The following is a 72089-nucleotide window of genomic DNA, read 5'->3' as shown; positions in this document are numbered from 1 at the left end:
TGCCAAGCTTATATGCTCTACAAAAGAAAGAGACATAGGAAAACAGTTAGGAATGATGGAAGATGACAATAAACACGAGTTTAAGAAACTTTAAAGAGAACTAAGGTTATCTGAGAACCCCGAGACATGAGCCGGAGGGCAGAGCTCACGACTCAGGGTGAAGACCTCCAGGTGTGTGATCCAGCTGCTGAGCTCCAGGAGGCTCCAGAAACACAGCTTCACCTGATCTTGTTCTCAGCACCTTTACCAAGGGTCAAGGTGAAGGCTGAGTCACACACTCAAAGTCCCCTAAAGATAAGATGGAATGGAATGAATTTGGAATTTGCAATCTGAAAACCAGCTGTGTCTTCCAGCTAGTGAGTATGCTTGGCAGGTTTATTAACCTCTCTGAGACTCATTCTTCTGGTCAAACGAGAAGAGCCAGAGCTGAGAGAAAGAAACTTCCAGTGATAGTCACGGAGCCATCTCGGTTTTGCTGGCAGCCTTGCGCTAATGGCATCCCCTCGCTTCATTTCCATTTCTTAATCTATAAAATAGGAATCACAGCCCCTGCTATTTCCAGCATTGCTGTGCAGAGTAAAGAAACGTGTGAAAACACATCAGTAAAATTTCTTTTGAGATGGGATCTTGCGATATTACCCAGGCTTGTCTTAAACTCCTGGGCTCAAGCAACCCTTCCAGCTCAACCTCCTGAGTAGCTAGGATTACAGGCATGAGCCACTGTACCTGGTAAAAATTTGAACAAGTATTAGGGATTCTTAATAACACTGTCAATGGCTTTTTGGGAACCAATGCAATCTCTTAGTGTCTGAGTAGAGACAAGCAGTTAGACAACCATGAAAGAAACATAGACCCTCTCAAGGGTTGAATTATGTTTTTAAAAAAGACATGTTGAAGTCCTGACTCCCAGAGCCAATAAATGTAACTTTATTTGGAAAATAGGATCTTTGTAATCTAAACAAATTAATGTAATCAAGTTAGAGATCGTCTCTCATAAGGACATTAGTCATTGGATTTGCACCCTCCACTGCCACCACCACCACCAATCTAGTACGACTTTATTTCAGGTTAGGGTGGGGCCTAAGCCAATATGAGTAGTGCCCTTACAGGAAGGGGAAGATACCCCGTACACAGAGATGCACAGGAAGAATACCATATGAGGACAGATTGGGGTGATGCAGCCACAAGCCAAGGCATGCCAAAGATTGCCAGCCACCATTGGAAGCCAGAAAGAGGCAATTCAACTCTATCTCAGAGGGCGCATGGCCTGGATGACATCTTGATTCCAGACTTTTGGCCTCCAGAACTGTGAGAGAATAAATTTCTGTTGTTGAGCCACCTAGTTGTGGCACTGTTATGACAGCTCCAGGGAAGAATTTAATAACACAGATTCCTCTTCTCTTCCCTGTTCAATACATTGTTGCTATAATATTTACCCTGGGAGACCCCTCCAAACTCCAGAACGATGCTCTCCCTGTCATAAGGTTTATACTTCTGTGTTTTATTTCTAAAGAGCTTTGCCACTGTTTTAGCAGTTTCTCCTGAAATTTCTTTAGGGGACTACTCATTACTCATCTTTGGGGTTGATGCTTCTGTAAGCCAGCAGTCTGCCCGGTGCTTCTGGGGAGTAAACATCCTTGGACTGGCTTCAAATGAAACAGCGTTCTGCAAAAAGGGTGGAAGTGGGGCAGGAAGCTGTGACAGATTATAGCACCAGGGCACCCTGTGATGGGTTTGCGGTAGAAGAGTCACTTCCCTTCTCCCTTAGCGTCACAGAAAGTGGGTCCACAGAACTTTCTCCCACTCAGGTCACCAACAGAAATGAAATCTGCCTTGCCTGGTAACCTGCATCAAGAGAACAACCCACGCCTGGGTCCACGGAATGAGCCAAAGGACCTGTGGTCCATTTCTGGTTTTGCCACTTAACCAGCTCCAGCAGACTTACTTCATCTATAAAATGGGTGGACAACCTTCCCGGGTGGTCATGGGCCACAGATCAGACAAGAGCACAGAAGTCCATCGAAAATTGTAAAGTGCTAGGCAAAGGAAAAATGGTGAAGTCATTATCACCATCATCCTCCACCAGTTGTCAGCGCCTGGGGGTGGGGGAGAAACCTCAAAGTGGACCAGGAAAACTGGATCAAAGTGTCCAGCTGGAAAAGGAAGAGTCAGCTGTAGGGCCTGATCCTCTGGTATTGGCTGCCTGGGGAGAGAGCAGTTGTGATGCACTCTCCTGGTGGGTAATAAAATGAGTTTACGTAGGGAGGAAGCAGGATGTTTAAAGCCCAGGAGCCTGATCTGTTTCTGAGATCAAACAGAGCAGCATTGTGCCCGGGGTGTGGAGCTGATGTCAGCGTCTAGAATGCTGGTTGGAATCGCCCTGGTTACGCAGCTGGACCGGAATAAGGCAAGTCTGTATCTGAACTCATTAATTTTTACAACCAACTGAACTGTTCTGCCTCTTTTTTTTTTTTTTTTTGGTAGGGGGGTGGTTTGGGGAGGTGGTACAGGGGGAGAACAAGGGAAGAAGGGCAGAAGGGAGGGGCTGCTATGTATGGAAGCTGGGCTTCCCACCAGCAAACACTATCTCATTATTCCCCAGCAAACCCCAGCTTCAACTCTCCTGCCCCTGGGACCGCTGGGCAGAGCCTCTGCAGCAGGTTCTGCCAGCAGAGGGAGAGAAACGGGCCGATGAGACACCAGGATAATTGGAGTGGCACAAGCCGCTCTTAGGCGTTCAGGTTATGTCAATGTTTCCATTATATGCCTCGCTTTTCAGGGGTTTATAACGGAGCTATAAAAACTCACGCCAGCCAAGAATTTGGCAGCCCAGGTCTCAGCAATGGAGGGACTGGTTTTTTAAATTCAATTCAGCTGCTCATAACTTGGGGTTGGGGAGCGCATCGTACACTGGGATAACTCAAAGGGGCTGGGTTGAAGCATTGAGCGCTGTTTTGCTGTGTGGTCACCCCTCTGACTACTACTGTCATGTCTCTGCTATAAGAAAAGGGCGGCACCTGTGGCTCAGTTGGTAGGGCGCCGGCCCCATATACCGAGGGTGGCGGGTTCAAACCCGGCCCCAGCTGAACTGCAAACCAAAAAATAGCTGGGCGTTGTGGCGGGCGCCTGTAGTCCCAGCTACTCGGGAGGCTGAGGCAAGAGAATCGCTTAAGCCCAGGAGCTGGAGGTTGCTGTGAGCTGTGTGATGCCATGGCACTCTACCGAGGGTGATAAAGTGAGACTCTGTCTCTACAAAAAAAAAAAAAAGAAAAGAAAAGAAACAGCATTGCATAAACGCATCCCACATACATCCTGAACCAAGAATCTATGGACACTTTCCAAGCTCCAGCTAATTCAGTGTTTCCCCACTCCTGAGAAAAGAAAGCATACAGGTCAAGCTCCTTCCAGTAAATGTGCAAACCAGCTCACCCTAACCTCTACCAAGAAGATTGTCAGGCCTCTGCAGATAAGCTGTTTGATGCAGGAGCTATTCCAGACAGATCCCAATATGTGGGACGGTCTTTTTGCATTGGTGTAAGAGGATTTGGCTGTGTTGATAAATGTTAGACCAATCTCATCAGGTCTGTTTGTTGGTCTCCCAGTCACAGAATGAAGAGAACTCTTTCTCCATATTTTATCCCACAATCTTCAATTCAATGGAAATACCCAGATTCTTCTGGATCCCTAATAGTCCCAGGCAGAGGTCTCCCTACAGAAAGCATGAAGCCGTCTTTGCTTTGCCAACCAGAAGTCCTTGTTCTCTCATTTGGTCTCCTAACTCCTCTCCTCCTGTTCTGCTTATTAATGAAGTGCCCTGTTATAATTCAGTTATTTGAGCAAGTCTTCTCTCTCTTACTATATGACAAGCCCTTTATGACAGGTCCTGAGCTTCTTAATCTCTACTTTCTCCAAAGTGCCAAATTTAGGCGGACTCTGCTCAGTCCATGTGGGTGGAATTAATGACTTAAATAATGAATGACAATCAGAAACCCAGTGACTGACGGTAATGGTACCAGGAAAGCTCGGAACACACAGGAATTTATCAATTCCTTCCTTCATAAGAGAAGGGAGGATGGCACATCAAATCAATTTCAACCATCTCCTTGTCTTCTGGCCTTGCTACTGATCATAACACTAACTAAATACTAAGATGAGGGAGGTCAAGATCCTCAAGCAAAAAAAAAAATAAGATGTAAGCAATAAGATATACGTACATGTGCACACAACTGTGTTAATAAATATCCATAAGAACAATGAGATAAGGGTATTTTATTGATAGGCTCTGCTTTTGCTCTCCCTTGTAACCCAGTTTTCAGCTTCTAATGCTAGGAAAATGCTTTATAAACTATGAATGTGTAATGTTGCAAATAGAGAAAGACGGCCTTGATGTCACTCTAGCTCACAGACCATTCAATACACATTTGCCAGATGAATGAATGAGCAAATGAATGAACCGCCAGGGTAATTTACTTAGATGACTAATAATACTTCTTCCTATTCTAAGGAAAATATTGCTACTGATGGTAACTAACTTCAGTTCCATCATAAATACTCAACTTGGGTCTAAGAGTTAGTAATGAATGGGATTTCAGTCTTCCCTAGCGGCTCAGAGGACTGTGGCTCAATGTCATAGTCAATGGGATAATGATGTTAGTGCAATTGAGGGACTGGTCTCTCCAGTAAATTTGCACCAATCAGGACAGCCTGAGGTGGCAGAGCTGGGAGGACCCAAGTATGATGAATGTATAGGTGGACAGAGAAGATATATCAAAGTCAGAGACTGGGACTGGTTTATGAAGGAGTCTGGGTCCATTTTCTGAACCAGTTCTAGTATTGATGCATAATGTTTGTTTAACAAGAACTTCAAGGCCTTCAAAAATTAAAGAGTATAACTGAAGCCCATGCCCGTAAGTTAGGACACCAAGCTAATTTAAACTGCACATCCTCAGATCAATCAGTGGCCAATGGAACTGAGATTACCTGACTGTTTAGACCTCATTATCATTCATCTTCTGCCACTAAGGTAGAAAAAAACCTATCCCTGAAATGGAAGAGTCTTTCTGGGCTACCAGAGCAACTCAGGAGTCTGTTAGCTGGGATGAGGAGATGGTTGTCAAGGAGGCATCCTGTCTGCCCCAAGCAAAGTAAGATACAGACTCTCAAAATGAGGCCCTGTATCAGCAGCATCTGGGAACTCATTAGAAATGAAAATTCTCAGCCCCGCCCCAGACCCACTGAATCAGATACTCTGGGCTAGAGGCATGTGTTTTCACCAGCCATCCGGTGATTCTGACACTCGTGCAGGTTTGAGAAATGCAGTGATAAAAAACACAAAAAACTTCTCTGTCAGGCTGGAGGACTCAGTGATGTTAGTGAAACATCTGCTTTACCAAGGTCCACCATGGGAAGGGGAGGGAGTGCAGGGCTGGGAGGAAGTGAAACTGCCCTCTCTATAAATCAATAAAGGGGTACAAGGCAAGAACTAGGGTAAGAGCCTAAAATTCTGTGAAGGCAGAATTAGCTAAAAATCTTGATAATTATCATAATGAATGATAAATAATTAGGCAGGGTTAGCTAAGAACAATGATAATAAACAGCCACTGTCCCCCCCTTTGCTTGATAATAATTAGTCACTGTTCCCTTGTTTTGCCTTTCTATAATTTGTGATTCTGAAATCAGATAGCTGGTGGCTGTAAAGGTTCTTAACTTTCTCCGTAGATAACATCACCCAGTGAAACTTAGGCTCTTTAAAAACTCTTTCTCCCAAATTTTCAGGGACATGGATTTGAGACATCTCCACACGAGGCACCTGTGAGAGTAAACGCTTTCTCTGCTGTAACACCTGCTATTTCTGTGTAATGGCTTCCTTGTGGGCAGCAAGCAATGCACATGGTTGGGCAGTAACAGGAGGAGGAGGGGCTACATTTTACTGAATACCTAGCAGCAGTTCTCAACCCGTGGGTTGCAACCCCTTTGTAACAATGAAAACACATCCTGCATATCAGATATTTACATTACGATTCATACCAGTAACAAAATTACAGTTATGAAGTAGCAACGAAAATAATTTTATGGTTGGGGGTCACCACACCCTGAGGAACTGTATTAAAGGGTTGTGGCATTAGGAAGGTTGAGAACCTAGAAACAAAAGGGTGAGCAATGTCCCTGTTGCCTTCACCTGTCTTTTCTTTCTTTTTTCTTTTCTTTTTTTTTTTTTTTTTTGTAGAGACAGAGTCTCACTTTACTGCCCTCGGTAGAGTGCCGTGGCGTCACACAGCTCACAGCAACCTCCAGCTCTTGGGCTTACGCGATTCTCCTGCCTCAGCCTCCCGAGTAGCTGGGACTACAGGTGCCCGCCACAACGCCGGGCTATTTTTTGGTTGCAGTTTGGCCGGGGCTAGGCTTGAACCCACCACCCTCGGTATATGGGGCCGGCGCCCTACTCACTGAGCCACAGGCGCCGCCCTCACCTGTCTTTTCTAAGTTAACAACAGCCTCCCATCCTTTTTTGATAGAGTATCAAAAAAGTTAAGTGAGTTGTCAAAGTTATTCGTGAGGTGAATGATACAGCTCAAATTCAAATTTTGGTCTGATTCAATCCAGTGTACTTCCAACTGTTATACCTATAAGGGAGAAATCCTGGTAGGCTTGGATTTACTCAATTCATAAAATGTGATTTGGCAGTAAGACTGTTCTTTTCCCAGATATTCCAAGCATTTTGCCATTTTGGTCTGATCTTCCATCCTTACCTTCACTCTGCCCACCACCCACTGGATTGTTTGAATTCGGTGTCAGAGCCACATCTGACCCCTCCCCATGTCTTGGGCAAGCCATTTAGCCCAAAGGTCTCAACTCAATTCTTGCTTGCTAAAATGCCCTTTTTTGCCTTTTCTGTATGCTGAATTTTATTCTCCTTTAAATAATGAAACAACTAAAGTTGGCCCTGTCTCGGTGTTCATAGTATAACAGTATAATGCAGGAAACTGATTTGGCATTCAAAAGTCGTGTGATAAATAGATGCACTCTGAGTGCATTTGACTTCTTTCTCTACCAGGAAACACCTTCAAGTTTTCCTTTCCAACTAAAGGCATTTTGCTTGCATTTTTATTTTCTCAGTCTGTCCTATGTTGGGATGAAACATAGGCCTGTCTCCAATAAATGTGTGAACTCCCAAAGTCAAGGCTAGGTCTCACTCATCTCTTAAACCTCCGCAGCTCCCAGAATAGGGTCTGACACTTTAGTGAGTACTTAAAATTTCACACATAAGCTTGAACTATATAATATGAAATATATATCTGCACTTCAAAAAAATGGATTTTTCAATTATCCAATGAATCCTGCCATTGTTAATAAACAAAAGCCTACTTCATACTAATGCTGTAGATGTTGAAGTAGAGGCAAGCCTTCCTTTCAGATTGTTCACTGCATTTTACATTGCCCAGTGCTTAGCTAATTCGATTCTGAGAATACAACGTCACTGCTGGGTGTTGAAATGGAGCCATTTTGGGAAGCTGAGTGGAAAACCTCCCAGTAGGAGTTATTTACGCACCTGTTGGATGGCTCATAATAAATGATACCGGCCAATTCACAGTGTGATCCCAATGCACACCCTGTACCCTGCCCATTTCCTCCCTGCCTGAATTTCTTGGATGACTTTCAAGAATCTTTAGAAATTAAATATATTTTGCAGCCTCCAAATGTATCAAGGGATCACTTTAGGAGTGACACTGAGCTACAGATAATTAAATTTCTTTAAAAAGGGCTTTAAAAGAACAACTTTTTACAATAAATTTTGAGTATAAAGGGAAGGGCTAGAAAAGGTTAGAAGCAGGGATAAGAGAGAAAGCATGAAAATGATTAATAGAATCTGGCACTTTCTAGGCAGGTTCCAAAAAGTTTATAAACATACATGTCAAAGAAGGCACTAATAATACACTCAATGTCTCTGCCACTCTTCTTTATCTCCTTACTTAATTTTCAGTATTTTCCAGACTTCCATTTCAAATAACTAACCAATAAGGATTTATCAAATACCTTGTCCATATCATGGTCCCAGCCTACAAGAGTAAAGAAAGGGAAAGAAAACCAAAAGGGTGGCTGCCACTCTTATATTTGGTTAGCTTTAAAAATTTAAAAATTCTTTCACATACTCAATCTCATTCAATGCAAGGTATTATACCTCGTATTACTCTCGTTTCACAGATAAGTAAACTGGACCAAGCTCACATGGTTTCTAAGTGACCAAGTCAGGGCTCAAGCTTAGGATTCTTGGCTCTAAGTCCTATGCTCTTCTGCCTCTACCCTTCTGCTGCAAAGACTCAAGAGGTTTTTAAAATAAATGTATAGCTTACGACATATACTCTCACAATGCGAAAAGTTTATAGACTGTCTTGTATAGCCTTCTGGGTAAAAAGGCGCTGCAGTCAAGTGCTTGACTTCTTCCACACCAAGATCCCCTCTGAAATGACCCAGAGGGGTATAAAAAAGAAAAAGCTTTGTTGGGAGGAAGAACAAGTATGAAAACAATATTGGAAACTGGGCAGATGTGCCTTCCATGTGGTAGCAAGTTTGGTACCATCCTGTTGAATATGGTTTAGATAGGACCAGGGGGAGGGAGACACTGAGAAGAATGGTTACAGGAGGGCAGTGCAGGAAACACTGTCAGATCCCCACCAACACTGGCTTGAATCATAAAGTTTGGAGGACCTAACCCAGCGTTGTGTGTGGTCAGAGAAGGGGACCATGACTTGCATGGACTCCAGGTCAGGAGCATCTGAAAGCAGTAGTAGGAGTTAGCCCAGGGAAAGCACGATGATTTCATTAAGCAAAACTCCACCAGAAAGCAGACTTCACATTGCGGAGAACTCAGGCAGGAAGGTGGAAGCAAACACAGCTTCGCCCTGGTATAGAGGTCAGGCAGGGAGAAGATGAAATGCAGAAAGTCAGCACAGAACACAGCAGCTTCTCTGTTGGTGGAGAACGGCACACACGCCTCTGTTCCCTATTGTATACCCTTGATTCCAATTTCTTTTCTGCTCCCCTCCATATGCCACACCTCTTACGCAGTAATGTAAATTCATTTCCATCAGGAGAATCTACTCATGTTATTTATGTACAAACACCAGAAGCAGAAATATACATTTTCTTATTTCCTGTAAGTAAAAGAAAACCAACGTGGGAATTATAGAAAACAGAAAATCTAGGGCTTAATATACAGGAAAAAAGCATCTTTTGAAAGAGTAAACATTAATTAAAGGATTTAGAAAACAATTAGGAAACTCAGATTTGGGTTCCCATGAAAGTTCAAGAGAAAGGGAAATCAAATGATGAAAGCAGAGAGACAAAGGCGGCAATGAAAAGGGCACTGGCTCAGAGGAGGTGAAAACGGGAGTGAAGGGAACTAAAACAGAGATAGCAAGGTAAAATGTTCATTCCAAGAGAGAAAGAGTAGACAGATCACTGCAAAAAGTCGAAACTGGAAAAACTGCCATGGAATGAGGAGAAAAAAGGCAAAGTGGTTAAAATAACGAGAGAAAAATTGATAAGTTAGAAGAAACGATAGTACAGGAAACACAGGTAAGAGATTTTTTCAGGGGTGAGGAAAGAGCAGAATAAGTAAAACTGAAAAAAGAATTTTAAATATAAAAGAAGAAAACTTTCCTGAGTTGATGGCTCCATAAGGATCAGGCTCAGCTGCCCGTGACTGAAGTAAAACTGAACTTTAAGAGAAGCTGGAAAATATAGTTTTATTGCAAGAAGTTATGTGCCCATGTGAATATCAAAAAGCATGTTTCTAAAAAGAAAGATATGGATTGGGGGGACCATTACCAACCTCTGCTCTAGGTGGATAAAAATGTACATTTGCAGATCAAAAGATCTCCCTTAGTAGCAGGAAAATAAGCACAAAATTATCTACTAGTCATGTACAAGTCCAAGAACAATAAAAGAATTTTACAATTCCCTAAGCAGAAAAAAGTGAGGTTACCTACAAAGGTAGAGCTATCAGGCCAGCTTATATAATATTAAACATCAGATGACAATAGAGAAATGTCTATAGTTTTTTGTTTTTTTGAGACAGAGTCTCTCTTTGTCACCTTCAGTAGAGTGCTATGGTGTCATAGCTCACAGCAACCTCAAACTCTTGGGTTCAAGTGATTCTCTTGTCTCAGCCTCCCAGGTAGCTGGGACTACAAGGAGCCCACCACAATGCCTGGCTATTTTTTTTTTTTTTTTTTTTTTCTGGGATACCGCAAAGGCAGTTCTTTTTTTTTATTCATTTTTTGGCCAGGGCTAGGTTTGAACCTGCCACCTCCGGCATATGGGACCGGCGCCCTATTCCTTGAGCCACAGGTGCCACCCAATGCCTGGCTATTTTTTAGACACAGGGTCTCATACTTGCTCAGGTTGGTCTTGAACCTGTGAGCTCAGGCAATTCACCTGCCTCAGCTTTCCAGAGTGCTAGGATTATAGATGTGAGCCACTGCGCCTGGCCCCCATGTCTACAGTATTGAGTGCAAAAAGTGCCTGCTAGTCAAGAACTCTGAACTCCTTCAAGTTGTCATTCATGTCTGAAAGAAATTCTTAGATTTCTTTAAATTTTTTTATGAACTTTTAGCTACTCAGAAATTTCTTAGGTACATTACTCATAGACTTCTTGAAAAAAGTACTTAAGCCAGAGTCCAGCCAACGGAGAAATGAATCAAAACAAAAAAAAATGGGGAAATTCTGATGAAATGGAGCTTACAGTGATTACTAAACTGAATTAAACATCATCTAAATAATGTTTAAAATATGATTATAAAAGAGTTTTTAAATATAAAACAATAATTTTTGAAAGACAAAAATAACATTTGTCAAATTCAACAAATATATACTTAAAATCTACGCACTTTATTGTTTGTAAATTTTACCTCAGAGAAAAAAATGCAAACAATTATTAAACACTAATGATATTTTATGCTGATATATTTAGGGAGAAGAATATTGATGTCTTCAATTTACTTTAAAATGCATTTTTAAAAAATATGAGTTGATAGATCAATAGACAGATACCTGTTAAAGCAAGAATAGTAAAATGGCAACGGTGGGAACAAGATGGGAGGCATGTGGGTGCTCGCTGTAAAATTCTTTCAACTTTTCTGTATGCTTGAAGATTTTCACCAAATAAAATGTTGGGGAAAAAGTAATATTTGGGTCTAAAATGTAAAATTAAATAAATAAAACAGCAAACAGTGAAATAAAGCAGGGGGAATAAAAGTACATTTGTTGCTTAACCTTATAGAGGAGACAGTTAATAGGTAGCATTTTTAAAAATCAACAATTAGACAAATATAGAGAGGGTGCAAAAAATGTATACGCATTTTAAGAAAGGAAAAAACTAATGTTAAAATTATAATGCTCAAGTCATTTGTTTTCCACAATTACAAGAGGTGCTCAGACATGACTATTTTCATCTTTTATTATAGATATATATTGAGTATTACAATTTTTTTTATTTCTTTGTTTTTTGGAGACAAAGTCTCACTCTCTGTCACCCTTGGTAGAGTGCCATGGCATCATAGCTCACAGCAACCTCAAACTCTTGGGTTCAAGTGATTCTCTTGTCTCAGCCTCCCAAGTGACTGGGACTACAAGCGCCCACCATAATGCTCAACTTTTTTTTTAGAGATGAGGTCTCTCTCTGGCTCAGGCTGGTATCAAATCTGTGAGCTCAGGCAATCTACCCACCTCAGCCTCCCAGAGTGCTAGGATTACAGGCATGAGCCACCACACCCAGCCAAGTATTACAATTTTAATATAGTTTTTTTCCTTTCTTAAAATGTATATACAGTTTTTGGTACCTTCTATAGTTTCAATATTTTTTAAATTTTCAAAGCAATCCAAATAGAATCCAGATAGAGTGTATCTTTCATATCATTGATAAAAAAATAAAATAGCAAATAACGTAGCAAAAACAATTCTAAGTAAATAGCAAGAAAATGTGTTTTTAAACCAGAAAGTATAAGCAGCTTAACTGACGCAAAATTACCCAACATTGTAAGTATAATATTAAATGTAAGTGGCTTAAATTCCCATATTTAAGAAACTAAACTTACCAATATGCTATCCTAAGATGCATACCTATAACAAAAAAAGAGAAGTATTAGACTAAGAAAGGATAAGCTAGCAAATATGACACATGCACAAATACATAATTTGTAAAGAAATCAGGACAACACTATTTTGTATCAAAGTAGAATTTGAAGTGAAAAACTTAAGTGAAATTCAGATAGGTATTGACAAAGTAAACAGCCTATAAAGAAAACAACTGTCATGAGCATTTATATGTCACATAATACAGAACAAAAAGAAAGAAAGAATTTATAAAAATTCAAGGAGAAATTGATAGAAATGAATTAATAATGGGAGACTTTGTCACTGTCTTTGACAACTCAGAAAATCAATATATACACAATAATAATAGTAAGTTAGGAAGCACCCAGGAGTGTTTTAATCAATGTAAAGCTGACCAGGACAATAACTTTGCTCATTCTAGAAGCTACATTTTCTTAATGAAAGCAGATGTATGTGAACTTCTTTGGCACCCACACACCATGGATTTACACTTGGCTTATATTGTCTATAAACCCTATGTCCACATGTGCTACTAAAAAAACATTCACCCCTCTATGTGAGATTTAACCAGACCCATGAGCTATAAAAACCTAGAGAAGTTTTATTGTTGATTTGGAGGAAGAAAAAATAGTACAGGCTGTAAGAACTGGAAAAGATTTCTTGTGACCATTAAACTCTGAGCTATTTCAAAGCAGTGGGTCCTGCCTAAAGATCAGCTAGATGATAGAGTGAGGAGGTTCAGGATTTCCAAGCTACTTTTCACTCTGTACGGTTAGATGAGGCTTCTGCCTACAGAAATAAAGCATATGGGAAGAGCAGCAAGGTTAAGGGGAAGTTGATGGATGTGCTTAAGGACATTTTGAATTTGTGGTAATGACAAGGTCATCATTGGAGAGGCTTTCCAGGCTGTCGGAAATGTACAACAAGACCTGGGTTGGACATGTGGATCAGAGAGTGACCATCACAAAGTGAGTTAAAGCCACACACTTCAAGGTATTTAGGGAGAGGACATAGGATTAACAAAGCCTGCTAAAGCCAGGTGACGGGGACCCAGCAAGCCAAACAGAGAAGTCTGTCTGATGTGATAGGCAATGTAAAGCCAGCACAGGTTGAGATCAGGGAGGTCGTTCTAATAATCAGGAAATTCTTCTCAGATTAAACCCAGTTTTGCTTCATCACATGTCTCGTCAGCTGATGCTTCTGCCCTATGGGGCACACAGAATGCATCTGTTCTCTCCTACATAAGGCAATAGAGAAAAAAGCAGAAACAATACTTGGCCTTCCTGCAATCCGCAGGACAAGCAGGGAAAGCCTTTTGAGAAGGCACCGTACTCTCTGAGAAAACCACATTAATCATCAACCCAGGAAGCTGGAGCACTCCACAAAACCATTGCTATAAATTCAATATTTACACAAAATCTGGAGGTTGAATTTCTTGTTACTACAGGGAAGGAAAACACAAAAAGCTGCCAGAAAGAGAAGCCCAGTTCCTACCTAGACTCCCCCAAATGCATAGTTAAGTGCAACATTCTCATTTTATAGATATGGAAACTGAATTCCAAAAAAGACAAAATGTCTCCATCAATAACTGTTGCCACGTGGCTATGCACATTTTGAGTTGAGGAAACTGCAGCCTCATGAGTGCAATGTCCTGCCCTTGTCACACAAATAAGCAGCCAAGCTAATGGTCAAAGCCAGTGTTGCCGTGCACGTCTATCGCATAAACCAACCAAAGCAGTCTAAGCAGAGAGAAAAGGAGGAGAAAAGTAGCTGCATTGTGTCTGAAAAAGCAAACCCACATTTGTCTCATCCAATCTATTCCTTGGAAAGAATAAAACCCCTGTGACAGAGGAATCTGCACACATGCAGCAGGGTTTTTTTTTATATATATATATTTTTCAAATTTCATCAGCTGTTATAGTTTTTTATTTATTTTTTATTTTATTTTTTGTTGTTGCCATTGTCATTGCTGTTTAGCTGGCCCAGGTCAGGTTTAAACCCGCCACCTTCAGTGCATGTGGCCAGCACCTTAACCACTGTGCTACCTGCAGCAGGTTTTGATCCAAGTCATTGAGACCCTCTCTATAATGTTTCATGAAACAGTATCTTTGAGCGTCCTTCCTGGGAGCTGCCCCGGAACCTTGTAACAAGTACGGCTTGGCTGGATACCAGCCCAGACTTCCAGGTCAGAATCTCAGGATGGGGCCCTGGAAGCTGAATTTCTAATGAGCGTCCCCAGTGGTCTTATACACACTAAAATATAACACAAGAGCCCCTGGCATTTACGTTCTTGAACAAACAACAGGCCAAGTCTAGAATTTTTTCCCAAATGTGCGGGGGATCAGGCTAGACAGGGACAACTCCCATCCTGCGTTCAGGCCCCAGACCCCATGCACCCTTTCGGCCCAGCTCCTAGCTGGGGACAACACAGCCCGGAACTAATCCTCCTGAAGGATGTCTCTCTTTCTCTGCCATTGTAATTTCCAAAACCTGTCATAAAAGCAGCTCTTCTCTCCTAATGAGGTAATTGGTGCCGTAATACCATTAGAAGGGTGTCCCTAATGTGCCACTCAATTAAGAAAGGTGTATTAAATGATTTACATTTCTTTATTTAGCTGAAACACTAGTTCTGGACTGACTTGCTAAGTAATAGGATGTTGTTAATGAGCCAGAGAATGGGGCTCATTTAATTCAATACTGTAACCTTCTAATTAATTGAGTCATTGTTCTTCCTCACCCTGCAGTCTAATTTTTCTTCTCCCAATGCTGGGGGGGAAAGAAAGAAAGAAGAAAAGAAAAAGCAACAAAACGACTCAAATGTCAGATGGCAAAAGGGAGAGCCTCCAAAAGGTTCAATTCCCAGCCAGATTGCGAGAGACCAGCCTTCCAGGGGAGACCTGTGGTAAGAGCTGACAGCACAGGGTCATTCTGGGCTGAAGCTGGAAGCCCAAAGAGCCCCAACATGGAAACCCTGGTCACAACATCCCCACACATTCATTCTTCTCTCTGGAGGAGCCCAGTGGAGGTCTGAGTGGGGATACCAGGGGACAGCAGCCCCAGCACCGCCCGGGAGCTGGCTGGAAAGGCAGCATCCCAGGCCCACCTCAGACCTACTGAATCAGAATCTGGACTTTCCATGGATCCTTCCCGAAGGAGCTAGGACCTCCCAAGCCTCCTTTGGAGAAATCCACCTACTGGAAGGCAGCCCATGCCCATCCCTGGCAGTGTTGCTCTTTGCTAAAATGTGGGATTGTCTTCACGGAAGAAGAAACTTTTTTTAATGGCAAGAAAGCAAGGCAGAGGGAAACAGAAAAGACCAAGAAAGGTCCCTGGAATGCAGAAGTTCTAAAGCCCATACTTCCTTCTGTTCCCATAACCACAGGCCTCTCCTGCATCACAGCCCAGGGCTGCAGTCCCCCCTCTGCCAAGCCACAGCTGAACGAAAGGCCAGAGCAAAACACTCGCTGTGACACAGAGGAGTTGCAGCAGCACTTGAGAGCTTCAGTAGGGAGACCAACCTGCTGACCTTGCGGAATCACAGCGTGTGGGCCGGGGGCTCAGCCATCGTTTCCCAGCTTTTTCATCATATAGAACAAGAAACAGAGGCCCATGGGGAGGATGAGGATCAGTCCAAGCAATCCAAGGCCATTAGTGACAGAGCTGGCTGGGATTGGTGTCTCAGGTTCTCTTTTCTTCATACCAAAAGATCTCAAGGACATTGTGCAAGACCCCCCACAGGATCAGTGTGTGGAAGCTGTTTTACAAATTTGCACAGCCTGAAACTGTATGCTTCTCAGCATATGTAACATCACATGGCTGTAACCACCACCCCGGACAGGTAACACCAGGAAACAGGCTTGACTACTGGCCCACAATTACTAATCACTCAGCATGTGAGAACTCATCTCAGCCTTTCTCAGAAACTTGAACTGAACTCAACACTGCAGTTTGGACAATAAAGCCACTCCTTTTTTTTTTTTGACGGGGGCTGGGTTTGAACCTGCCACCTTCCGTGTATGGGGCCGGCGCCCTACTCCTTGAGCCACAAGTGCCACCCCTCACTCCTTTCTTTTTATTCTCTTTCTGAGCAGGCTGCTGGGCGCCACGTTTGGCACCTGTGCATTGTATAGGAGAAGCCAGGTACCTGCTCAATGCAGCATCTCCCCTCTGACTGATGATCTGGCTAAATGCCAAAATTTACCATTCATTTGTCACATAGACACAGCCCAACTTGAGAAAAGTCAGAATAACATAAATGCTTTTCAAAACCAAGTCTCAACCAGCAACCCCGTAACCTAGCAGGCCTAGGAAACTCAGAGTCGAAATGACCAAGTAACCCCAGAGGAAGAATCCACGTAAGAAAACCCACTGTAGGGTGGCACCTGTGGCTCAGCGGGTAGGGCGCCGGCCCCATATACCGAGGGTGGCGGGTTCAAACCCAGCCCCGGCCAAACTGCAACAAAAAAATAGCCGGGTGTTGTGGCGGGCGCCTGTAGTCCCAGCTGCTTGGGAGGCTGAGGGAGGAGAATCGCTTAAGCCCAGGAGTTGGAGGTTGCTGTGAGCTGTCATTAATAATGACTGGCCTCCAACTGACGCCACGGCACTCTACCAAAGGCGATAAGGTGAGACTCTGTCTCTACAAAAAAAAAAGAAAACCCACTGTAAGGCAGGTGCTCCATAAAAACTGGATGAAGCCCAATCCTCAAAACCCCCTTTCTCTACTACCTCTGGAAGTCAAATCACCTTCCAATCCGGAAGTCCTGCAAGGTGAACATCGCCTCCTGCCCCTTGAATGCCTAAAGCGTCAAACACCAGCCTCAGGCTCACTCAGCCCATGAAAGTGGGGCAGGACTCTGTCAGGACTCCTAGAATCACTGCCCCCTTCTCCTCCTGTGGCCTTTCCTTTGGTCCTGAGCACCCTGCTGTTTTTCTAACCTGGACAAAAGGGGCGGAGTGGGGGGCGAGGAGAAGCCAGCGAACCTTCCCTGCAGCCGTGCGAGTGACTGCTATGTTTCCATGGTTTGCTTTCCACTGTTCTCAGTGACCCCTGCAGATTTCCCTTATGAGTTAGTGTCCCGGAATGTCTCTTTATTAGGTGTCTGGAGAAGTAAAGCTGTCCTGATGCCAGCGCCCCCACACTGAGGACTTTATTAGTTTTTTAATTTTCTGTCTGGGTGCTCCTGCTGCATCAAACTTTCCACAGCTGTTAGGAGCTATTTAGTAAGTAGCCTCATTGGGCCCTTTTCCCACCCCTAGCCCCTTCTTAATAACTTGGGAAATTTCTGGACATGCTACGTGGAGCCTTTAAAGTACAGATATTTTGTCTCTCGGGTAAGAAATTGTTGGGGGTCCAGATGGGGAGAGGATGTTCCACCATAAGAAAATCCCCTGGTCTTGTCCGTGCCTTGGCTTAGAGCAGGGCTGTTCAGGCAACAGGAGGACCCAAGTGGGAGGGAGGGGCCCCAGAAGTGAGAACCCACTCTTTCAGCCATCCAGCCCAGCAAATAGGGGACTGGGGAGGGAGGGGGAAGCTCTGAGTGTTTTCACACTGACTTGGAATCCGGCCCAGAGCTTCATGCCCTGTTCAAAGCATTCCCTCCTGAGTGGACATTATAAGACCTGCAGTGAGAAATAAAACAAAACAGAATGACTTGCAAACGTTCCCCGGGTCGGCACACAGCTGTGGTTTTGTACAACAGGCCGGTACTATTGCTCCTGTCTCCCCTGAGAGGGAAATACCAATGATGCCCACCCACCCCCACAGGGCTCTCTGCCAGCATCCCTGAGATGCCCTGCATGGCTCGGGTGAGGACCAGCATTGCACACATGCACACACACGCACACGCACAGATCAAGAAAGCTAGCCTTGTCCATAGCACCCATGGATCTGGAAGGTCACCACACCACTCGTCCAGCTGGGGGAGGACAGCGGAAGGGGCTTGAGGGCCCAGAAAATGCCTAGCACCCCTCCGGCTCCAGCCTGCCGGACAATTTGCTTTCCAGTGGCTTCCTTTAAGCCTCCCTTTGAGGAGACTTATTTGCAGGATGAATGTGAAAGCCCAGAGAGAAGAAAACCCTTTGGAGATACCCGCCTGGGGAACAATTTTGCCTCTGAGAGCAAGTTGGTATTTGGGGTTAATCCCTCTGTGGAAACACTGGGTTGAAAGCCTGGAGGAGGTCAGGGGTCTGATTATGGCTTCTGTTTACATATAAACTTCCTGGTCTTAGGAGACAATCAGAAGGGTGGGGGAAGGGAGCAGGGAAGAAAGGAAAGAAAAAAAAGAATTTTTTTAATTAAATGGCCTTCCTTCTTAAAAATAAAGTCAACAAAATAAGATGGAGCTTGTGTGGAATCAAGGTTTGGTTTTAATGTCAATATACAAATATTTCTTTAAAAATTATCAATCAGGATTTACCTTATAGGGTTGAAATATCTTTTGAAACAAAATTTGAAATGAAGTACTAACATATATTTATGTGCATAGGTATATATTTTTAAAAGGAACAGGAAGAAAGAAACCTCCATCAGTTGTCGCCTGAGAACCAGGACGCCCAAACAATCGAACTTCCCAAACGAGTCAATGTCTTTGGCTTGATTTTCTTGTACTTTCCAGAGTGGCTTCTGATTTAATTTTTCTTTGGTTTGATTTGGTGTGGTCAGAGAAAAATGAGCTTGAACACTGCAATGGGTGAATGAGCTGGAAACGATGGCATTAAGGCCAATTTGAAACTGCTGTAAACATGTAAGAAAAGCCTAGAGGACAGTATTAAAGCCACACAAACCCACGCTTTCAAAAGAATTAAGAGGAAAAAAGGACTTTTTCCACATGCTCAAAAGAAGGCAAAGCAAAACTAGATAGTTGGGGGAGCTGGAGGGAAAATGCGAAATGGTTATCAAAAATGAACAATCAAAAAAATGAACAATCAATTGTTAAGATCTATTGCAATTTTGCAATAGATCTTGAGCAATTTTTTAAAAGATTAAATTTAAAAGGCAAAATAGTTCCTTCTTTTTGTTTGCTTTGAGGGAGAGAGAGACAGGGATTTAGGAGCCTGTCCCAGACAGACTTAAGAACATCAAACAAAGCGTCCATGGAGAAAATGTGGAAACACTATTGCTTGGGACATTTAAAACCAAATAAGACTCAGGTTCGGAGGACTGACATGCAAAACCATCTATAGTAAGAAAGATGCCAAATACTTGATCACTATGTTTCTAACTGGTGAGGGTTTTTTTTTGGGGGGGGGGTTGCAAATATTAAAGATAATTCTCACGTTTATTCATGTCCAATAAAAGGAAAGCATTTCTTCCATAAATCTTCCTTCCACCTTGAGTCTCCAACTACAGAATTTGGGGAAGCCAAATGTCGACATTTTGAAAATGAATTTGTCAACAGAAGTATTCTTTTAAAAAAAAAAAAGTGAACAAAAGTTGAGATCAAATTCTACAGGCCATTAATTATCCCTTAAAAAAAACAAGAATATTTCTAATTCTTTTATTTTTCTCAATACCCTTTTTTATGCCTTCCCCCCCCAACCCCCCAATTCTTCACCAATTTGGCTCCTGCCTTGGCTGTTTGGTCGTTTCCCTCCCTCATTTCTTTCATCCCCTAAATGAGGATGGTTTCTTGATATTTTCCAACACAAACTCCTTCAGTCTCTGACAGCAGGAAGGTGGCTGTTTCAGTAGCAGGGATAAAAAAGAGAGAAGAGAACCAGGGGAAATAACGACTCAGACAAACAATTCGGCAACAGGCCAGCAGACGCGGTGTCCGGAAGTTCAGGAACCAAAGAGGTTCAGAGACGCGGTGACTGAGGCCTTGCGAGGAGACACCCACCGTTAAAGGTCTGCATTTTGTAGGGGCACTGATTTTCTTTCAACCCCTTGCAGAACTATTTTTGAGAAGGTAAGGACATTTTGCCAGGCTGAATACGGGTAGCTGAATAAAGGGGAAAGAATTCAGAGCTCAGTGACAAATACCAGAGGTTGGCAGAGAGCAAGTGGTGAGTCAAAGGGTGACATCAGCCTATGTTAGGGACAGAAGCAAAGACTAAACAACGAGCTGCCCTTTGGATTTCAAAATGCCAAGCAGCTGAGCCCTGGGGTCTGCTGTAGGCAATAGTCAGGATCACATGTAATTGATACCCCCAACTAGAACGCTTTTGAACAAAAAAGGTGGGGAGGCTATTATAATTATCCTGGAGCAACCCCTCTGCATGAGCTAGAATGCCCTAGGCAATCCTGGACATTGCTGGCCATTGTTATCAATCCCTCCGCCTCTGGGACCTGAAGCTCAGCTGGGCTCAGAACCTACTCCAGATAAGCCTGGACCCCATGAGCTTCCTTTCCCCAATTTAAGAGCCTCTATAAGATAAGGAGTGAGAAAGTACCATGGTGAGATGAGTGTGGGGAAGGGACTGAACACGCCCTGCCCTCTCTTGTAGATTCACAATATATATTAGTGGATTCAAGATGCTGAAGAGGCCTGCAGTAAACTAAGCTACTTTGCATTGTGCAAGTCAGGCTTTCCCTGACAGAGTTTGACCACTATGAGTTCTTTTTCTCTGCTGAACATCTAGAACATTCAGGCAAACTGCTCTAAACCTTCGGAGGCAAGTCCAGAGGAAAGGGCTGGGATTGCAGGCTTTCATCCCTGGCAGGTCCAAGCGCTCCTCAAGATGACACTAGCAGATGTTCCGAGGGATGAGGTCATGCAGGAACCTACCAAGACTTAGCCAAAAGCCTGCAGAAACATGCCTGACGCCATCCCAGGCCGTGAGCAGGAAGCCTCTGAGTTCATGTCAACTTAGGCCTCTCTTGCCCCACTGATCCATTTCCTCACATGTGGATGGTGAGGGCCCCGTCTTAGGTAGGAAGACTGGGTGAGCCCGACCGAGCTCAGCGGGAGAGCCTGCTTCCCTGTAAGCAGTTCTCCACCATGGCCTAGGGCCAGGCTCTTCCATCCTGCACTTTCTCTGGCCCTTGCATACGGGAGGGAATGCCCGAGAGCATTCCTGGGTGTGGCAAGCAGTCAAGACAGGCTCCCCCAGAGGCAGGCACAGCTAGTTGAGTAGACAGTTCTCATGGGATCATCACAGAAATCTCTGAGGGCATGTCCTTGTGACTGGTTTCTTGCTACCTCGATTTAGCAGCCTGAGGGATTTTTCTAAAACTCTAAGTCCTACAGGTCTTTGGAAGCACCTCACAGAGGAGTAAGTAATCCATCTGGGCAGAAAAACCAAGAAACTCTGCTCTTTGCTCTCTAAACACACCAGAGAGAACCCTTGCTTTCCTAGTACCATTCCTTTGCCCATAACATTTTTGTCTTAGTAGGTGCTTTAAGATTCATCTGAGATGTCACCTTTTTAGCAGAGAAGACCTAACCACACCCCTGCCCCACCTCTACGTGAGCTGAATTCAGGCCTTCCTCCCTGGGGGACCCATGTCACCTCCCTAGACAAGATCCTGCTCATGCAAGCCCAGGCCTGCTCCCTGTGGAATCACGGTAATAAGCTGAACCCTGAGAATGACATTCAAGATCCAGACAATCTTCCTCGGGCTTTAGCATTTTAGGTTTGAAAATAAAAGGAACCAGAAAAATATCTTCATGTTGGAGTCTGAAAAGAATTATCGACTGATTCAAATGTGGAAATGGGCCAGGGCTTTACAATCACAACTGAGAAAACTGACATTGCTGGAGTTCACCATCCTGTCAACTCATTTCCCAAAAGTACTGGGGAAATTAAGAGAAGTACGCCACTTCAAAGGAACCAAAAGCCCATCCAGCTCTAATAGCCATGATCTACATGGGTCCCTTCAGAAAGGAGGAGTAAACTTAGGGATGGAAGGCTGGGTGCGGTGGCTCACACCTGTAATACTAACACTCTGGGAGGTCAAGGTAGGTGGATGGCTTGAGCTCAGGCATTCGAGACCAGCCTGAGCAAGAGTGAGACCCTATCTCTACTAAAATTAGAAAAGATAACCAGGTGTTGTGGTGAGTGCCTGTAATCCCAGCTACTCAGAAGGCTAGGGCAAGAGGATCACTTGAGCCCAAGAGTTTGAGGTTGCTGTGAGCTGTGACACCACAGTCCTCTACCTAGGGCAACAGAATGAGACAAACAAACAAACATAGGGATGGGAAAGGCCAGAGATTAAGGATTTCTGAGAAAAGGAAATATGGAGAATGGGGAAGAGGCAAGGATGAAGCCAGAAAAGGGAAATCAAGACGAATGCAAGCATCCCAGAAGGAGGAGCAGGGAGTTGACAATGAAAACTCAGAGCTGCCAGGGACCCCAGTATCCCTATCAGAGGAGAAGGACCAGGCCTAGGACATTCTTGAGGCCCAGAGAGTTGAGCACAAAAATAGGAGGCAGCTCATCCTCAGGATATAAGCTGAATAAGCAAGCCTGCATTCTTGTAGTTCCCTGGTTAGTTTCCAGCCAAAAAATATGGCCCAAGATTTATAAAAATATCCCTAAAATGTTCCACATGCTTCTCAAGGGAGAGGGTAATTGTTATGAACAAATCCATACAAACTCTTGTGCCAAGAGCAACAAATGGAAAATAGGCAAGGAATAGTAAACCCAAAGAGGGCTAGTTTGAAACCAGAATGACAGATGTGGCCCATCTTGCCCTCGCAGCAGACCCAGGGGAAGGTGGTACTTTATAGCACGGCAGAGCTCGCTGCTGTGGACAGGGGCACGGCAGAGCTGTCCTGATGATCTTCATCACTGGGAAGCACCAGGAACGCTGCTGAGTGGACATCAGGTAGGGATGGATCAAACTGCAAAACCCTGGAGATCGCAGCCTCCTAGCACGTGGGGGGAGGCCATCTGAGCCAGCCCCCGTCTGTCTCTGAAGCCCCTTCATACTGGCTCCTGCCTGCGGCCATCCAGTTTCTGACCCACCATTTCCAGGTGTCTTGACTTCTTGAAAGCTCTTTCCTATATTGAGCCAAACTCATCCCTGAAGAGTAACAGAAAAACAGGAGTTGGCTGCCCTTCCCCGTGATGGGTACATGAAGACAAGCCCAGCATTCCAAACTAAACATCCTGTGACATGAGTTCCAGCATGTCATTCTGCTGGCCGATGTCCCAGGGACATGCTCAGGTTGGAATGCAGTACAGGACTTTGGGGCCCAGGCCTCACTCCCGCCCACCACGGCAGCCAGCTGTAGGCTGTTCTGGGTCAGAGTAGCCATATCTCAACATGCTAAAAACAAGAGTGCCAGAACCTTGTCACGATTTTCAGACATGTGGATAGCAGCTACCTCTGATTCTCCCCGAAGAATCATCTAATTAGTTTGTGTTGTTCCTGACAAAAACCCACAGTGAGGGTATTGGAGCTGCCACTGCTGCCTCTGGGCCAGGACCTCCCTTCAGGCCCTCCTTCTCCTCTTTGGTTCTTACTGCGCTGACCTGTGACCTTATCGGGGCCCCTCCCTCACCTCCAGGGAAAGATTTCCCTGCTCCCAGGGAAATCTTCACTCTAAGGGTGTCTCTCCCAACATGGAAGAGCTCACGAAGACCACAGCAGCACACTGAGAGGCACTGAGTAAAGAAAGGTTTATTTCCCACTGAATGTGATCCCAACCCTCCCGGGCAGGTGTGGCTGAATCCCACACCTCCTAGGCCTGTTTCCCGAGCTCCTCCTTCCTCCTGGAGATCCCTGCTGCCACCACAGGTCTGGAATCCTTTTAAGAAAATCCAATTCCAGCCCTTCAAGGCCAGCCGTGGGCACAGTCTTCACACAGGGGAGCTGCTGGAAGAACCTGGGCTGTGCGACTCAGCTGCATGAAAAAGATGGCTCCTCCCGTCTGTGAAGCCGCCTGCAGGTGCCCGATCACTTTTACACTTGTCATCCCATGCAGTTCTCAGCGTCATCCAGTGACATAGATAGGACAGGAGTTATTTTAATTTTCCAGATGAGAAAACTGAAGCCTACGGGAGAAAAAGCGAATGCCTTGAATTATATAACAAATCAAAGAAAAAGTTGATTCTAGAACCCGAATGCCTAATCTCTTTCTGATGGACAGGTGCTGACACACCAGCCTTAAAATGTTCCCCTCTTAAACGCTTTTCAACAGCCCAGTCGAGAGTCCTGAAAGTTGAGACTCTCTGGTGACCTAACAGGTGCCAAGCAAGCAGCCTCCTTCCTGCAGCTCTAGCCTTGAACCTGTGTTGGCGCTGTGACATCCTTCCAGATAAAGAAACATCTGTGTGAGGTGGGAGGGCAAAGGAACATGCGGCCACACCCTGGGGCACAGCAGGTCCTGCTGACTCAGGAGGAGCATTCCCACCAGTGACCACAGTCTGCGCTGGGCTGTTGCCCTGGGAGACGAGAGAATCAGCAAGCCAAAGCCACCTGCCCTGCCCACCCTCTCAGGGGCAGCAGCTTGGCCCGGGAGCTGGCAAGCACTCACCAGGTGGGTGTGACTCGGCTGGGCGCCCAGCCCTACAGCCGCGCAGGTCTCAATTTCTGGTAACACCCTGGTGCTTCACCCTCTTGCATATAGGAGACGAGTCATCAATCTGGCTGCAGCCCAACCTCAGCAGCTGATTGGAATGGGGAACAGCAGAAAGCTTTACCAGACCAACCTTTGTTCAGTGAGGTTATTCAAACAGGAGTTTTAAAGCTATTGTTTCAGAGGATTGAACGTCAGTCTCATAAAATGGGTCTCTTTTCTAAACAAGCACATTTTCTCATCCACAACAGGAATGCATTTAGTGACCTGGGAAGACATTCCTGTCCTCACTACTCAGCAAGCAGTTACCAGGTGTTTCATATGTGTGGTCACACACACACCTAACAAGGGCCTCGCCACGGGCAAGCCTCTGTGCAAAGAGAGAGGACTCAGCCTCCTCAGTTCAAATCCCTATATAATGGCTATGTGACCCTGGGCACATTACTCAACTTCTTTGTGCCTCAGTTTTCTTACCTGCAAAATGGGGACACTGGCACCTGGCTCATTGAGTTGTGAGAATTAAATAAGACGATCACACCTAAAGCACTTAAAATAGTGCTCTGAATGTAGCAAGCCCTTAATAAATGTTAGCCATTATCATAGCATATTCTTACTTAATCCTTTCCATATCCTGATGAGGTAGGAGCCATCCATATCCCCGTTTCATGGATGAGAAAATTGGTGCAGAGGCAGTAAGTTTCTCAAGATCAAGGTGCTAGTGAGAGACAATCAAGAGACCCTACACGGGTTTTATAAGTCCAAGCTCTATGTTCTCAGCAATGCAAATGCCTCCCAAAAACTGACTCTGTCATAGGACAGGAGGAAGTTAGCATTTGTTACATACTTTTTTTTTGGAGACAGAGTCTTACTGTGTCACCCTCGGTAAAGTGCTGTGACATCATAGCTCACAACCACCTCAAACTCTTGGGCTCAAGCTATTCTCTTGCCTCAGGCTCCCAATTGGCTGGGACTATAGGCACCTGTCACAGTGCTCAGCTAGTTTTAGAGACAAGGTCTCGCTCTTGCTCAGGCTGGTCGCAATGCACTGACCTCGGCCTCCCAGAATGCTGGGATTACAGGCATGACCCACTGCACTGGGCCTGTTACATGACTATTAAATATTAAATGCAAGACACTTTGTTGGGGCTTTATGAAATTAAATTAAGTAAACAAATAACTCTGGCTCACATCGCAATGTGAGTGGGGCTTTACCAAGAGCCACTGAAAGTCAGAGGAAGGCAAGTGCCACATTTCCTATCTCTCCAGGCCCCACCAGCTTTGCTTTCCCTCTTGGCACCCCCTGGATATCCCAGTAGATCAAACAGCCGTCTGGCCCCTGCAGAAGTGGGCTCACACAGGAAGCCATGTCACATTTTCTTTCTGCGATTCTGATTTCACCAAATATCAAAATGATAAGAATAAGCCACATACACATTAGTTTATTCAGGTTTCCCCCGTCCCAACCAGCCAGATTTTTAACAACTTGGGATTAGCTATGCCTGGTTGCCTCCTCAAGTAACTAGTATAGACTAAAAAAAGAATTCAGTGGGGCAACTCAGTGGAGCCAAATAGCCTGAACTCTATGCAATTAACACAAACACTATCACTCAGGCTACTAAATACTCAGATAAGACAGGAGAGTTCAGGAAGGGTGTCCCCCCATTATAACCTAAAAATATTGATTTGAACAGTTGTATTTAATACGAAGGCTGAAGAAATGAGTTCAAATGCTTCTTTATAAAAGTTGGGGAAGCAGTAAAAAATAAAAAGTTTAGTTCTCTTGTATATAACACAAAGCTTCATTGTTCAATCTTATTTAATTTTGTTCCATATCTTATATGTTTATGCACAGGTGCATACCTATTGAATGGGCTGAGAAAACATTAGAATATTAGTAGTGATTACCTATGGAGCATGGGTCAATGATAATTTTATTTTCTTCTTTATACATTTCTGTATTTTATGAATTAGATATAATGAGCCTTTCCCCTAAAAAAGCAACATACACATAGACCCATTCACCCCCACATATACACCACATGAGTTCAAGTATTAATTTAGAAGCTTCCTGGTTTCTGAAACCCATCCACCCACTCCCCTGAAGCCCATGACCATAGTTCAAGAAATTCTGCTTAAACACTTCCCCCCTTCATTCCCTGAGTTTCTTTTTTTTTTTTTTTTTGTAGAGACAGAGTCTCACTTTATGGCCCTCGGTAGAGTGCCATGGCCTCACACAGCTCACAGCAACCTCCAACTCCTGGGCTTAAGCGATTCTCTTGCCTCAGCCTCCCGAGTAGCTGGGACTACAGGCGCCCGCCACAACGCCCGGCTATGAGTTTCTTATTTTGAGCAATTTCAAGCATAGAGAAAAGTTGAAAGAGTAAAACAATGAAAATCCATACACGTTCCATCTAGACCCGGAAATTCCTAACATTTTTGTGATAATAGGTTTACCTGTAAGTATTTTTACCAAAACATTTGAAAATTGAAGACATTATAACATCGCCTATAAATACTTTATCACATGCTCCTGAAAATGGAGAAGTTCTTCCAAACAACAAGCAAATTACACCCAAGAATTTCAATGTAATTCTATAATACCTATTATTAAGAACTTTTTCATATAATAAATGATCATGAAGAAAGTGAAGTCCTGGGCCTTTGGGCAAAGGAGGCTTCAATGGGACAGCAGCTTGGGCCTTAGGTGTCCCCACAGGGTACTCACACTCTAACCTGGGGGCGGGGGCAGACACCTGACTCCACAGGAAGTCACAAATGCTCTGTTCCATTCTTTGCTGCAGAGAAAACCTACTTCGTGGTGTCTAGCTCCTCACCTCCCAACAAGATACCCATCAAAAATCTCAACCAATTTATGGAGTTCAACTGTTCCTCATTTCCCCATCAACTGCCCCAAACCCCAAGACAACTGACAGCGTTGGCTGAACTCAGCCAGACCCAACAGATTAGGCTGGAATTAATTCTCCCTATTAGAATGAGACATGTGCTTTCAGCCTGGTGCCTTCCTATGGTGATTTCTAGATGCCAAGAAATTATAGCGTTCAAAGGTTAAGAGAAATACACCCCATGTCTGCCCCACCACAATCTCCACATCAACTCCCAGTACAAACTCTCATAAGATCTCCTTGGCACCTGGAACATATTCCTTTGACATTGGCACGTAACTATTTGTTTCCCCCACGAGCCTGTGTTCCTTGAGACCAACAGCCCTATCCTTTTCAACTTTGTATTTAGTGCGTTGCATGGTGGCCCCTAAAAATATAGGTCCCCATTTTAATTCCCAGTACCTATGAATATAAACGTATTTGGGAAAAGGATTTGTGCAGATACAAGTAAGTTGAGGATCTCCGGGTAAGATCAGTCTGCATTATTCAAGTGGGCCCTGAATCCAGTGACAAGTATCCTCATAAGAGACCCATGGAAGAGAGACGTGCAGCAAGGAGGAAAAGGCAGGCGAAGACAGACAGAGGCTGGAGTTATGCAGACATAAAGGAAGGAATGCCGGCAGACACCAGAAGCTGGGAGACGCCAGGAAGCATTCTCCTCCACAGCCCTCCAAGGAGCAAGGCCCTGCCAACAGGCTGAGTTCAGATTTCTGCTCTCCGTAACTATGAGGGGATAAATTTATGCCACAAAGTTTATTGACAGCCCTAGAAAATTTATTAACAGCCCTAGAAAACTAATATACCCTCCTCACAGTGTCCCTGATACCTGCATAGTGTGAGCAAAGTATGTTTGTTGAATTGATGAACTGAAAAAGTTAGGGTGTGGCTTTATACCTTTTTCATATCCCACAGCCAGGGAAGCATCTCCAAAGGCCACTGGGCTGTGGCTAACAAATATGTAAGCATCATTATTCTGGTGTCAACTGAACAATCTGGTCCTTTTAAAGAAGTGTTTTAACTTCACTCTATATGCATTGTTCTGCCCTCCTTGATTTTACTGTAAGTGACTGAGTTGACTTTTGATGTATTGCCAGCACACACTAAATCATGAGCCTCTTTCTTTAAGGTTGGAAAGGGGAGGACCTCTACTTCCCTGTTCAGTTATTTCAGGCAAGGGTGGGAGCAGGTTTTCTGTGCCAGCAGCATCCTGATTATGATTCAGGATGTGTGGCCAAAGGCAAACAGTTCCTCTTCAAATTCAATCGAATAGGAAGGAGCAAAGGCCCAAACAAGAAAAGCCTGGGTCCCTTTGTGTGCACAGCCAAGGGGTCCTGGGAAGCTCGTGAGGGATGATGCCCTATCTCAGGCGTAAGCAAGACTGAGCTTAAAGTGGAACTCAAGAAACGTCTGCACCTAGTTCAAAACAGGCTCTCGAACCTGGCCTCCCAAAGCCACGTTCTGGACAATACCAAATCCACTGAGGGGAAGTTATTTGTAGGCCACAAGGGTAGACGTTCATCAGAATTAAAACACCTAGTTTTCACCTCTTCTCCCCAAAACAAATTCTATATGCCAATTACAAGAATTGAATGTGGCTTCAAAAGGCCCAGAGGATGACTTCCGTGGGCATTCTGTTTCACTGATACTCAAAGCAGTCATTTTTCACTCAGTAAGTCATGACCCATTAGTGGATCAAGAAATCAATTTAGTGAGAGGTACCAGCAATTTTGCTTGAATGAAATAGAGGGGGATGGAAAATATCTGAGTGCATCTTGCACAGTAAGGGTAAGTATTGTACCGTGATATTTTGCTTCAGTCTTACACAGACACGCCTCAACTTACAATGGGGCCATGTCTGGATAGATCTTACATACATTGAAAATATCATTAACCCTTGGACTGTGGTGGGCTCAGAAATGAAACAAAATGTGCCAAAATGTGCCAGTTGAGGTAGGTGTGCAGCAATCCCAAACCATTACAATATGCCAATACACCCATACATGGCACGCTACGGTTTGCTCATTCTGGTGAAAAGGCAACATTTGTAACAGTAAGAAATATCAGTCCTTTTTCATAATTTTTGTAAAGCTTTCTGCTTGTATTTGCAAAATAAACAACATCTACAAACCTTGATGGCACCAAAGGAGCCTCTTGTATTGAAGCCTAAAAGTGGTGTCCAAAACATGTCTCGTTTGTTTGAACAAATATAGGCATCATTCACAGTCAAAAGTTAAGTGGGTTTTTGATTCAGGATATTCCCAACTTGCAATGGGTTTGTGCAGACTTTTTTTTTTTCAGTTTTTTTTTTTTTGGCCAGGGCTGGGTTTGAACCTGCCACCTCTGGTATATGAGGCCGGTGCCCTACTCCTTTGAGCCACAGGCACCACCCGGTTTGTGCAGACTTAACCTGAGGAGTGTACTGCATGCATATAGTTGTCACACTATCACAAAGCCTAAAAGTCCCACCAAACCACTGGGAATCTGGGCCTGTCAGGGTATGTGTGTAGGACACTGGCCTCTGATAGAAAAAGTACTTCTCACTGTGAGTCAAGATCCCAAAAAGTGGCTCGGTGCCTGTAGCTCAGTAAGTAGGGTGCCAGCCACTGGCAGATCCGAGCCCAGCCTGGACCTGCTAAAACAACAATGACAACTGCAACTAAAAAATAGCCGAGCATTGTGGCAGGTGCCTATAGTCCCAGCTACTCAGGAGGCTGAGGCAAGAGAATCGCCTAAGCCCAAGAGTTTGAGGTTGCTGTCAGCTGTGACACCACGGCACTCTACCGAGGGTGACATAGTAAGACTCTGTCTCAAAAATAAAAAAGAAAATCCAAAAAAGTAAGGTCACTCACTGTCTTAAAGAATTATCCCACCAAACCAGAAAGCAGGCTATCTCTCACCCAAGTTCTTTGAAGTTACAATGGGGAGCTCAATTAACAGGAACAATTCAGGACACTCCCGAGCGCATCTTCCCTTGATAAGCACTGCCATGTCTGACTCTTGGGATCTTATTTCCACACCGTGGTAGACCTTCCCACTTTCATTTTCCCAGGGCTCACTGTTCCTACTCTGTTGCCCTAGAAATTTCATAGCCTTTCACAATTTCTCTGAAACCAAGTACCAGGCACGGAATTGAAAAGGGAAAACAACCTTTTTTTTTTTTTTTTAGATGGAGTCTCACTCTCCTGCCCTGGGTAGAGTGCCATGGCATCATAGCTCACAGCAACCTCAAACTCCTGGGCTCAAGCCATCCTCCTGCCTCAGCCTCCCGAGTAGCTGAGACTATAGGCACCCACCACAACACCCCCGGCTAGTTTTTCTAGTTTTCATAGAAATAGGATCTTGCTCTTGCTCTTGCTCAGGCTGGTCTCAAACTCCTGAGCTCTGGTAATCTACCTGCCTCAGACTCCCAGAGTGGGAAAAGAACCATCTTAATTCCCTTCACTACCATCCTCTTTGTATTTTCAATGCCAATGCATCTAACCCAGTGGTTCTCAACCAGTGGGTTGCGACCTGTATTAAAGGGCCACGGCATTAGGAAGGTTGAGAACCACTGGTCTAACCACTCCTTTGCCTCTTTGCCAGGAAGATCATGGTCACTCTGGCCTCTCTGCCGCTAGTTTGCTCACTCCCAGAGCGTCATGACCCAATACTTGGGCACATGTTCCATCACTGTGCCCTGCTCCTATGGAGCCTACCTCACAGATCTGTCACAGGCTTTCTGATCACACATAATTAAGCACTGCTACCAGTCTAGCTGAGTGGTATGCATTAGAACCTTCGGTTGGTTTGGCATCAGCAGACGATCTGAGTATTGGTTCTGTTGCTCTACTGGCTATGGACCTTAAGCAAATTACTTCTCTAAGCTCCGTCTGTAAAAAATCAAGACAATGCTAATACTCACCTCAAGGTCGTTGTTAGAGTCTACTTTTTTGAAAGATTGAAGTTTCTGTGATGAATCCTTCTTGGGCATCAAATGAATGGACTGCCCCCCCCCCAAAGTATTCTTTCAGAAGCCAGTGTTATCTGGGGGAAATGTACAAAATAGAGACTTATTGAAAAATATGGATAGTCTAATGAGCCAAGTCATTCCTGACACCTTAGAATTACAAAGATAAAAAGAATAAAAAGAGAGACAGAGAAGAGGGGGAAGGAAAAAAGAAAAGAAAACTCTAACCTGGGCTGACCTCCTTTCACTGTGCCACACAGATCTTCTCATTTTTGCATCAACGTTAGAGGTGTGCATCTTTCTGCCAGCAGCATCCTCCAGTTTGGACGACCTGCAAATATGTGTCAGCACAAGGATCCTCTAACTAGAAAGCAAGTGTGCTACAGAAAAACACTGCCCCCCATTTCTTTGTGTGGTTTTTTATCAAATGAAGCTTAGTAGCCCAGCATAAGCATAACCAAGCTGGTATTTTGGGGTTGGTTTTTTTTTTTTTTTTTTGAGACAGAGCCTCAAGCTGTCACCCTGGGTAGAGTACTGTGGCATCACAACTCACAGCAACCTCCAACTCCTGGGCTCAAGCGATTCTCCTGTCTCCGCCTCCCAAGTAGCTGGGACTACAGGTGCCCGCCACAACACCCGGCTATTTTTTGGTTGCAGCCATCACTGTTGTTTGGCGGGCCTGGGCTGGATTCGAACCCACCAGCTCAGGTATATGTGGCTGGCAACTTAGCCGCTTGAGCCACAGGCACCCAGCCCAAGCTTGTACTTAAAGGAACCACTCCTGACATCCGGGACTAATATTTTGTCTAAGTTGGCCATGGATGATATGGCATCAAAAAGGTACAGTTGTTTAAAATGATTTTTAAGGTGAGATGTGGTGGCTAACACCAGTAATCCCAGCACTTTGGGAGGTTGAGAAGAGTAGATTGAGCTCAGGAGTTTGAGATCAGTGTGATCAAGAGTGAGACCCTGTGCTACTAAATATAGAAAAATTAGCCAGGCATTGAGGTTGCTGTGAGCTATGACACTATGGCACTCTACCCAGGGCAACAAGTGAGACTCTGTCTCAAAAAAAAAAAAAAAAGTGGTTTTTAAAACTTTTTTTTTAATTAATATTAAATCATAGCTGTGTACATTAATATGATCATGGGGCACCATACACTGGTTTTATAAATAGTTTGACACATTTTCATCACACTGGTTAACATAGCCTTCCTGGCATTTTCTTAGTTATTGTATTAAGACATTTATATTCTACATTTACTAAAGTTTCACATGTACCCTTGTAAGATGCACCGCAGGTGTAATCCCACCAATCACCCTCCCTTCCAACTCTCTCCCCTCCCTCTCCCCCTTCCCCCTATTCTTAGGTTATTAAAACCTTTAATGCATCTTTAGTACGCCAATAGAAAAATACTACCACTTCCAGTTTTTAAACAATCAAAACATAAACACATAATTCATAGAAAAAGAAACAAAAGTTGCCAATAAATATATAAAAATACTTAAGTTCACTAATGATCAAGCAATATGTAAAAGCAAAATGAAAACTCCATACATTCTAATCAAATTTGTAAATATTGGAAAAGATAATGAACGTTAGGAATGAATGACAAATCAGGCATTCTTTTCTGCTGATAGGAGTAGAAAGGATAAACCTTTCTGTTTTAGTCTTCAGAGGCAGAGTTTGGCTATGTCACTCAGGCTAGTCTCAAACTCCCGACTTTCAGGGCTCTTTCAGCCTCAGCCTCCTGGGTAGCTAGAACTACAGAGGCGTGCCACCATGCGCAGTTAGGGTAAACCTTTCTGACAGCGATTTGGTAATACTAATAAATTTAGAAGTACCATACCCTTTGGATAATAATTTAAATTCCACAAATACATCAAAAATAATGATCAGATATGTAGCCATGGTAACATATAGAAATCCATATAAAAAATTCTCATTACAGTAATTTTGGTAATAGTGGAAAAAATTGACAGCAACCTGAATGTCCAATAAGAAAACTAGTAAATAAATGATGGATCCTCAATATGACAGAATATTACATAGACATTTAAATTACCTTTTCAAAATTCATAATGGCGTGCAAATATGGGGGCGACAAAACTTTACATACGGAGTGTTCCAAATTAGGTAAAGACATACATAAAAGAAGATTAAAGTGAAATATATTAAAATACTAACAGACGTTATCTCGGGATGGTGAAATTGTAAGTAAATTTATGCTTAGGTATCTTTGAACTTTCTGAACTGCGCCACGTATAATTTTTATAATTAGGCGTTCTACTCACTACCAAGTGATACCAGATATACCATAGCTCTAGTGGGTGGTGGGGCGACTCATGGCTGAGCCTTTGGCCGTCAACTCTCTGTGCTGGACGGTGTGAAGGATGCACGTAGCACAGGTGATCGCAGACCTTAAGGAGGATAACATACCCAGAGATGAACAACCTGAAAAGAATCAATCAAGGAAATATGTAATTATAATCTGCACAAAGCCTGCCATACAGTAGACAGCTAAATACTGAACGACTTGACTTTAGTAGCAAATGAACAGAATAAGCAGCAAATGCTACTGGAATCTGATGGACAAGCATCCCATGGCCTAGAGGAGAGGAAAGAGCATGATTTAGGGAACAGCCCACAGAGGGGCTTGTGCTTGAATTTGTACTTGCAGCTGACAGGAGAGGCAAACCATGTCTGGAAGATAGGGAGGCGAGGGTCTGTGCTAGGTACAGGTATTTCTTACGGGTGTCCCAAAGACACTTACCATGGCCCCATTGTCACCAGTTTCTATGTGCTCACTTTGAGGCATGTCAGAGCCTCCCTCAATGTTTCTCTCTTTTTCTGGAGCAACAACAAAAATCAAATGGAGTTAGACCACACAGCAAGTAGCATTTGCAGTACCAGGAAGGTGAGGGCCCTGCCCTCTGTGTGTCCAAACCTTGGTTATGGTTCCATCTGAGTGCTGATGGTGGTGGATCTGAATTACTTATAATTCCACCATCCTGAGATAACCAGTGTTACAGAATCTCCCTGACTGTACCATGTGGCCAGCACGTCCATATGCAGTCTCTCACTTCCTCTCTGGCCACCCTGTGTAGTATTCTCAGTTTACAGCTAAGCAAATGGAAGCTGACTGAAGTAACAGGATATGTTTCCATCCAGAACGAACTAGCCATAAAACCAAAGCTTCGATTCAGTCTTGTGCATTTCCCCTAATCCAAGAGTAAGTGGGGATACATCCCTGGAGAAGGGTACTCCTCAAAAGCATTGACTATCTCTTCCTCTTTGCATCAAAACACAAATGAACGCTCCCAATCCTGTCTACTTCTATTCTGTCTTTATACCACCATGTGCATCAGCATTTGGGGGCTACCAGATCATAACACAAATAAAATATAAAATGTGGTAGCTGAAGGTCTGCAGAAAGAATGATCATAATCCACTCCACATATGTATGAATATCCCTGGTAGATTCCTCTTTGCTTCCCTCGAATGCCCATAGAAATCTGTAAACCAGAAAAGACTAAGAGTTACTGAAAGACAACTGCAACCCATCCAGGGTGGGTTTGTCTGGACACTAAAATCCTCTCTGAGCTTCCTGATCACTAGGGCAAAGTCAGCAAGATATTACTTTAATGAATACAGCAGAAAGGAATAAGATAGCTATTAGTGGAGATTTTCTTATAGTCTGAAAGGTTTGTGGGTTTTTTTTTTTTTTTGACACAGAGTCTCACTATGTCACTATGTCACCCTGGGTAGAGTACTGATGCATCACAGCTCATGGCAACCTCCAGCTCTTGGGCGTAAACAATTCTCTTGCCTCAGCCTCCTGAGTAGCTGGGACTATAGGCACCCACAACAACACCTGGCTATTTTTTTCTTGCAGATGTCACTGTTGTCTAGCTGGCCTGAGCCAAGTTCGAACCCACAAGCCTAGGTGTAGGTGGCCAGTGCCCTGCCCACTGAGCATAGGCACTGCCCCTGAAAGGGTTTTATAAGCAAAATATTGTAGATAATGATTAGGCAAGAACTTTCTATTAGCAAATAACTCGCCACCAAAATTTAAACACACACACAGATTTATGTATAAACATATATGTTTTAAGACAATTAAAAGCCAAAATGAAATCTTCCCCTTAAGCAGGCAGCTTCGTATAATTACTAGGTCAAAAGTGGTCAAAAGGCATTTGTTTACTAAATGGGCTTAATATTTTTAGTGAAATTTAGAAATCTATACCAATACATATTCACAACAATTCATCAGGTTGTCTGTCTTGGTCCTTTTTCCATTGTTATAACTGAATACCTAAGACTGGGTAAGTTATAATGAAAAGAAATTTATTTCTTATAGTTCTGAAGGCTGGGAGGTCCAAGAACATGGTGAGGCCCTCCAGTGCGGGCCTTCTTGTATGTCATAACATGGCAGTCCCCAAGTTACAAGAGATGGATTCTGTAGGTTTGCTCTTAAATTGAATTTGTGTGTAAGTTGGAACAGTTAATTTACCTATTACCTGTCATAGCCTCCGTTTGTAAGTGCAAGTTGAACATCAGTCAGATGTTTGTAGCTCAAGGACTTTCTATAATAGCCTTCATTTACAAGTACAAAGTGTATGTAAGTCAGATGTTTGTAACTCAAGGACTGCCTGTAGAGGGTATGACATGGCATCTGTCAGTTCATGTCTCTCTTCCCTTTCTTATAAAGCCACCAGTCCCATTGTGACAACCTCATCTATTCTAATTACCTCTCAAAGGTCCCACTTTGAATCAACATATGGATTTTGGGATTAAATTTCCAAAACATAAAATTTATCAAACCGTAGCATTATTCAAGAAATCTAAACTGCTCATTTAAAAATAGAAAACTTGAAGCCAGGAGAAGAGACTTTCCCTAGAAATATTTGAACTGTAGCTTTAGTATCTACACCAACATGCTGAAAGTGCTCACCAAGTGTTACTGAAAAAGGTTCTATGTGATCCATTCTTTTTTAACAGAGATGAGGTTTCACGACGTTGCCCAGGCTGGAGGGCAGTGGTTTTTCTCTAGCATGATCATAGCACCCCACAGCCTCACACTGCTGGGCTCAAACCGTCCTCCTGCTTCAGCCACCTGAATAGCTGGGACTGTAGGCTTGCGCTGCCATGCCCAGCCATGATCCTTTTTAAGAAAAGAAAATTGTGAATTTCATATTAATGCTAAAATATTTCATTCACTAGAAAGCAAAAGAGTTTAGTTTCTTAGGTACATATAGGTTCCTTCCTGACTGACTTATTTTACTCTGTCAATCTATTCACTATATCTTTTTTTTTTTTTTTTTTTTGAGATAGGGTCTTTCTCTGCTGCCCACCACGCTGGAGTGCACTGGCGTGATCTTAATTATTATATCCCTGAACTCCTGGGCTCAAGCAATTCTCCTGCCTCAGCCTACTGGGTGGTTGGGATTCCAGATATTTACCACCAGGCCCAGCTAATTTTTTTTAAATTTTTTGGAGAGACAGGGTTTCGCTACTTTGCCCAAACTGGTCTCAGACTCCTGGCCTCAAGCAATCCTCTTGCCTCCGCTGGAATTACAGGCATGCAACACCAATCCTCCCTACTGGCTATACCTTTCCTTAAGGATAATGTAAGGTGAGTGCCTGCCTCCTTCCCAGGCATTTATTTTTTAATTCTGAATCAACAAGATCTAATATATAAAGACGTTTGTTAGAATTGGGTTTGAGATTTTAGGAGGAATTAGGGGGGTTGTTTTTTTTTTAATTCTCTTTTTCTCACTTTATTCAACCCTGGATAAAAAGAAGTTTTTAAAAAATTCCTCATAAGGCTACTCCGTCAAAGTCAGCTGAACCACAAAATCTCCCCTAAGGCCTAAATCTCTCCACTGAGTTGGTTGCGTGAATTTCTAGAGCTAAGATATTTCTTCCTCTGGGCCCTTTGAAACAACCATAATCAACACTTAAGCAGAGGCTTATGATACGATGATATCATACACAACAGGGGTCAGCGAACAGCATCCTGCAGGAGATTAATAGTTGCAACAGAGACCGTATGTCCCACAAAGCCAAAAACACTTACTGGCTGGCCCCTTGCATAACAATGGGCATTCCCTAATACGTGCAGATAACACTATCACAATGGTTCTTGTCACCACCTACCAAGAAGCAGCTCCTTATGTTGATAGTCACATAGACTTTAGTAGGAACAAGTATTTGAGATTCCTCTTGGATGATTACCTGCAAAGAACACCATCTTCTGGTGGAGCAGGGCCAGGGGTGGGGACTACCAGGATGAAAATTAGAAAATGGACACATATCCTCCCCACCAAAAAATTAGCCAAATAAAGGGATAAAAAAAACAACTCAGAGCACTCCTACTGCACGGGACACCCAGTTGCTGTAACTATTGCTCCTCATCCTTCTCTCCTTCCCCACATTTCCCCTTAACTTTCTTACGCACATCCAGAGGTGGGCTGGAGTTGCTCTATATGTACAGGACAGCAGCTGCATGCAGCTGCATCAGCCCCAGCTTTGCGTTCAGTGACATCACAGTGGTAATTTGATATCAGCCCTGATAGGAATATTTATACCACAAAAATCAGCAAAAGCGACACATCAGAACTGTTCTCCCCCTCCCCACCCAGAGAGCTATTGTTAAACATTTCTAGCACGCCACAACAAATACATACACACATACCTAATTTCACATAAACAGCACTATGCCATACGTGGTGGAGGAAGCTGAGTGTGCCAACCTGCCTTACCGCATTTTCCCCTCCAGCTGCTAATGTTGGCTGCAGACAGCCCATGGCTGGGTCCCTTTCCAAAAATCCTTAAACTGAAGGCCTCCTTCCTTTCTTAGGGCAACCTCCATGCAACTACGAGGCAACCACTGGTCAAGGCAGGAATGGAAAGTGAAAAGGCCAGACCCACCTAATGCAGAACTCCAGCTCCAAGCTTCTCTTGGGTTTATCTGAGGCTTTCGTCCCAACTGCATGAGAGAGAAAGAAAGTTGAGGAAGAGAGAGGCACCTTTGCCCACCACCTCTTTCTTCTTCATGTCCTGTCTTGAGTTATCTATTTCAGTTCTAAGATTATCTCTTAGAGTATTTTTCTCAAATGGGATACGTGGAGGATACGTTTTTTTTTTTAAACCCTGACTAGCTAAACGTATTTTGACTGGTGCTTTGTGGACATCAATCCCCTCTCTTCAAGTCCCCATGGTTGTAGGAGAGAAGCTACCTATTTCTTTGTAATTAATGTTTTTCTCTTTCTATTGAAGAGTCTAAAAGGTTCTTTTTATACCTGCTGCTCAAGAATTTAATCTGGATGGGTTTACATATGTGGCTTCCGGAGATCCCATGAGTTCTTTTGAAATCTCAGACGCGAGTCTTTCTCACTCAAATCTATACCTGCCTATTATCATCTATCATTTCTTTAATTATTCTCTCTCCTTCATCTGCTCTTTTTTCTCCTTCTCCTGCAACTCCTATTAGGTCTCCTGAATCCAGCCTCCTGGTCCCTTTTGTACCCTCCTGATTTCCATCTCTTTGTATTTTTGTTCTATGTTGGGGATACTCTTGTATTTGATCTTCTAGGGCCACTTTATCTTGCGTGTATTTCAGTTCAAGCTCCAGGAAGTCTTTGGGGCTTTTTGCTTTTGTTTGTTTGTTTTGGTACACGTTGGAATGTCCTCTTTGTTACTTCTGCTCAGATTGCCTATTCCAGCATGTTATTCAAGGGGCTTTTTGGTAGATTCTTCTCTCTCTCTCTCTTTCTTTCTCTGCCTACTGAGGTCTCATTGGTGCAAAGTTGTCTTCTTGTATCTGTTCTTAAAGGTCAGGGGCAGCTTCTGAGGGGATCCTGAAGGGACCACAGTCCTGCAAGTGATGGAAAGGATGGCCCCTGTGGGCCATCAGTGTAGCTGCAGACAGGGGTTCAATCCCAATCAAGGCACAGGAGGAAGGAAGCCTCTCAGCCCTGCTACTTCCCCGAGTTCAGCTTCTCCAGCAACTTCACCCTGGAGCTGTCCACCCACTGGCTCATACGGGAGAAAGCCCTGCCCAGCTGTCCTCACCAGGTCTTCACCAGAGCCAAGCCTGCCCTCTCTCCTCCAGGTCCCCCTTCTATCAGCCCCAGAGTCAGCTCATCAGGAGAAGATCCAGGTCAGAGATGGGAGCAGACGGCAGCCCGGGCAGCATCTGACAGTATCTGTAGCTCACCCCTATTCTCCTGATATGAAGGACACACTCAATCTGGATCTGCTGCCCCTGGCAAATGCCTCTTTTGCTCCTGAGACAATTTAACTCTTCGTTCTTCACTGATTTCTTTGAGTAAGCCCCTCGAAGTCACATACATTAATTAGATATCCTTGAAGAACTGGATTTACTTTACTTTAAATTGTGCTCATTAGGAAAAGAACTGGGGTGAGAAAAGCAGAGTCCAAGGTACATACATATGTGTGTATATGTCTATGTATCACTTATATCCATAAATATATTAAATTATACCCAAAAACATGTTTGCACAAACACCAAATTGTTAGCTGTAGATGATGCATTTTGTAAATAATATTGTCTTCCTTTTTCTTACCTAAATTATCTAATATTTCTTACTTATGAAAGACAAAAGAGTTTATTCAATTGTTAATTCCGTAAAATGCATTATGAAACGTTATTTGGGTGGAGATTAAAGATGGCGGCCAAGTAACAGCTTCCCTGCAACTGGGCACGGTGAGTCTGGGGAGATAAGACTCCAGACATCTCTGGCTGGTGGGATCTACCTATAATCATCCCTTTGAGGATACAGGGAGTCAGCAAGGGACTTCTGGACCCCAAGCGGAGGACAAAAACAGTGGGAAACTGGCAAGTGGTTGTGTGTGTTCGATCGACCTAATCACACCAGCAACCATAAGTACAAGCAGCAGTGAGACTGCAAACCAGAAAGGCCTTACCTGTGAACTGTTTCAGTGTTTTTGGACTTGGCATTCAGTTGAACTGCCTTGGGGAGAGCTTGAGCAGGAGTGTGGAGAACTTTGGGTATTCTCTGGGGCCCCAGACAGAGCCACTGAGCTGGGCTGCAGGGAGCCATTGTGTGAGAGAACTGCCCCAGCAAGCTCCGCCCTCAGAGATCCAGAACAAGGATCGGGCGGGACCTAGCAACCTAGTGACTGAACAGCCTAAAGGCGGGGACTGAGCTGCCTTAAAGCCTTAACCCTTAGGGGCAGAGTGAGACAGTTTTGGCACACTGGAGGCTCGAGCTGTTGCCCTAGGTAGAGTGCTGTGGTGTCACAGCTCATAGCAACCTCAACTTCCTGGGCTTGGTGCTGCCTGGACCTCCATAAGATCTATGCAGCGACCCCATGCCAACCGGGCCTCCACATGCCCTGACCAGGAACTGCTGGAGCCGTGCAACCCTGCGTCCTCCCTCCTGTGTCCTCCCAGCCTACACACTGGCCCGCTCATTTGGCCAGGGATACTGGTAGCCGTGTGCCCTCTGGAGCCCTCCCTGCCTCTGCGCAGAGCCAAACTCACTGGGCACCAGGCACTCCCAGTACCATGCGCACCACCTCCCACCCTGTTCCTGGATCCGGGTGTGTCACACTCCACAGCTGCTTCCACAACCAGAACTCCCTGGCTGGAGTAGCCCCAGAAGAACTATACAAGGTCACTCCCTACAAAGATCAAGCAACAATAGAGTGATCCCACCAGGATCTAATCTTGGAGAGACACCTCCCCAACTCTGAGGACGGCCAGAGGCAACAGTGAAAAACAATCATGTGGCAAAATCAACAGAAAAACTCTGGTAATATGAATATACAGAGTAGATCAACTCCCCCAAGGATCAATGGGGCAGACACAGCACAAGATCCCATGCACAAACAAATAGCTGAGATGTCAGAAATCAAATTCAGAATCTGGATAGCAAATAAGATTGAACTAGAACTCCAAGCAGTAACCCAAAAGATATCTCAAGAATTCAACAAATTCACAGACCAAATGACCAAAGATTTTGACACATTGAGACAAGAAGTTGCAGCCCTCAAAGATCTGAGAAACACAGTAGAATCCCTCAGTAACAGAATGGAGCAAGCAGAAGAAAGGATTTCTGACATTGAAAACAAAGCTTTCGAACGCTCCCAAACTCTCAAAGAGGATGAGAAATGGAGGGCAAAAACAGATCACTCTCTCAGAGAGCTCTGGGATAATTCAAAGAAAAATAATATACGTCTTATAGGGATCCCCGAAAGCGACAAAGTGGCTTCACAAGGCACAGAGTCTCTTCTCCATGAGATTATGAAGGAGAACTTTCCAGACATGCCAAGAGATTCTGAAATTCAGATAGCAGACAGTTTCAGAACTCCAGCATGACTCAACCCGAATAAGACATCCCCCAGACACATCATAATCAATTTCACTAAAGTTAATATGAAGGAGAAAATTCTGAAAGCTGCCAGATGAAAGAAAACCATTACCTACAAGGGGAAGAATATTAGAATAACTGCAGATCTCTCTGCTGAAAACTTTCAAGCTAGAAGAGGATGGTCATCAACTTTTAATCTCCTAAAACAAAATAACTTTCAACCCAGGATCCTATACCCAGCTAACCTGAGTTTCATTTATGACAGAGAAATTAAATACTTCAATGACATTCACATGTTGAAGAAATTTGCCATAACTAAACCAGCTCTCCAGGATATTCTCAGACCAATCCTCCATAAAGACCAGCGTAATCCTCCACCACAAAATAAACCGACCCAGAAAATTTTGATCAAATTCCAACTTCCACATCGCAAAAGGATTAAAAATGTCCACCGGACTCTCGAAAGGCTTATCAATATTCTCAATTAATGTGAATGGTTTAAACTGCCCTCTAAAGAGGCACAGGTTGGCTGACTGGATACCAAAACTCAAGCCAGATATCTGCTGCATACTAGAATCACATCTTACACTAAAAGACAAATATAGACTCAAGGTGAAGGGATGGTTATCTATATTCCAGGCAAATGGAAAGCAGAAAAAAAGCAGGCATTGCAATCCTGTTTGCAGACGAAACAGGCTTTAAACCAACCAAACGAATTAAGGATAAGGATGGACACTTCATATTTGTTAAAGGTAATACTCTATATGATGAGATCTCTATTATTAATATTTATGCACCCAACCAGAATGAACCTCAATTTATAAGAGAAACTCTAACAGACATGAGCAACTTGATTTCCTCCACTTCCATAGTAGTTGGAGATTTTAACACCCCTTTAGCAGTGCTGGATAGATCCTCCAAAAAGAAGCTAAGCAAACAAATTTTAGATTTAAACTCAACCATTCAACATCTGGACTTAACAGACATCTACAGAACATTTCATCCCAAAAAAACTGAATACACATTCTTCTCATCAGCCCACGGAACATACTCCAAAATCGACCACATCCTAGGCCACAAATCTAACCTCAGCAAATTTTAAAAAATAGAAATTATTCCTTGCATCTTCTCAGACCATCATGGAATAAAAGTTGAACTCAATATCAACAGGAACCTGCATACCCATACAAAAACATGGAAGCTAAACAACCTTATGCTGAAGGATAGATGGGTTATAGACGAGATTAAGAAGGAAATCACCAAATTTTTGGAACAATCAAGACACGAATTACCAGAACCTCTGGGATACTGCAAAGGCAGTCCTAAGAGGGAAATTTATAGCACTGCCAGCCTTCCTCAAGAAAATGGAAAGAGAGTAAGTTAATAACTTAATGGGACATCTCAAGCAACTGGAGAAGGAAGAACACTCCAACCCCAAACCCAGCAGAAGAAAAGAAATAACCAAAATCAGAGCAGAATTAAATGAAATTGAAAACAAAAGAATTATACAACAGATCAAAAGTTGGTTTTTTAAAAAGATCAATAAAATAGATAAATCTTTGCCAACCTAACCAGGAAAAAAAGAGTAAAATCTTTAATTTCATCAATCAGAAATGGTAAAGATGAAATAACAACAGACCCCTCAGAAATTAAAAAAATTCTTAACAAATACTACAAGAAACTCTACTCTCAGAAATATGAAAATCTGAAAGAAATCGACCAATACCTGGAAGTACGCCACCTACCAAGACTTAGCCCGAATGAAGTGGAAATGTTGAACAGGCCTATATCAAGTTCTGAAATAGCATCAACTGTACAAAACCTCCCTAAAAAGAAAAGCCCAGGACCAGATGGCTTTACGTCAGAATTCTACCAAACATTTAAAGAAGAACTAGTACCTATACTACTAAACCTCTTCCAAAATATAGAAAAAGAAGGAATATTACCCAGCACATTCTATGAAGCAAACATCACCTTGATCCCCAAACCAGGGAAAGACCCAAGAAAAGAAAATTATAGACCAATATCGCTAATGAATATTGATGCTAAAATACTCAATAAGATACTAACAAACAGAATCCAACAACACATCAAAAAAATTATACACCATGACCAAGTCGGATTTATCCCAGGGTCTCAAGGCTGATTCAATATACGTAAATCTATAAATGTAATTCAGCATATAAACAAACTAAAAAATAAGGACCATATGATTCTCTCAAGTGATGCAGAAAAAGCTTTTGATAATATCCAGCATCCCTTCATGATCAGAACACTTAAGAAAATTGGTATAGAAGGGGCATTTCTTAAACTAATAGAGGCCATCTACAGCAAACCCACAGCCAATATCATATTGAATGGAGTTAAATTGAAATCATTTCCACTTAGATCAGGAACCAGGCAAGGTTGCCCATTGTCTCCATTGCTCTTTAACATTGTAGTGGAAGTTTTAGCCATTGCAATTACGGAAGAAAAGGCGATCAAGGGTATCCACATAGGGTCAGAAGAGATCAAACTTTCACTCTTTACAGATGATATGATCGTATATCTGGAAAATACCAGGGATTCTACTACAAAACTTTTAGAAGTGATCAAGGAATACAGCAATGTCTCAGGCTACAAAATCAACACCCATTAATCTGTAGCCTTTATATACACCAACAATAACCAAGCTGAAAAAACAGTCAAGGACTCTATTCCTTTCACAATAGTGCCAAAGAAGATGAAATATTTGGGAGTATACCTAACAAAGGACATGAAAGATCTCTACAAAGAGAACTATGAAACTTTAAGAAAAGAAATAGCTAGAGATGTTAACAGATGGAAAAACATACCATGCTCATGGCTGGGAAGAATCAACATTGTTAAAATGTTCATTCTACCCAAAGCAATATATAATTTTAATGCAATTACTATTAAAGCTCCTTTGTCATATTTTAAAGATCTTGAAAAAATAATACTTCATTTTATATGGAATCAGAAAAAACCTTGAATAGCCAAAACATTACTCAGCAATAAAAACACAGCGGGAGGAATCATGCTACCAGACCTGAGACTGTACTATAAATCGATAGTGATCAAAACAGCATGGTACTGGCACAAAAGCAGAGAAGTAGATGTCTGGAACAGAATAGAGAACCAAGAGATGAATGCAGCTACTTACCGGTATTTGATCTTTGACAAGCCAATTAAAAACATCCAGTGGGGAAAAAAGTCCCTATTTAACAAATGGTGTTGGGTAAACTTACTGGCAACCTGTAGAAGATTGAAAATGGACCCACACCTTTCACCATTAACTAAGATAGACTCTCACTGGATCAAAGATTTAAACTTAAGACATGAAACTATAAAAATACTTGAAGAAAGTGCAGGGAAAACTCTTGAAGGAATCGACCTGGGTGAATATTTTATGAGGACAACTCTCCAGGCAATTGAAGCAGTATCAATAATACGCTACTGGGACCTGATCAAACTAAAAAGCTTCTGCACAGCCAAGAACATTGTAAGTAAAACAAGCAGACAGCCCTCAGAATGGGAGAAAATATTTGCAGGTTATACCTCCGATAAAGGTCTAATAACCAGAATCCACAGAGAACTCAAATGTATTAGCAAGAAAAGAACACGTGACCCCATCTCAGGGTGGGCAAGGGACTTGAAGAGAAACTTCTCTAAAGAAGACAGACGCACAATCTACAAACACATGAAAAAAGCTCATCATCCTTAATCATCAGAGAAATGCAAATCAAAACTACTTTGAGATATCACCTAACCCCAGTAAGAGTAGCCCACATAACAAAATCCCAAAACCAGAGATGTTGGCGTGGATGTGGAGAAAAGGGCACACTTCTACACTGCTGGTGGGAATGCACACTAATACGTTCCTTCTGGAAGGATGTTTGGAGAATACTTAGAGACCTCAAAATAGACCTGCCATTCGATCCTATAATTCCTTTACTAGGTTTAGACCCAGAAGACCAAAAATCACAATATAACAAAGATATTTGTACCAGAATGTTTATTGCAGCCCAATTCATAATTGCTAAGTCATGGAAGAAGCCCAAGTGTCCATCGACCCACGAATGGACTAGCAAATTGTGGTACATGTATACCATGCAATATTATGCAGCCTTAAAGAAAGATGGAGACTTTACCTCTTTCATGTTTACATGGATGGAGCTGGAACATATTCTTCTTAGCAAAGTATCTCAGGAATGGAAGAAAAAGTATCCAGTGTACTCAGCTCTACTATGAAGCTAAATTATAGCTTTTACATGAAGACTATAACCCAACTATAGCACAAGACTATGGGAAGGGGCCAAGGAAGGGGAAGGGAGGGGGGAGGTTTAGGTAGAGGGAGGTTAATGGGTGGGGCCTCATCTACGGTGCATCTTAGAATGGGTACAGGCGAAACTTACTAAAGGCAGAATATAAATACCTACATACAGTAACTGAGAAAATGCCATGAAGGCTACGTTGAACAGTTTGATGAGAATATTTCAGATTGTATATGAAACCCGCACATTGATTGCACTAATGTACACAGCTATGATTTAACAATAAAAATAAATAATAAAATAAAATAAAAATTTGAAAAACAAAATGAAACGTTATTTGACTCTCGAAAGTGTTTTTGTTCAGAGGGTGGGAGCAGGGAGGCAGGAAACAAGCTTTGGCCTGTCCATGCAATGTCTGCAAGCAAACAGCTCACCTTGAGAACTCCGTGCTCTCCATGGGCTCACCAGTCTGTAAGTAAACTAAGGAACAAAGCTTCTTGCCCAGAGTCACCTAGGACAGCCCCCACCTAGGATGGACCTCAGCCTTAAATGGGGTCCAGAAGCCAAGATCAGCCACCCCTGACTCCCCAGGTGTCCCCAGCCATCTGGTCCTGGCCCAGATGGAGTGGACAGTCTCTCAGAGCAGGACCATTTCCATGTCAGTGCTGACTCTCCACCACAGGCACATTGTCTGGCACTAAGTAGTCTCTGGATAAACATTCGTTGAATGAATGAATGGTTGCATGACCTCCCAGCTCACTTGGTAAAACAGAACATGTTAATAGATGGTACTGCCTGCTCTGGGGCTGTCTTTAGACTTGCAACTCCATTCAGTGAGGCACCAAAATTGAGTTGTATAGGAAGATTTCAGCTCAACAAATGAGTTCACACTTTGATTTGTTTAAGATTTCCACTCTTGTTGCTTTCTTTCAAAGAGCTGAGTTTTCCTGTCAATGGACATCAACTAAAAGGACCTGCTATCCCTCATCAGGAGTGATATGGAAGGGTTAACCATGAAGAGAGGCCAAATGCACCCTAAGTATCCTTCAACTCAAATTCCATGGCATGCCGGGCATGGTGGCTCACTCCTGTAATCCTAGCGCTCTGGGAGGCCAAGGAAGGTGGGTTGCTCAGGAGTTCAAGACCAGCCTGAGCAAGAGTGAGACCCCCATCTCTACTAAAACAGAAAAACTAGCCAGGCATTGTGGCAGGCACTATAGTTCCAGCTACTCGAGAGGGTGAGGCAAGAGAACCACTTGAGCCCAACAGTTTGATATTGCTGTGAGCTATGATGCCACAGCACTGTACTGAAGGTGACAAAGTGAGACTCTTTCAAAACAATTCCACAACAAATGCAATTCCTGGTTGGGAAATTTTATGCAAATGTGCATCTTTTATTTTCAAAAATATTTTTCAACTCTGAAGTCATTCCTGTTCCTACTAAAACTCTCTTTTGAGGCAGCCAACAAGGGAAAGGTTGGATGTGTCCTTGCAGCAACTCAGAGAGTAACAGACACCCCTCAAGAAAGCCTCTTTTGAGCAATGGGACTGGCCTGGGATTAGTAAAGGAGAGCCTTATGCAACTGTGTCCCTGTATCTGTTCCACAGGTATCTGAAAGAAACAATTCCCAGGAAGACTTGCTATCTGAAGTATTAACAACAGCTCTTACAGGGGTACCAGCCACTCAGAAATGTAACACCAAAGACATGCCACAGAGCATGCTCTGCAGGCCTTCTACATTTGGTTGTTGGATTGTGGAAGGTCGCAGAGAGGGTTATAGGCATCTGGGGCAGCAGGGCAGTGCTTGGGAAGCTAAGAGCAATATCTCTGTAATGACTGGTACAAAAGCCTTTCAGCAGTTTAAGAACCAGAGGAGCCATACCAGTGCACACCAGCTAGATATCATCAGCCCTGCTCTAAAACCACTTCTGAGCAGGGCTGACCCTCTGGCAAAGGCTGCAACCCCATTCTTGCAAGCCACATTTTATGGAGTTCTTTTATTAGTCTCTCATGTAACCCGTAGCCACATCATAAAATTAAACACCCCATTCTGTACATCAAGCCCACTGACTTCTTGAGCCCTGATTAGCACTGGGCTTTTCCCTCTGGGGGTTATATTACAGTAACCTTATAACTGACAGAAAAGGAGTCTTTGCTGGGAGCAGTCAAATCCTCAAAATAACTCAGCGTGCGCTGAAGTCGTGATATAGATGGTGTGTCCCCCTTCCTCTGAAGCCCCTTGGCCAGCATCCTCTTAATATCTCTCTGTGTCTTTTCTTCCCAGCCGTCCTCCTCTCCCCCTGTATTCCCTTCTCTTCCCAAGCTCCTTCTATCTCTCAATATGACTTAGAGCCATGGGGCTGAAATGCTCACCTGGACTCACTGGGCAGGGCAGCCCCAATTCACCTCGGAGAATATATTTAGCCCATGGGTGACAGCCCACATGGAGAGGTTATCTTTAGCCTGGCAGAGGTTGGGGGCCAGTCCGGGCCATGATGTGAACAGCAGAAGGAGCAGGGAAAGGAAAGGAAACTAATACTCCAGTCTGTAACAGCCGCACGCAAGTGTACTCAGGTGGCGGAGAACTAAAAGTCGTGGTGTGCTTCCTGAAACATGAGGCTCTTCCGGGAACACCATGGAATAATGGTCTGTTTCATTCTATCCCATGAACTAAGAACAATTTTAATAGCAGAAAATATGGCTACATTATGGGCAGGCAGTATAAAAACCACAAGCACATGTGTGCTTTTTAAGAAAGCCACAAACTCAGCATGATTGGTGGTTTCCAAGCTTTCCCATTCATATCTGTTTACTACTTCTTCATTAGTTTTGTTGCCTGCAGGTGCTAAAGGTTTAAGATTGAAGAAAAATGTATGGAAAAAAATCTACATGGAAAAATTACATTACATGAATTAGGGGAAAGACCTCTGCTATTTGATTTTCAGGTGGAACACCCAGTCCACCACAGGAATACAATGGCTAAGCTTGCAAAGCTCTAAGACCCATTTCTGTATAAGAAAGACTGTGGCCTTTTCCTAAGGGAGCCCAGCATAACTTTCCTCGTCAGCTGCACCCTTCCCTCCACTCACTAGAGTCTTCCCTGCTCGTTTATACTCACGGCCTCATGTTTGCCCTTCCTTACAGAGAAACTGATTAGAATCTTTGTCAAAACAACTGAACCCTTGCTAGGTATTATTAAAGGGGATGGAGGTCCCAGTTTGAACCTGAGATGGGGGGAACTTGTTCTGTGGGAAGGGAGACCGGACAGGCCCATGGGGACCCAGTAAGACAGTCCTCTCTGTTACAGAAGAAGAGCAGTTGATTCTGAGTATCCCTCGGCCAAACATGTTGTGGACTCACATCTGAGGCTTATGAAGAGCAGCAGAACTGAAAGGGACAACTGAAAAGGCCATTTCGTTGAGGACTCATGAGACATGAGAGTGCAAATACTTGAACTTAGGGACTGGAAAGTCACACAAAGGGAAGAAGAGTGAAAACTTGCTTCCACCCCATATTCCCCAGAGCTTTCGCTCCAGAGTCCCTGGGGGTGACAAGCAGAAACAGGGACTCCTGAGACAACTCAGAGGATGTCCCGAGGGATGGGAACCCTTTGCCATAGGCAGGCCTTAGGGTATAGTGTCCCTAAGAAGATCACTGAACTCAGGCAGTGAGACCTGGGACAATGCAGCTCACGGTACTGTGTACTTCAATAAGTGAGTCACCTCTTATCCTTTTCTTCCTTAGATTGAGTCACACCAGTTCAATCAACTGGTCTACTGAGAGCACTCTTTGTCATTAGATAAGGGCATTTTGGTCCTTATTATTCACAGTGCAGACTACTCACCACTACGTGATCATGGCCAGTCCTCATTATTCAAATAAAAGTCACCTTGGCTGTGTGACTCTTTGTCCTACCAGTAGTGGACAGCAGAGTAAACAACAAATAAGACATTAATAAATACTTTACTGAGATTCAACCTAACAAATAATTGGCCAATCTCTCTATCAGTTAATTCCTTACGATCCACCCTGACAATAAGCTGATACTTGCTAAAATGGCCTAACATTTCCTACCCAATTTGTGAGCAATCGTGCTTTTTTCTTTTTTTTCTTTCTTTCTTTTTTTTTTTTTTTTGCAGTTTTTGGCCAGGGCTGGGTTTGAACCCACCACCTCCGGCATATGGGGCCAGCACCCTAATCCTTTGAGCCACAGGCGCCGCCCAATCATGCTTTTTTTCAGTCATTTTTCCTCTACCCTTGGTCCCAGACTAGCCTTTTTCCAGGTATGTGTGAAATATTCAGATTTTATTACTCTGAATTTTATTTATCATTATTATTACTGAATGTCTTTCAGAATGTAACAGAGTAGTTCTCTGGTCCCTACCACGAATGAGCCTTTAAACTCTTTTCCAGGGGACCAAAAACCATAGCCATGTGTCCAGCACCTGCAAATGCATTAAGTTCAGAACACAAAGTCATCATTAAAAAATACAAAAATATTGTCCCTGCATATATGTAGCATTTCTAGGAAAAGAAACGCTTAGCTGTGGCTGACCCTGATCAGAGGGAGATGATCAGAGGCAGAATTTTCACTGTGTATTATTTTGAATCGTTTTAATTTTTGAATCATGAGTGCATGTTTGCTTTTTCAATTAAAGTTTGTGAAAGTTCTAGACAAACAAAAAAAACACAACAAAGAACAATGCACAGCCCTGCCCCCTGAGCAGTGGCCCTGACCGGTGCCTATAGTCATAGCGTACTATGTGGTGTCAAACGTTCACCAGGCCAGGGGTCCTGTGGAATGCCTCACTGAATTCAGGATGGATTATGCAATGACCTGCCTGGCTCCCAGCCCTCCCAGCTCTCTCCCCCATAACTGGGGCAACACAATTTCCGTTTATGGGCCTAGGCCCAGGCCCCAGGACTAATCCTGCTCCTAGTCTAGGGAGATTTTAAGGGCCAGCAGCTTGGGTTACTCTGCCTCAGCCTGCCTGGTTACTTGAGAGTGTTCTGTTTTTCTGTTCTCTTGGCAGAGTGATCTAGATCTTCTCTGGTAGGGACACACATCTCTATTTTCAGCTTGCTTGATTATGAAATTCATCAAGGGGTCAGTCAATGAGACATGAGCCGCCTATGAGATCAAAAGCTTTCCCACTCTTCCTCATTTATTCACCAAAGGCAGCTTACTAAGAACCTCCTGTGTGTAGGATGTTAAACCAGGTCTGGGCAGAAGCAGGTAGGAACTAGCAAAGGAGCAAACCAGTGCCTCCAGGAGCTGGGGGTCTACTGATAGAGACCAACCCCAGCGCTTTAATGCAAGTAGGCCGGCACAGGGAGGAGAAAAGGAAGGGTTGCTTTCAATCTTTGGCAACAAGATTAAGAGCAGTCAAGGAAAGCTCTCAGGAGGGGATGACATTGCTGTCAAGACTTACAAGCTGGGGTGGCGCCTGTGGCTCAAGGAGTAGGGCGCTGGTCCCATATGCCGGAGGTGGCGGGTTCAAACCCAGCCCCGGCCAAAAAAAAAAAAAAAAAGACTTACGAGCTGGTGGGACTTCAGTAACTGCACATAGAGTCCCCAAGATCAAGGAAGTAGACTGAGAAGGAGATTCCATTTTCACGAGAGATAAAGGCTCTGCACTTCTGCCCTTCCCCTCCTTAGAGAAATGGAAGGTAAAAGGACCCGAAGTATTTTTTCTGTTTGAAACAGCCTTCATCTCCACTATGTCTAACTGGTAAATACCTACTCTTTGAGCCCCAGCCCTAAGGACACCTCCTCCAGGAACCCCACCCTGACTTTTCTGGTCAGGGTTAGCTGTCCTGTCTGCTGCACCCCCACCACCCTCTGTTCTAGGGAGTTAGGGAAATACAGAAGTTAGGCAAACAAGCTCTGCCACCATTCTGCCTTTCACTAACCTTCTCTGCACCTCAGTTTTACCACCTGTAAAACGGCGGCACCTCCTTCTTCGAGTCAGCATGAGGATTAAACAAGTAAACGCCCTAAACCTAGCGCCTGCCTCAGTGTCCGCTCTGGTGGAAAAGCAGGAGGCTGTGCTGCGCCTTCAGAGGAGACAGATTCCTGTAAAGCTCCGGTTCCAGCCCTTCCCACCCGGACTGCCCACTTTTATTCGAATGACATTTTGCTCGTCTCTCCCTGCCTGGGGCTTTGGCGCCGCTCCCGCGCCCCGTGCCGGCTCCCCGGAAGGCCGGTCGCAGCCCTGCCCGGGCCTCCCCCGCGTCCAGCAGCCGGCCAGCCGCGGGCGGGGCAGGAAGGGGCAGACGCGGCTCCGGGCACCAGAGATCCTTAACTGCAGCTTCCAAAGCCCTGGCTGATCCTAATCAGTGTGGGAAAGGAGCGCCGGGCCCAGCCCGCCGGCCGGAGACGCCACCTCTGTTCATAAACTTTATCGCCGCCGCGCACAGCCCTGATAAAGCCCCATAAATAAACCAGCGGAGTGTGCGGCCGCCCGCGCGCGCGCCCCGCCTCGGCCCCGGGCTCCCGGGGGAATGAATCACGCGCCCGGCCGAAAAGAGCTGCCTGTTCCCGTCCTCTCCAGACCAACGCCATAAATAATAATGCGTCCTGCCCTTACCCAGAGCTCTTCACCTTTTATTTTATGCGTTCAATAAAAGACCCAGGAGTTTCCTTTTGGCTGCCCGGCCCCCTCTCCTCGCCGGGGAGTTCGGAGTGTTAGGTTCAGGTTCTGCGCTCCCCTCGGGTCAAGCTCCCCGGGTCTGGGTTGGGTCTGGGTTGGGCCTGGGCGTGTGGCTCCATTATCACAAGTCCCCTTTGGCTCTTACACAACAGACTGGGCTGGAGCTGGGCAGGGATGGTGAGGGAGAGAGGCAGGCGTCTCCGGTGGCCGGCTGCGATGAGAGCTGTTTCCACAAAAGTGGCCTTGGACACGGGGACGGATAACCTGCTGCAGCCCAGCTTACGGAAACACCCCACACCCCGCACAAGGCGTGGCCCGCATTCCTGCTGATTTAGAGGGCTAGGTTGAGTATAGACCCTGATCACAAAGGGAAGGACTCCTCAGGGCTTAGGGGCTTAGGCGATTGTGTGTTCAAAAGCCTCTCAGGCCTCATGACCTATATCCTTTAGCTCTTGAAATTTTGACTTCGGTGAAAGTCCCAAATTCTCCTGTGGTACAAATTGGTGACTGAAGTTTGAGGACGACTCCATGAGTATGAAAGAATCTAGAAAGTCAGGGTTGTCCAGAACAGCCCAAAGCACCCCAGCTCAGTCACAAGGCCCAGTCTCTGGCCCTGCTCTGCTGTGACCTGGCCCTGTGGCCTCAGAGAGCTGCTGACTTCCTCTGGGCCTCAGTTTTCCCATCTGTCTAATGATCTCTAAATGGACCCTTTAGCTCTCCTTCCTATAAGTCATTTCATTCCTGATGTGTCTTGTCACAGGGCCCTCTGAAAAAAACAGTTATGTCCACTTGGAAGAAACCAGGGCATGGACATTTTCTATAACTTTCACCTCATTAGTGAGATTAACCTGGAAATTACCCCCTGTGGAAATTCCAGAGATTTTCCAGCCCTCCAGCAGGAATGAAGTCAGCCTGTGGGGCAAAAAAGATTTAGAAATAAAATCCAGTAAGCTCTGGACTCAAGTATAATATAGGCTCCACTGCAGCTGTAGTTCTGCTTCCTAAGGGAAGGACTGACTGGCTCAAAGCACCTAATTCAGAAAAGTCAAACATTTCCTTCAGTGGGAAGCAAGGCTGGGAGGGAGGGAGCTTCTGACAGCAGTTCTACAAATAGCAAGACTTATGCCTTCTGTTAAGATTCTCTTTGGTTTAACACTCCTGGGGAAAGTGGGTAGGATGCTAACCCCTCCAGCCACGGTCAAGAAGCAGAGAGCACTCATGAAATAGAAGGGAACAAAGGCCTGGTTCTTCCAGAACCCCTTTCTGACAGGCAACATGTCCCAGGGAACGTGTAGCCCCAGACGGGCTTCATTTCCTGCTCTCTGGACAGAAGGCCACTCAGTCTTGTTTCCTTCATTTGCATAATGTCAAGAAAAATGAGTCACGCTGAATCGTCATGTATTAAGAAATGTTGGCAAGAGGTTTGCAACTGAGTTTAGAGTTGATTTCTTTAAAAGGACCAAACACTGACTCAATCGTTGATTTATTACTATGTGAATGTGCTCGACCCTCGGGGCCTCATCTTTTCCCTCCCTGAATCCTGATGATTTTTAAGGTTTCCTTTCACTCTTTCACACTGAGACTCAGCATGTATGGGACTGCTGTGGGAAGAAGTAAGATTTTCAACTTTCCAGAACAGAGATATATGGCCTAAGGAAAACCTTTTTTTTTTTTTTTTTGCAGTTTTTTGCCAGGCCGGCTTTGAACCTGCCACCTCCTGTATATGGGGCCGCCACCCTACTCCTTGAGCCACAGGCGCCATCCAGGAAAACCTCTTAATGTGATTTTTCCAGAATCAATTTTGCTTCCAGCTTCATCTATTATTATACAGGTCAGCAGCCAGGGAGAAAAAAAGAGAAAATATGTCCAAAAAAAAGATAGGGCTGAAAATAAAATAATTGGGCTAACCTAGTACAGAGGTTGTGAACCTTATACAGTCCCAGAACTTTGTGGACTCTGATGAAAATCACATCCCTCCCCATCCCCAATGGATGTACAAATATATACCTGTCTTTGCAGATGCCTTCAGGGGTTCACAAACCCCATAAACTGCACCGAAGGACCCTGTTAAGAATCCCTGCTCAAGGTGACAATAACACATTGAGCCTCTGTTTATACCACTCATGCCCAACCAGCTTCATGAAGGAGGAGGCTAAATAGACCTGCGTTATTAAAACATGTTGATTCTCTGCCTGGTGGACATGTAATATTGATGTGGGTCTATTACCATCATCTGCCATAGTCATTCCTTATTCTGCATCACGAGAGGTAAATTTCTTTACAAGACAGAAGCAGCCCGGTCTGTGGAATTCCCAGAGCAAACTCTTCTGGTAAGCCAGCGCTGTAAGTTTTCATACTTGCCTATTAGAAACATAATGAGCCCCCACAGAGACCAAAGGGAAGGCGGGAGGCAGCTCTGCAGGCTCTCAAAGGGTAATAACTGCCTGGGCAGGAATGCACCAAATGATACCCTGGTGGCTTTAAAAGTCAATGTTCCTTTCCAAAGAGTCCTCCTTTCTCCAAAGTAGATTGTAACATTAGAGCAACTAACTCATTGACATAAGAACAAGGTTTAGGGAAAGAGCTTTTGATGAAATTATCAGGTAATATATTAAATAGAGTTTGTCCATTCGATGCAAGGAACCCAAGTTCAATTTCTTTATCACCACTGAAACAATGGGGTTGGGGTTAGAATTAACTTAATTGTCCTTAACCTTCCTGGGTTTGCAAATCCTTTGAGAATTAGCTATAGTTTCTAGTCTCAGAAAATATACATGTACTAAACACATAACTCTCACAAGATTTTACAACAACTTAGAGATTTTACAACAACCCTGGCAGTCCATAGTGGCCCACTAGCTTCAAGTACCCTAAACTACCCACTTTCTATAGCCTCTTGTGCCTTCACTGGCTTGGGAACCAACCCCTCGATCATTTTCTCAGAGCCTCTGCAAACAGAGGAAGGAGCAAAGTGTTCTTCCTACAACTGCTGTGAAAAATAACTATGCGTTAAACACTCAATTTAGCTTATGCTTAGAAAGCACCGTCCAAACAAGCAGCTTTTCCGGACGATGGCACGAAACTATAATGTGATGTTTTTTTTCCTGGAAGACAGGGAGTCAGAAGGATGGGAGGACTGGATAATGCAAGGTAAAGAACAGAGTATGGTCAGAACATGTGGATAGCACAGTCCTTGAAGGACTGAGCACAAAGGATCTTGAGAAAATCTAGGCGAGCAGCGATCTTGCCTCTGTGGGACGTGGTAAAGGGAGTTATGCTGTTTCTCAACAGACAGAGGGGCTTCCTACAGGACCTGTAGCAGACCTTACTGTTGGTCATTATATTCACTACCCCTCCCTGAAAGAGGATTCTAGTTCTGCTCCTCCCTGATGTCAGACTTGGCCATGCTGTTTGCCCTGGCCAATGAAATAAGCAATAGTGGCAGCCATCATTTCCAGGCAGAAGACTTAAGAGCCAGGTCAAAGTATACCATGTCTCCTCCTTCCCCCCTGCCACAGGCTGGCAACATTCCAGAGCCAGCACACCATCAGCCTGGTCCTGGCAAAAAGGGGATCTTCCTCAGGCAGGTGCAAGAAAATACAGGCAGTCCCTGAGTTACAAATATCCAACAGACATACGACTTGCATTTACAAAAGGAGGTTATTACAGGCAATAGGTAAGTGTACCTGTTCCAAGGTATGTACAAATTCAATGTAACAACAAACCCACAGAACTTACCTCATTCGTAAGTATTTTTGGCATTATGAGCTCTTGAGATTTGGGAGTTGCTTATTACTGCAGCACAACCAAGCTTAACTTACAGATGCATCATCCTCCCTTGGGAAAAAAGAGAGACATGTGGTCAGAATGCCCTTGCTAGTCCACAGAATTGCTGATTACAGCATCAGCAGGGGCCACGTGCACCCTCCTCACTCTTTCCATCCTCTACTCTCCCTGATGTTCTAATCAGTCCTTTTCCTCTCCAATATGACCAAGGACCCTAGAGCTCAGCTAAGAGACATCAGTCCATCAGTCAAGCCACCTGGGGTGGGTTGAATGGTGACCGCCAGAAAGAAAAGTCCATATCTTAACTCCCAGAAGCTGTGAATGTGACCTTCTTTGGGAAAGGATTTTTGCAGATGTAATTAAGTTAAAGCTCTCTAGATGTGATCATTCTGGATTGCCAAGGTGCACTGTAAATCCAATAAGTGTCCTAAGAGATGAAGAGAAGAAGGCAGGGAAGAGATTGAAGCAATACAACCACAAACCAAAGAGCTCCTGGCGCGCCACTTGCAACTCGAAGACTCAAGAGAGGATTCTTCTCTAGAGCCTTTCCAGAGAGGCTGTGACCCTGCTGACACCTTGACTTTGGACTTCTGGCCTCCAGAACTCTGAAAGAATGTGTTTCTATTGTGTTAAACCACATAGTTTGGGGTAATTTGTGACAGCAGCCATAGAAAACTAATACTTCTTCACCTTAGCAAAATCTTTTCTTCATTTGTTCTTCTCTTCGAAACAGTTCTTAAAGGCAGAAGATACAAGGCAGTATCCTAATGGACTGGGAAGCAAGCCTACCTTTCTCTGTATCAAGTCCCCAGGGCAGGGCTTCAATTATGTTGAGAGGGAGGGAGAATGCCAGCTTACAGAACGTGACTGGTCTGCTTCCTCTCCGGAGGAGACCCAGCAATGAGAGAGGCTGAATCCTTGATTATGGACTACCCAGAAAGTGATGCTCTAAATAAAGACAACAGCTCCTGGAATCAAAGCTCAGGGGGTCGAAGCATAGAATTTTAGAGGCTTAAAGGTGGAGAGAAAGCTGGCAGTCCAGCTTTCTGGACTCTTCAGACAGAGTTTTTAGAAGTATAAGAGAGTTTTAAGCAATTTTGTTTTATGTGTTTGCTTTTTTGTTTTATTGAGGACTCTGAGGCCCAGAAAGGGCCAAACACTAGGGACTGACTCCAGCTCTGCCATCCAGCACAGGAAGGCGCTTAACTTCTCCACAAAACTCTGATGTTCAGCTCCTGCGGTACAGGCCCAGAGATGGGGGCTTACTGCATGACAGGACTGGCTAGTTTGGGTCCTTCATATAGCCTTGGCTGTCCTGGTTTGGGGCTCCCATTCCATGCCATTCTAAACTTCTTGAAATGTATGCTCATCTTTTATCAAATGCAATTTTTATTTTTAATAGTTTTCCTGGGTCTTTTATCATTTCTGCTTCTGAAAGCAATTGCCTACAAATAACTTGTTTGATATCAGATTATCTACAATGTTTTCAGCAAATCGTCCTACAAACCCCAGAAAATTGAACCATAGATTGTTTTCAAGTGCAATGAAATTTTTATGAATACCCCATTTCACGATTAATAAGAATGGCACCGTGCTTTCTTTTGCACAGATTTGATTAGTGTTTTATAAATTTCAAGTTTGCCTTTTAAAGTTTGGATTGGGAAGCATGTGGAGAAGCCTTCACGAGAGGGATGGTCAGCAGGTGCAGTGGGAAGACAGGGGCTGCATGAAACAGCCCCCAACCTTGTGGTTCTAGAGCCGAGTGTAGCTGGGGAAGTGCCCCAGGTCAATTGCTGAGCCAGGCATATTCACAATCTCCTTTAAGACTTGAAAACCATTTAAGCAGGAGGAAGGGGAAAGAAGGGAGGGAGAGAGGGCAGGAAGGAGGGGGATCAGTGTGCTCCCACTAATGGCCACAATGTAAAGGTGTATATGGCACACCTCCTGGGGGCAGGACACAACTACACCAGGGACCTTACATAACAAACAAAAACACTGTAACCCAATCATCTGAACCCTCATATTAATCTGAAATAAAAAGCAGACTTGAAAACCAAGCTGGGACCAGTTCACGAATGACTTTCCATGACATTTGCACCCTGGTTAGCTTTGGGGGACATTCCTGGTTCTGGAGTCTTGCCTCTAAACAATTCCCTGATGTGGCCAGAAGTCCTCTGCTTCCATCTGTTTATATGGCACAGAGCCAGCTGAGATAGGGCCTTGCTAGGCATGGAAGATAAGGTAGGCATCATCCCAGGGCCAGAGGGCCGGGATTTGTCCCCTCAGGAAGTGCCTTGGGTGCATTGATCTCTGCCCACCCAGGCCAGGGCACCCTTGTGGAAGGATTCCAGTCTGCATTGCATCAAATACCTGGGAGAGCAAAGAGCCATGCAAGCATGTATTTATTTGATTGAATAAATAATTGTCATGGGCTGCAAACAAGACAAGTAGAGAAAAGTTTCAAAGGGTGCCTTCCCAACATCTTAGGTTATTATGCAGTAACAATGCACAGATAGTTCTGGCAAGTCTCTAGGAATGGAAGTTAGCTGTATTGTAATCCCCCTCCTCAGGATGAAGTTCCCTGAAGTCACTCCAGATGATTGCCATTTTAAGCCTTAGAGCAGAAGGATACCCAGCTAGGAAAGGAAGAAGCCAAGAAGGTAATAACCCTCTTGCTGTTGAGGCTGGCAGAGTTATCTCACTCCAAAGACTCAGAGCCTCTCAGAGAATTGTGGGGACATGTCACATCACAAAGACATGGAAAATGGCTTGAAAGGGCACCCACGGGTCAAATCTGGGACAATCTACTTATCAAAATAGATAATGATAGAAATGGAGTGTAACCATTGAGTAAAATAGGAATCAATACTCCACATCAATACAAATAAATAAATGAAGAGGGAAGCAAGCTTTTATAGGGTAGAAAGTCAACTCAGAAATGAAGAAATGATGGAATTAGAAAAATCACCATTTAGTCACTATCACATCATCATTCATTCAGCCAAGAAATATCAGTAGATGTTAAAATTTGTGGGTAAATGTTTAATAAGAAATGGGAAACTTGCACAGTTTCGGAGTACCTCCAGCCCAAATTCCTATTAATTATAAAGGGAAAAAGAGTAATTTTACAAGGAAAAGTCCTGGCAAACACCACCTTGACTGAATGATCAAAGGGAATATCTCCAATAATGGGTCAAGTTGAAATCATGTACCACCTAATCAGATGGAATGAGAACACAGCATCAATTCCGTGATACTCAGGTCAAAAATACACAAACCGAATTTAAACTGGAGGAAACAGTCATCCAAATTGAGGGACATTCTATAAAACAATCAGCAGGTAATGTTCGAAAATGTCAAAGTTATGAAAGTCAAGATAAGATTGAGGAACTGTTCTGAGTGAAGGAAACTAAAGAGACATGACAACTAAATGCAGCAGGTGACCTTGAATTGGATCCTTTTGCTCCAACAAACATTATTTGATTAACTGTCAAAATATGAATGGCACCTGAGGATTAGATGGTAGTAATGTTTCAGGGTTATTGTCCTTATTCTGGTCGTTGGGTTATAATTATATAGGAGAATGTCCTTGTTTGTGGAGATTATACACTAAAAAGTATTCAGGTTCCAGAAAAAAAAATTTGTAATATTTGTACAACTTTATGTAAGTATGCAATTATTTCAAAATGCAGACAGTCCCTGGGTTACAAACAAGATAGGTTCTGTAGGTTTGTTCTTAAGTTGACTTTATATGTAAGTTGGAACAGATACATTTACCTATTACCTGTAATAACCTCCATTTGTAAGTGCCAGTTATATAGGTAAGTTGGGTGTTTATAACTCAGGGACTGCCTATAAACATCTTAAAGAAAACACTCAGACAAAGTCAAAGTGTGAATATTAAAGGTATTTTGGCCAGGCATGGTAGCTAATGCCTGTAGTCATGGAACTTTTGGGGGGCCAACGTGGGAGAATGGCTTGAGGCCAGAAGTTTGAGACCAGCCTGGGAAACTAGGAAGACTCCAGCTCTACCAAAAAAAAAAAAATAATAAGTTTTTTAATTAGCCAGATGTGATGGTCAGCACTTACAGTCCTAACTCTTAGGAGGCTAAGGCATGTTGTTCGCTTGAACCCAGGAATTCAAAACTGCAGTGAGCTATGATCACTATGCTATACTCCAGCCTGGGCAAGAGAGTTAGATTCTGTATCTTTAAAAAATAATAATAGTTGGGCGGTGCCTGGGCTCAAAGGAGTAGGACGCCGGCCCATATGCTGGAGGTGGCATGTTCAAACCCAGCCCTGGCCAAAAACTGCAAAAAAAAAAATAATGATAATGATAATAATAATAGTTGTTATTATTATTATAAAAAACATATTTTTGTCATTTCTTCCAGGAAATACTCTGCCTTTCTCAAGGACAGAGTAGTAACTTCTCAGCTGAGGCAGGTCAGTGCACTGTTAGAAGGTACTGTTTGCAACAAACATCTACACATGGGTCTTATGACCCTTCTAGTTTACAGTGATGATAGCTGATTATCACTCACAGTCAACCTTTAGTTAACAGCGCTGGTTTCATTTTACCTTTAAATCTGACCCATTCAAGGAAAATATGGTCTGAAAACCAAAACACTTTAGGGCAGGGTGGGATAAGTTTTCATGCTAGAAGTCTGCATTAATTTAGCTGCAATCAAATTAAGCCTCATTTAAGAAACTTCAATTAGATATACTTAAAAATGTACATTATTTTGTAAAAAATCTAACTACTATATATTCAATTCCAAAAGTTAAAACCATTTGTTAATTTTAAAGTTAACTAGGGCAGTGCCTGTGGCTCAAAGGAGTAGGACACCAGCCCTATATGCTGGAGGTGGCAGGTTCAAGCCCAGCCCCAGCCAAAAACTGCAATAAATAAATAAATAAATAAGAATAAAGTTAACTAACTTTTTAATGACTTTGTTATGCCTGCTTTTTCTTGGATTACACACTATTCAGGTTCTGAAAAAAAATGTTTTCTTATTTCTGCAACTTTTATGTAAGTATGTAATTATTTCAAAATAAACAACTTAAAGAAAACACCCAGACATAAGTCAAAGTGTGAATATTAAACGTATTTTGCCCAGGTGTGGTGGCTAACCATTTGAATATTTATTTGGGTGCATCATGGAGGTCTCTGGTTTCAGTTGATCCCCTAGACGGGTATCAGTCATTTGTGACCTTAAAGGAGTCTTGAGTTGCAACAATGAGTCTTCGAAAAGCAAGAAAGTGTTTTTCTGGCATGTTGCCAAAGATGTGAGTATTCTACTATATTTTCCTTTTTTTTTTTTTGAGACAGAGTCTCACTCTGTTGCCCTCGGTAGAGTACTATGGCATCACAGCTCACAGCCATCTCCAACTCTTGGGCTTAAGTGATTCTCTTGCCTCAGCCTCCTGAGTAGCTGGGACTACAGGCGCCCGCCACAACACCCGGCTATTTTTTGTTGCAGTTGCCACTGCTGTTTTAGCTGGTCGGGCCAGGTTCAAATCCACCACCCTCGGTATGTGGGGCCGGCACCCTACCCACTGAGCCACAGGCACCACCCATATTTTCCCATATTTCAATTGGATCTTTCTTAGCATCAAACAATGACTTGAAAATGTCATCTACTGAGAGCTCAATCAATTCCATCTGTAGTTCTTTAGGTGTCTTGGTGGTATCAGCTAGGTGAGGCTAAAATGCTAATTTCAGTGCGATGTCATGATTCTCAAAGTCAGTGAACTTTTCATTGTATTTTCTAATTAATAGGCCTATAACAGCTGCATATTCTCCAATGATTCACATATATTATCCTGTCTCAGTGACCTTTGCCAGCCAGGGAAAATGTTCATCTGAAATCTTCGTTTGAAGAAGTGTTTTGAAAAAAGATAGGTTGTTTCAAAAATGTGTGGATTTTTTGCCACATATCATAAATAGACCTAATTTTACCTTGCAAGGAAATACTCAAGTTGTTTTGATTTAACATGATATCACATAGAAATGCTACATTTTTATGGAAATCTTCTTTTAATAATTCACATTGCTCATTCTGTTCTTCATAAAATTTAACTATTTGTTCTCAGAGAGAGAAAAATTTTGGACACCTGTCCTGCAATAGCCAATGCACTTTAGAATGATATGGTAAATCCACACTGAATACCTCATCATTCAACTTTACCATGTTACAAAACTGATGATGCCATGTTGTATTTGCATGAACATAGTTAACAATACCTATAACTTGTTGCAAAGTGTCACTTAAAATAGTAGCTTTTGCACAGAGATTTTGCTAATGCAAGACACAATGAAAAGAAATGAGAGCCTCTGGATCTGTTAATGCTTTTTTTAAAAATCTGTCCAATAACCCTTCATGTTTTCCTGTCATGGAAGGGGCACCTTCTCAACGTACACTCTCTAAATTTACCAAATTCAGTCCAACTTCACATTTATCTTGAAACTTGTTAAAGATATTTATTCTCCGTGTTCTGTTCGCAAGAGTGCCCAAAGCCAGTAACTCTTCATAGCAAAGAAAATCTTCTGTTATCACCCAAATGAAGTAAAAAAAACCTACACCAAGTTAGTAGTATCAGTTGATTCATGCAAAACAATATATTTTCCTTTTGAAGTATTGCATGAAGTTATTAAGTTGAAGGCTAATTCATGCTGCTGATCAGTTATAGTTCTCCTTGAAAGAGGCAGTTATTTGTACTCTGAAATGTTATTGGGGTCTAAGCATCCTACAACTTCAACAATGCATTCTTTCTCAATTTCTACATCACCAAATAGCTTCCATTTTTTCCTGAGCATATAAGCTTTATAAGTTGCTTCAGTAGGATTATTTCCAGGTCCTATTACTGCTTGAAAAAATTGTCTTTGTTTTCACTTACATGTCTTCATTTCTGCAATACAAACTTTTTTGCCTCTCCCGCTAATTTAAAATATTTGTGGTCCTTATGAATGTTATAAACTGATGAGGGTTACATTTCTTTAATATTGATACTGCAGTATCGTAAAGTAAGCAAATCATCTTACCTTTAGCAAAAGCAAGATAATATTGCGATTTCCAGTTTTCTTTTTTTTTTTTCTTTTTTTTTTTTTGTAGAGACAGAGTCTCACTTTATGGCCCTCGGTAGAGTGCCGTGGCCTCACACAGCTCACAGCAACCTCCAACTCCTGGGCTTAAGCGATTCTCTTGCCTCAGCCTCCCGAGTAGCTGGGACTACAGGCGCCCGCCACAACGCCCAGCTATTTTTTGGTTGCAGTTCAGCTGGGGCTGGGTTTGAAACCGCCACCCTTGGTATATGGGGCCGGCGCCTTACCGACTGAGCCACAGGCGCCGCCCGCGATTTCCAATTTTCATTAAAAGATCTGTTTTCTTCCTTCAGTGTTCTTTTGGACTTCTTTGACATGAGCTGTTAGACAGAATTAAAAAATACTGCCGAGCTGTGCAACTCTTCACAAATGCCACTTGAAACAGAAATACAATGCACTGTTGTCAAAAGCTGCTAGACTGGTGTACTCAACCCCCATAAACTCTCATCTAAACTCTCACCCACCAGCCTCATGTGATAGCAGCGCCAATCAGGCAAAGGGGAAGTTAGAACTAAATCACAAGTATAGCATCCGTCAAGTCAGCCTTTACAGTTTACTAAAGTTCTAATTGTGATGGTCAATCTGGGAGGATTATTTGGTTGAAACTTATTTCTTTGGTGTATTAAATACATTCATTTTTAAAAATAAAAGGATAAACACAAATGTATTAATAAAACAGGATTTACTCTATAAAATTTGGGGTCAGTCATAAGGCCCCCCTTAAGGAGTTAGAAGGCCACAGGTTTTCCACCCCTGCTGTAGGGTACTGAAATGTCTCCTATTCGTGAGAATACTTTAATAAATTTTGGGGTATTTCAGTAACTATGAAAATGCCATGAAGGCTACGTTGAACAGTTTGATGAGAATATTTCAGATTGTATATGAAACCCGCACATTGTACCCCTTGTTTGCACTAATGTACACAGCTATGATTTAACAATAAAATAAATAAATTAAAAACAATAATAAATAAATAAATTTGGGGGTATTTAAAATCTAATTATGTAATGAGAATGCTGGTTTTCTTAAAAGAGAGAACACCAGAAATGAATGTGCTATCGTCCAGTGGGAAAGGTGAACAAAACCAACACGAGCTCACCACACAGAACAATGTACATTCCTGCGGCATGTTATCCTTTTCTCTCTGCTTCCTTCCTGCTAAATGATGCCTTTTCAATTTAATATTATACGATGTATGTCTCTTTTGTCCACCAACCACTGGCTTTCCCTCCTTCCTCTCTTCCTTCCTCATTGTTTTAATACACTCAGCCTTGCCTGGGTCAATCAGAAAGTGTCTTTTTCTTGCAAACTTTAGGAAATCCACAACACCTAGTGACCCTATAGTTTAACTTCCTAAAACCTGGGGATGGCAGAGAAGAAAGAAAATGAAGGCTGTGAATCAGAGGTGAAATAAAGTCTGCAAATGTCCTCCTCGCTCTGGGCTACGTCTAACTTAGATCTCTCTCTATTTTCACTCTTCTCTCTCAAAGAAATGCCATGCCTCGGGGATAATTGGAGCATTCCCACAGCGCTCCACAGGAAGCTGCAGCAACCCTCCATTCTCTCCAAGTAGAACGAGCTGTCTCCAACTCACAATCTCGCTATGTTCCAAAGGGTCTTTTTAAAATTATTAGGTGGAGCTTAGAAATAATGTTACAAATTATAGTTTGATTCCTGAATTAGCCACAAAAGCTCCCCATAATTAGCATATAATGTAACCAATACACACACACACACAACTCACATACACACAATAAAAACAATGTTGGGGGAAATGTACCATGTATGTGCTGTGTCAGGCATCAGAAAGGTTTTGTGGGCTAGCCTGGGAGACTCACCAACATTTTTACATTGTTTCATTCAGGAAAAAGCAAACTGAATTCATTTTGGAACTCAGAGCCCTGGACACGTTCCTTGCCATTCCATGAGCTCCTCTGCCATCACATCTAATCCAGCCTCCCCATGCAACCTCCTCCCCGATAGGTATGGAGTATCCTTCTCAGCTTCTCAGGCCAGAGCTACCTAGTGAAAAGGAAGCCTCATTCCACAGAGGTCTTCACTCCATCACCTCCACAAGTAATCACACACACACCCAGAATGGCAAAGGTGGCATTTTAAGGTAACAGCTGCAAGTCAGTTGTCATAGTTCAGTGATCACATTATCCTGAGTGTTACCTGTTCCTGACTGGCTCCTTCACTTGACATTCTGAAGGGAGCAAGAACATGGTTCAGAGGTTCACGCCAGGCCAAGCTCTCATTCACTCCCACAGGCATAGACCTCTAAGCCCCTGCTCCGTTTTATTATACCCTACTTTGATTATTGGATTGCTGTCATTTTATTCTCTCTCTCTCTCTCTCTCATAATCTCTTTTTCTGAATACAGAAAATAAGGCCCAAAGGGAAATAAGGCAGAAAATAAGGCCCAAAGGGAAATAAGGCAGAAAATAAGGCCCAAAGAAAAATTTAGGAAAGCAAATATCGTCTGTCATTTTACCTCTAAACATGCATTTCATTTAGGATGGGTTCCCACTGATACTTGGTGGAATTCTCTCGTTTAAAGCATATTTAAAATATTCTATTTACCTCGGTAATGAGAAAAGGAACAAGAAGAGAGGAAGGGGTCCTGAATAGCTATAAATTTATTAAACATGACATGATTTAACTTTTAAAAAGTGATAAGACTATTGCCAAGATGGTATCATTAACAGTAAAAAGGTCCTTGAAATTCGTATTCTGTGGCAAAAAAAAATGAGGGCAAATTGATCTGGGATTCTCCCTACGTGTTTTTCTTTAAGATAGTTTCTAAAATAATCTCAGACATGGTGTAACGTTTGCCAGACAGCTGTTCTAGGGAATGCCAAGACGATAACCCTTGGGTCTGTCAGTCTCTTGTATTTTTTTCTCCCTTCAGTGAACTCTGGGAGAAAACCAGCATATCCCTCTATGTTCTGGAAGTTGAAAAAGTCTTTCTAAGGAGACTTGTTGTCTCTTGAGGCCTTTGATGCCTATTTCACTAGCCTGGTTGAGAAGGCAGTTTCTTGACTTCTCGGTAAAAGGAGTGATCGTAACTCTGTTTCCAGAGGTCAAATACCTACTGGGATGAGGTACCTGTAACATAGGTACATAAAGAACCCAGATGCCTTCACCTTCAGGTTCTAGGTCATGGTTCTGTTGCCCTTTGGGGTACGTCAGGTGTCTCCTTCCTGCAGTCCCTCCTCCAGCAGATCCCCACACCCTCACATCTGAGCAAGTTTCTGTGCCTCTATTTCCTCATCCAGAGAACGGAGGAAATAACAGAACCCATTCCGGGTTCTTATGAAAATTAAACGAGTTAATGTTTCTAAAGCAACTAAAATAATTTTTGGCACATAACTAAACACAGACAGTATTTAAATGTTGCATAAAGTACCAGATTATTAAATAGCCTCCCCCCTTCGTTCTTCTCCTCTAATATCTAAACTCTGAAGTCTGCTCACCACCTGCCAGCCTCCACATTGCCTATAGTAATAGTTCTCAAATATTTGTTTGCACAAAAATTCCCCATTGTTTGAAAAAAATGCAAATTTGTGAACCACTCCCTGGATTTGGGTTTAGGAGATCTAGGGAGGAATTCAGGAATCTACATTTTTAACATGTACCCACAAGGGACTCTTCTGTAGGTGGTCTGACACCACAAATGGAAAAAGAGTGGCCTCCTAGATAAAGTCCACTTCTAGATTGGCAGTCAGTGATGCTGGTCATCTGGCCCTCTTCCACAGTTCCAGCCTCACTGCCCAGAACCTTCTGCCCTTATCCTGCAGGCCAGAAATATAGAAAGCCACAGTAAATTCCAGTTGTATTTCTCCATATGCCTGCTGGGTTCTCTGTGATTAAGTGGTTTTGCTTCATGGAATTCCCTGATTCAAAAATAAAGCTGCTTTTTCACAGTTTTCCATTCTCTGTGCTATTCTAGCAGTATTTCCATGCTTACCCGTCTCTGCCAATGACCAACCCAAGAGCCTGCGAAGAGTGAATTTTCTATCATCAAGAAAGGAGCCTGTCCCCTCTCATTACTGTGTGTAGCTTTGTTGGGGCTGACGCAGTTCCTTGACATCTCCTAACCCAGGAGCTGCGGTAGGACCCAAGCTTTGCCAGAAGGGACAGTCAGTCCACCAGGACCCGCTGCCTGGAGCTGGGAGTTATCCATGACACACCTTCTCCTCCGTCCTCTGAAAGGCTTCTGCTATTCGACTTGGCTGGAAGCAGATTTTATTGCCTGCAACCAAGCACTGTAACAGGGCACATGCCTGCAGCCAGCCCACCCCAAAACACCCTATTCTCAAAGGCAGAGGGGGATAGAAGGGAATTCCTGGGAGTGTCTGATAAAATGTAAGAAGTGCGCCCCACACATACACACATAGCTGCATTTGTTGCAAAAGTGCTGCTAAAAATACAGTCATGTTTTTCAATGTACTTTGTTTTCAGGTCCTTAATATAAATTTATTTCAGAAAGCAGCACAGTGCTAGATAAAAAGCTATCTCATCTGAACAACTGCCATTATTTCTTTCTACAGGACAAATGGCTTGATATGACTTGCTGTATTTTCCTTCTACCCATATGTGTCTTTGGTTCAGAGTTAAAATCGCTGCTCAATCTTAGTGACTCCATTAGTTTACCACTCAAGGACTGCTTTCCTTCTCCCTTTTCCCACTGTTTTTTATTTTCATTTCAATTATTGGTTATAACGCTCTTGACATCTCTTGTGGAAACAGGTAAGATGGAAATTACAGACATGGAAAGAGATAGATCAGGTGATCTCCATAAATCTTATTAAGTGAGATCCATAAGTTATCTAAATTTAGCTTCCAGAAACGTTCAACCTATTCCATGGACATAGCTTAAGTGGAATTGAGAACACAGATTACCAAATAGAACACACCCCACCCTGTCTTCCTGGACGTTGCTAACATTTTCACATTATCCCCAAACTCTGACATCATCGCTTTCAAAGACTTGCCTTCGACTCCTGAAACACGGCCTGCCAAGTGTACGCAGCAGCATTCAGGAAATAAACTGGACAAATTCCTAAGCCAGCAGTCAGAGATCCCAGGGGCAAAAGGTCATGCCACACCCTCTTCTCTCACCAGAAAGGCGTGAAAAGTGCAGGTCACACTGGTCACACATGTTTTGCTTTCATATTGTGGAAATGAATCAGTATGTTCACCTGAACGAGCTGGCCCATCAGGAAGGTATTTCACTAGATGACCATTTGGCCAGAGAAAAGCCATCTTTGTTTTCCAGCCCCTTCCCTATCCCCAGGGCCTTGAAAATAACCGGACACCAACTTCTCTCAAATCTGAGGAACTATTGTATAAACTTGAATAAGTCAGTTACTCTTTCTTTGCCTTAGGGAGGAAGAAAAAAACAAAACAAAATACAGACGGGAGTCCTAGCATAAACCAGACCATGGGACTGAAAAGATTAATATTTTCCATGGTCAGATGAAAGACGGTATGTACATGCAAAATGGCTCGCTGTACACATTATTAAATTTCTACTGCACTTGATTTAGTTATAGAGTGACATTTATCCTCTGTGTAATTCTCATAACTCCACCTGTCTGACATTTCCTTCCTCTCCAGGGCCCTTGCAGAACAGGTCCTACTTTGTGGGTGAGAGGCCACCCTGCAGAATTTCGAGCACACATTCCTGGGAAGGCTGTTGCAGAGGCACATGCAGGAAATTTCAAACACTCACAGATATCAAGAGGTTAATCACGCCCAGGATTTGGTCACTCAAGAACTAAGAATGGAGGAAGAACAGAGAACATTCTTCATAAAAAAGAAAAAGAATTCCAAATCCTTTCACCTCCTTCCAGCCTTTGGGGACAAAAACTCATTGAATAACCAACTAGACAAGTCCCTTCTGATCTGAGTGGGCACTCAGAGAGAAATCGCAGAGATTAAAAGCTTAGCATACATTGTCCAGAAGAAACGCAGAGAGCAGAGAGCGTACTGGCAAGGGGAAACAGGATGCCAAGAATGGAGAATTATAAAAAAGAAAAGGGAGAGAAAGAAAAGAAAAAGGTGATGACCTCTAACAAACATAACCTTGACTGCACTGAGGCTACGGGCAGGCAGAGGGTTTGGGCAGTTTGCAGGCCCCGTCCCCACCCTCACTTTTCCCTTGGGGTGTAGCCAGCAGTTCGAGCAGCACACTTTGGAGATTCTGCAGGCTCCAGGACCATCCTACTGTTAGATACGAGCTCAAAAACAGGTTTCACTATAATGCAAATCCTTCTGTCTTGGATATATCTAAGGGGCCTTATTACCAGCCAGAAACTCCTGTGGATCATATTATAATGTGGTGAGAGGAGAAGGAACCTGCCTCTAACCTGGTGTTCTTGCATTGTGTTACCATAAAAGGGTGGAATCTGTGCCCCCTGAAGCAGTCACCATGGCTCTGCCATTTGAAACCAGTGATTTCCATTTCCCCCTAACTATCCCCAAGGTACCCAGAGGGACACCTCCCAGCAAGGGTCCTGAGTATTCTTTACACTCACCCCAACCTCCTTCCCACCTACCCACCAGCCCAAACTTTCCCTTATGCCTAAGGTTAACCTTAAAAATACACACAGAGGCTTGGCACCCATAGCTCAGTGAGTAGGGCGCCAGCCACATACAGCCACAAACCAAGGCTGGCAGGTTTGAGTCTGGCCCAGGCCTGCCAAACAACAATGAGAACTACAACCAAAAAATATCCAGGCATTGTGGCAGGTGCCTGTAGTCCCAGCTACTTGGGAGGCTGAGGCAAGAGTAAGCCCAAGAATTTGAGCTTGCTGTGAGCTGTGATGCCACAGCACTCTATGGAGGGTGACTCTGTCTCAATTAAAAAAAAAAAATACAGAATTCTACAACTTCATTATGTATCTTTGTTTTACTATTAATTTCAAATTACTTGCCACTAAGTAAACTTAATATCCCATGAAGACATACTAAGTTTATCCTGTAGTTTAATGTTCTTCTCTGGGTTACCCCCCAAAAGGAGACCACAAACCCCAGTTTGAGGAGCAGGGTCTTAAATAATCGCTTCCTTGAATAAGCAAAGATCTGGCACTCAGTCTGTATACACATTTGGGCAGCTACCCAATTTGGGGGGCTGTCGTCAAGAAAGGTTTTTGACAGTTGAGCATCAATTCGCATCACTCACTGCAAAAGCTGAAGTTTTTTCAGTGGTGTCATGCCAGCGTGCTCTCTCTCTCTCTCTCTCTCTCTCTCTCTCTCTCTTTCTTCTTCTTCTTCTTCTCTCTGGGGAGTCTGGGATATACGACCTGCTCATACGTAATCCCCCAAATCTTAAAACGGCCTCCAAAGCTCTGGACGAGCTGGCCCCTTCCTCCCTCTCAACCCCATCTCACACTGCTGTCTTCTCCATCACTGTGTTCCAGCTCTGGTTCTTTTTTTTCCCCAAAAAGTAGTATTTCAGGCTCATGTGAGGGTACAAACAATCCTCAAACTATTGGATTTTGTAAGCAGACCTTCATCCTGGGTCACGCTTGCCTTGCTGCAAGTTCTCCTACTTGAGTAAAACGTAAATGGCTTTGCTCTTGGCCCTTGTGTGTCTGGGCCATCAGCTAGGTCTTCCTCTCAGGCACCTTCCAGCCGCCAGTCAGTCCTTCCTCCTGCTACCCTGCCCCCGCCACCCATCCCCCTTCCCTTCCTGTGTAGCAGCCACCCCAGCACTGAGATCTAAATCAATCAGGGCAATCCTGTCCTATTGTTTGGTCCATCCCCAGACAAAGCCCAGGACTTTTGCTTGATGGTTGAAGGAGAAACAATCTGTGCTCTTTTTCTCTCTCCAGCACTGACAGGAAGGCAGTTTCCTGGGGTCTCTTAGCAAATACCATGTAACAAGAATAGATGCCTATCTTGGGGTGAAGCTGGCACACAGAAGGCAGAGCAGAGACAGTATAAGAAACTGGCCTTAGTTACACCCTGAGCCACTGAACAAAAACGTGTTAAGACCTACTCTCTGAGATACTTTTTTCTGAGAGCCAATATTTGAGGCAATAGGTAAGTGCCCTGACCTTACGGCCCTACAGCCTGTCAGGGAGAGAGAAAAGCAGTTAATAGAATGAATACTAAACTGGAGGAACTATCAGGTCCTGGGAGGCATGGAGCTGGGCCACCAAATCTAATCCTGGAATCCACACCAAGATCTGCTTGGGGGGATGAGCATTAGGCCGACAGTGTGAGGGGACGAGGAAAGGGGACAGAGAAGGAGTTCAGAGTAAAGAACACGTGCAAAGACTTGGGGTGAGACAGGGCATGGGGTGTTCGTGCAACTAAAAATAGTCCCAAAATTTGGTCCTGTCTTAAAAAGCAGCTCCTGAGAGCCTGGTTACCCTGGACATGCCGGTCCCATTCCTTTTACATTAACTGCAGCCTAGTGGTCAGACCCTGGTGCAGGTGTCACTGCATGAGTAGTACAAGTCCAGGAGT

The 72089-nt window shown here is 43.5% G+C and overlaps 2 long non-coding RNA genes across 2 annotated transcripts; both read right to left on the bottom strand.

Moving 5' to 3' along the window:
- Positions 1 to 23684: 23684 nt before the first annotated feature.
- Positions 23685 to 33874, bottom strand: LOC128567295 (uncharacterized). The gene is made up of 5 exons (XR_008374859.1): positions 33745 to 33874; positions 31666 to 31758; positions 31383 to 31504; positions 24537 to 24669; positions 23685 to 24054 (listed from the first exon to the last, which is right to left on the bottom strand). It is a non-coding gene; the product is annotated as an uncharacterized LOC128567295 (long non-coding RNA).
- A 2618-nt stretch (positions 33875 to 36492) lies between these two features.
- LOC128567297 (uncharacterized) lies at positions 36493 to 52920 on the bottom strand. Its single transcript, XR_008374860.1, has 3 exons — positions 52655 to 52920; positions 38362 to 38419; positions 36493 to 36592 (listed from the first exon to the last, which is right to left on the bottom strand). It is a non-coding gene; the product is annotated as an uncharacterized LOC128567297 (long non-coding RNA).
- Between the last annotated feature and the right edge of the window lie 19169 nt (positions 52921 to 72089).

This window comes from Nycticebus coucang, chromosome 16, assembly GCF_027406575.1.
Source record: "Nycticebus coucang isolate mNycCou1 chromosome 16, mNycCou1.pri, whole genome shotgun sequence".
NCBI lineage: Eukaryota > Metazoa > Chordata > Mammalia > Primates > Lorisidae > Nycticebus > Nycticebus coucang.
Note: the sequence above shows the minus strand (reverse complement) of the source record. Positions and strands in the feature narration are given on the sequence as shown.